The sequence below is a fragment of the Pelmatolapia mariae genome, linkage group LG10_11 (genome assembly GCF_036321145.2).
Source record: "Pelmatolapia mariae isolate MD_Pm_ZW linkage group LG10_11, Pm_UMD_F_2, whole genome shotgun sequence".
Classification (NCBI taxonomy): Eukaryota; Metazoa; Chordata; class Actinopteri; order Cichliformes; family Cichlidae; genus Pelmatolapia; species Pelmatolapia mariae.
The window spans coordinates 43,436-115,524 of NC_086236.1; the positions used below are offsets into that span (position 1 = coordinate 43,436).

At 43.5% G+C, this 72,089-nt stretch overlaps 1 protein-coding gene across 1 annotated transcript; it reads left to right on the forward strand.

Moving 5' to 3' along the window:
- Positions 1–11,574: 11,574 nt before the first annotated feature.
- Positions 11,575–60,152, forward strand: LOC134637297 (platelet-derived growth factor receptor beta-like). Its single transcript, XM_063487685.1, has 28 exons — positions 11,575–11,721; positions 14,384–14,486; positions 14,949–15,014; positions 15,088–15,182; positions 15,275–15,470; positions 19,920–20,180; positions 20,316–20,446; positions 20,541–20,622; positions 20,707–20,781; positions 20,894–21,077; positions 21,518–21,633; positions 21,867–21,978; positions 22,078–22,180; positions 22,283–22,391; positions 26,588–26,682; positions 26,844–26,976; positions 27,676–27,777; positions 34,320–34,424; positions 35,377–35,479; positions 35,551–35,672; positions 35,843–35,958; positions 56,861–56,983; positions 57,072–57,183; positions 57,653–57,752; positions 57,835–57,940; positions 58,016–58,121; positions 59,545–59,677; positions 59,767–60,152. The coding sequence occupies exons 3-28, from the start codon at positions 14,960–14,962 to the stop codon at positions 59,867–59,869; spliced, it is 3,078 nt and encodes a 1,025-aa protein (XP_063343755.1). The 5' UTR covers positions 11,575–11,721; positions 14,384–14,486; positions 14,949–14,959; the 3' UTR covers positions 59,870–60,152.
- The last annotated feature ends 11,937 nt before the right edge of the window (positions 60,153–72,089 follow it).

Below are 72,089 nucleotides of genomic sequence, written 5' to 3' on the forward strand. Positions count from 1 at the left end.
CAAGATAATCGACCTCTGTTGGAGCAGCGTTCAGGTAGCTGCTCTGCTCTGTGTTGGTACAGGGCATTGAAGATGATAACAGTGGGTGGATTATACTCTTAAACTTAGTTACAGCGCTTTCAGAAAGACATCTACTGTGATAAAATCTACTCCCCACTGCTGTGTAATCAATTGTAAATGTAAATGTTATCAGAAAATGATCAGACAGGAGAGGGTTTTCAGGAAACACTGTTAAATGTTCAGTTTCTATGCCATATGTTAAAACAAGATCTAGAATGTGATTAAAGTGGTGGGTGGGATCTTTTACATTTTGAGAGAAGCCAATTGAGTCTAATAACAGATTAAATGCCATGTTGAGGCTGTCATTTTTAGCCTTTTTCTGGGAGGCAGTGGGGAGGTAGAGCGTACATCCCGATCTGGCGGGGAGGTGTGGGAAGCCAGATCGTTCGCCCCCCTTCCGGCTCTCCTCTCTGCTCACTCCTATTTTGTCCCTTTTGTCTTACTTCTCTCTATCACCTTTTCTATCCCTTTGAAGAAGTTAGGCTCCATAAATGCTAAAGAGGTAACTATTATTTCTCAGTTGCAGTGAATAGATAGAAAATAAACTGTAGGAAATTAAACAGACGAGAGAAGGAGAGAAATAACAATTTAACATAAATAATAATAATAATGACACACTCCAGGGCCTGATCAACCCTGGCAGGGCTTCCTTGGATGAGGGTGTCTAGTGATAATGGCCGAAACACCTGATGAAGGTCCACTGCTGATGATGTGCCCCAATTTAAAATGATAATCTAGATCAATCTCTAATCAGGGACTGTAACATCTAGTCCTTTTAACTGAATCAGAACTCTGGAGTGATCCAGTGACCGTTGCGAAAGGGCAGCTGACAATCAGGGAAAGACCAGATGACAGCTTGGAAAGACAGCTGTCAGGAGGGAATAGACCCTAACGGGACTGGTGTGGGTTAGCACCTCATACCAGCAGGACCCAGTGCTTTTTAGCGAACCTGAGTGTACCCATTATTGCTACAGAAATCTCAAAAGAGAAGATACCCCTAGGGTCTGCGAGAGCAGGGACGGAAGAAGACCCTTTCTGGATGGATTTAATGGCAACGGATTTAATGGCAACGAACCATGGAACGGTACCAATGATGAATAGATCAACCAGCATTGCTAATAATGGACCATCAATGATGGTAGCAAAGAAGCTGCAGAACTGCATTTGTGGCTGGTCAAAACTAACAACTGACATGGGCCTTAAAATCCACCAAGGCAGGAAGAAGTGCCTCAGCGAGCTGAGAAAGGGGCCTCGCATTGACACATACTTTTTAAGAAGTAAGTCAAATCAGTCGAGTCAAGTCCAGAGGCATGAGAATCCCCACAGTCCTCAGGGTATCAGCACCCGGTTCGAATTTCATTGTTGTACAGACCCCCCCATAGTCTCCAGATCGGAACTAACCCTAACCAGTAGCAGTTCCCAGTCTAGAGCTTAGCCAGCCACACTCAATATTAGATTCTAGCTCAGGGCCCGGCCATTTAATATCAGCCCCTAGCTTGGAGTTTAGCCACCAACAGCTAGCAACACACTTGTGTATAGATGTAAGCCAGCCACAATCAACACTATGTTCCAGCCCAGAGCTCATCCAGAAACAGCCAACAGTCTTCCAACACTGAGTCTAGCCACCCACTACCAGCAAGGGAAAGGAAGATGGAAAGTAGGAAAGATCAGATTCTGTGGCCCAGATCCAGTGAGAAAAGAGAGTGGGAAACCATTGATTGGGAAATTGGCCCTTATACTAGATCAACAAAAGGGTGCATTTGAAAGGAAGCTGGAGAACCTGGGAACCATCATCTACAGCTATGTGGCCGAGTGATTAGGGGTAAAGAACAAGACTCAGAGACAGCAGAAAGGCCAATTAAACCAGTTAAAGTCCAAGAGACAGCGGGAAATTGATAGATTAGTGAAAGAGAGAAGAAAACTGAGGAAACAGTGGAGGACAGCCTATGAGACAGAAAGGGAGGGACTCACTGCCCTGCAGGAGGAAATAAAGCAACAACTTACTAAGCTCCGAAGAGCAGAACACCTCAGACAGGAAAACTTACTCTGATGATCAGAGGCATGAGCCAGTTACCATTCCGAGTGATATGCCACCTATCCAGCATGGCAGAAAGGAGTGATTCCAAAGGCTTGGCGAAGAGCAGGAGGTATTCTGATCCCTACGGAGAATGGTAAATGGTAAATGGCCTGTATTTATATAGCGCTTTACTAGTCCCTAAGGACCCCAAAGCGCTTTACATATCCAGACATCCACCCATTCACACACACATTCACACACTGGTGATGGCAAGCTACATAGTAGCCACAGCCACCCTGGGGCGCACTGACAGAGGCGAGGCTGCCGAACACTGGCGCCACCAGGCCCTCTGACCACCACCAGTAGGCAACGGGTGAAGTGTCTTGCCCAAGGACACAACGAGCGAGACTGACCAAGCTGGGGCTCGAACCGGCAACCTTCCGATTACAAGGCGAACTCCCAACTCTTGAGCCACGATCACCCCAGATGAGAAGAACTCCTCATCCATCAGCCAGTTTCGTCAGATCAGCCTGCTGAACGTAGAAGGAAAGCTCTTCTTCAGTGTCTTGGTCCAAAGGTTATCTGCCTTCCTGCAAAGAAACAACTATATTGACACATCAGTGCAGAAGGCCGGCATCCGGGGCTTCTCGGGATGTCTGAAGCATGCCAGTGTCATCTGGCACCAGATTCAAACTGGCAAGAAAGAATGAAGAGACCTTCATGTGGTCTTTTTAGACCTTGCCAACGCCTTTGGGTCAGTTCCGCACGAGATCTTGTGGATGGCCTTCAACTATTTCAGCGTACCAAACCACATCACAGGACTGGTCAAGACCTACTTTCAGGATTTACAGTTTTGTGTGACAGCTAAGAACACCACCACAGCCTGACAGCACCTGGAAATTGGAGTGATGGCAGGCTGCACAATTTCCCCTCTGGCATTTATCATGGCAATGGAGTTGGTCATGCGGGCATCCCGGTGGGTAGTTGGAGGTGAGAGACTCAAGAGTGGTCTTCATCTTCCTCCCATTAGGGCCTACATGGATGACATGACCATCATTACAACAACAAAACCATGTGCTAGATGATTGCTACAGAAGCTCCAGGAAAACATAGAATGGGCAAGAATGGAGTTTAAGCCAAATAAATCTCACAGCATCTCCATCAAAAAAGGAAAACTGACAGCCAAGCAATTCTACAGGGTGGGCCATTTATATGGATACACCGTAATAACATGGGAATGGTTGGTGATATTAAAGTCCTGTTTGTGGCACATTAGTATATTCAAGGTTCAAGGTTCTTTATTTGTCACATGCATAGTTATACAAGTATAACACACAGTGAAATGTATCCTGACACGCTCCTCAACATGTGCAAAAAAAAAAAGGGGGGGGGGGGGGGGGGGGGTAGAGGAATAACATTATAAATATATATATATATAGTATATACATTGGGTGAATGTGCAGTAGTAGGAGCAAGCAGGTGAATTCTGTACATTAATATGAATAGACATCTGACTATTTTACAGAATGGACAATATAAACATATTTAAAGTTAAAGGAACAGTTTGTTGCCAGGATGGGACGGGTCCTTCAGTATCTGCGTTGCTCTAGTCCGGCATCTCCTGGTGTAGGTGTCCTGAAGCGGGGGGAGAGCAATCCTGCAGCAGCGTTCCGCTGTACGGATCACTCTCTGGAGAGCTTTTTGGTCCTTCACACAGCTGTTTCCAAACCACGATGTCATGTTCTGTGTGAGGATGCTCTCCACAGCGCCTGTATAGAAGATCCTGAGGATCTTTGGAGAGACCCTGAACTTCCTCAGTTGTCGTAGGTGATACAGGCGCTGCCTAGCCTTTTTGGTCTGGGCCTGAATGTGGGCAGCCCATGTCAGGTCTGAGGAGATGTGGACGCCAAGATACTTAAAGGACTGCACCCTCTCTACTGGAGCTCCATTAATGATAATGGGCTTGTAGTCTCTGTGCTGACTCCTTCTGAAGTCCACCACCAGCTCCTTGGTCTTGCCGACGTTCAGCTGGAGGTGGTTGTCCTGGCACCATGATGCCAGATTCTTCACTTCGTCCATGTAGGCCGCCTCATCGCTGTTGGAGATGGCACCCAACACCACTGTGTCGTCAGCAAACTTCACAATGGTGTTGGAGCCGTGGGTGGCCACAAAGTCTGAAGTGTAGAGGGAGTAGAGCAGTGGCGAGAGGACACACCCCTGTGGTGCTCCTATGTTGATGGTGATGCTGTCGGAGACACACCTACCCACCCTCACCACCTGAGTTCTGCCAGTGAGGAAGTCCAACACCCACGGACACAGACGGCTGTTGAGTCCCAGATCCCTCAGCTTTGTGAACAGTCTGCAGGGCACTATTGTGTTAAACGCTGAACTGTAATCAACAAACAGCATTCTCACATAGTTACCCTGTTTCTTGTCCACGTGCCTGAGGGTGGTGTGCAGGACGTGGGCGATGGCGTCCTCAGTGGATCTGTTGGGTCGGTAGGCGAACTGGAGCGGATCTGTGGTGTCTGGGATGGAGGAGGAGATGATGTTCTTCAGCAGCCTCTCAAACACCTTCATTACTACCGAGGTCAGCGCAACTGGCCGGTAATCGTTCAGGGATGAGGGTCTGCTGTTCTTGGGCACCGGGATGATGGTGGATCTTTTGAAGCATGTGGGGACCACAGACTTCGCCAGGGACTCGTTGAAGATGTAAGTGAACACACCTGCTAGCTGGTCAGCACAGCAGCGCAGCAGACGGCCGGTGATGCCGTCTGGCCCCGCCGCTTTCCTTGTGTTCACTCTCCTCAATGCCGCTCGGACGTCATGCTCCGCGATGCTGGTCACCGGTCTCTCGCTGATGACGTCACTGTCCTCGGTAGTCAGGCGGTAGATGGCATTAGCCGCCTGGCTAACCTCGAAACGGGCGTAGAACTGGTTCAGCTCATTGGTGAATGCAGAGTCGGCGTTGATCGGCGCAAGATTGCAAGATGGCGCGGCCACGTCCAGACGCAGATTCTACGCGGCGCGGAGAACAACAAAGGACGGGCCGCTCACCCGAGGCGTAGAACAAAGAAGCGCCGGGGGAAACGCGCTGGCATTAGGAACAGACTGAGACAGCAGGCGCATCGCGCACCACTGCCCAGTATCCTACTGGCCAACGTACAATCCATGGAGAACAAGCTCGATGACCTAAGAGCAAGAGTCACCTTCCAACGTGACATGAGGGACTGCAACATTCTGTGCTTCACGGAGACATGGCTGACCCCCACCGTGCCGGACCAGGCCGTAACTCCGTCGGATTCATTCTTTGTGCTCCGCGCGGACAGAACGGCAGAGTCGAACAAAACCAAAGGTGGAGGAGTGTGCTTCATGGTAAACAGAAAGTGGTGTGATGCCAGGAGCATTTCTACTCTTTCCAGCAGCTGCTCGCCACATCTGGAATTCCTGAGCATTAAGTGCCGCCCTTTCTATCTGCCCCGTGAGTTCACCTCGGTCATCGCCACGGTGGTCTACATCCCACCCCAAGCGGACACAGGTATGGCTTTGTCCGAACTACATGATGTGCTGAGTTCGCTTCAAAACAAGGATCCGGGCGCAGCCCTCATTGTAGCAGGAGACTTTAATAAAGCGAACCTCAGACAAGTCATGCCAAACTTTTACCAGCATGTCTCGTGTCCAACGAGGGGGGATCGAATTTTGGATCACTGCTACACGCCATACAAGCAGGGCTACAAAGCTGTCTCACTTCCGGCTTTTGGGAAGTCTGACCACAACGCCATCTTCCTCATTCCCCAGTATAAACAAAACATACGGAGGGAAGAAGTAACCACGAGGGAGGTGAAACGGTGGTCTGCCCAATCAGAAGCTACGCTACAGGACGCACTCGACGACGTCGACTGGGACATGTTCAGAGCATGCGCAGTCGACATCAACGAGTTTACGGAAGTAGCAGTATGCTTCGTCAATATGCTAGCGGAGGAGATTATCCTCACTGCGAGAGTCACCACATTCCCAAACCAGAAACCGTGGATGGACAGATCGATCCGCGCTGCAGTAAACGCCAGGACTGCCACCTACAACGCGGGTCTCGCCACTGGTGATATGAGCACCTACAAAGCGGCCTCATACGGCGTGCGGCGCGCGGTGAGAGATGCTAAACGCCGGTACCGGGAGCGTGTGGAGTCCCGCTTCCTCCAGGGCGACACACGGAGTATGTGGCACGGACTACGCACCATTACGGACTACAATATGTGAGGGGGCAAACTCCTCAAGATGGGTGGTGACCATGGTGGCCATTTAGAAGTCGGCCATCTTGGATACAACTTTTCAATAGGAAGAGGGCCATGTGACACATCAAACTTATTGGTAATGTCACAAGAAAAACAATGGTGTGCTTGGTTTCAACGTAACTTTATTCTTTCATGAGTTATTTACAAGTTTCTGACCACTTATAATGTTCAATGTGCTGCCCATTGTGTTGGATTGTCAATGCAACCCTCTTCTCCCACTCTTCACACACTGATAGCAACACCGCAGGAGAAATGCCAGCACAGGCATCCAGTATCCGTAGTTTCAGGTGCTGCACATCTCGTATCTTCAGAGCATAGACAATTGCCTTCAGATGACCCCAAAGATAAAAGTCTAAGGGGGTCAGATTGGGAGACCTTGGGGGCCATTCAACTGGCCCACGACGACCAATCCACTTTCCAGGAAACTGTTCATCTAGGAATGCTCGGACCTGGCACCCATAATGTGGTGGTGCACCATCTTGCTGGAAAAACTCAGGGAACGTGCCAGCTTCAGTGCATAAAGAGGGAAACACATTATCATGTAGCAATTTCAAATATCCAGTGGCCTTGAGGTTTCCATTGATGAAGAATGGACCCACTATTGTTGTACCCCATATACCACACCAAACCATCACTTTTGTTGTTCCAACAGTCTTGGAGGGATCCATCCAATGTGGGTTAGTGTCAGACCAATAGCGGTGGTTTTGGCCAGTGCCAAGTGCCTGCTTGGCACTGGCCAAGCAGGGTTGCTGGATGAATTGGGAGAGTGTGGAAAAGAGGAAGCTCTCCTGGAGTGAAATCTGGGGAATGGAGTCTAATAGACTAAGTTTCATTTACCCTTAGCCAGCAGTTTTAAATTTCCCTCAGTGTCGCCTGCTCTGGTCCCTGGAAGACAATTGACTATGGTTGCCGGTGTCTCTAGCTTCACATGTCTGAGAACAGAATCACCAATCACCAGAGTTTGACCCCCAACGGGTGTGTCGCCGAGTGGGGAAAAACGGTTAGACACATGAACAGGTTGGTGGTGTACCTGGGGCTTCTGTTTAAGACAATGCTTCCTCCTCACTGTCACCCAGCCGCCCTCTTTCCCCAGCTGCTTGGGGTCTGCCGGGGAACAGCTAGCGGGGCCTACGCTATCTTCGGCTGTACCAGCTACAGGGGCCTGGCTAGCTACGGGTGAATGAAGGGTGTGAAGCCGAGTCTCCAATTCAGTAATACTGGCCTCCAGAGCTGCAAATATGCTACATTTGTTACAAGTATCGTTACTGCTAAAGGAGGCCGAGGAGTAACTAAACATCTGACACAATGAGCAGGAAAGTGCAGGAGGGACAGGTGAAGAGGCCATAGTGCTAGCAAGTTGGCTACGAGCTAAGATAAGCTAGCGAAACAGTGGAGACACAGTGAGTGAATACCTTGGCTATAAATTAGGGAGTGAGTACACAGAGAGTGTGCTTCAGATGAAGCACGTGAAGATTATACTATGAAAACAGAAGGTATCTAAAAGTTTTTATTTAAATTGCTATGCAGATAAGCTACTCAAAAACACCAGTGTGTGTTGGAACAGGAAAAGGAAGTGATACTCTACCGCAGAGAGAGTAAACACCAAGCCTGGAGAAATAGTTTGTTGCTTAATAAGAAAGCCCTCCGTAAAGTTAGAACATCTTACTCGTCACTTATTGAAGAAAATAAGAACAACCCCAGGTTTCTCTTCAGCACTGTAGCCAGGCTGACAAAAAAACAGAGCACCATTGAGCCAACTATTCCTTTAGCATTAACTAGTAATTGTCATGGTCCTGAGTCTGACGACTCAGTGTTTTGTGTTTCTTTATATTATGTTCTTGTTTATTCTGTTATGTCTTTTGTTTAGGTTTGCTATGTGTTAGGGTTTTGTTTTATGCCTGCCTGTGTTTCCTCTATCTGCCCATGGTGTCACTGTCTGCTCGTGAGTCTGTCTATTGTGTTCAGCGTCTTGTCTGGTCCTCTGTGTCTGTTAGTTTCTGGTTTTATTCTGAAGGTCCTTGTCTCATATGAGTGTGTTCAGTTTACGTTTTCCTTGTCTCGTCAGCTGTGATTTCTCCCAGGTGTGTTCCCCTACTGTCTCCCATCCCTTGATTACTGCTGTGTGTATTTAAGCCCTGTGTGTTCGCCTGCCTGTTGCCGGTTTGTCTGCGTTAATTCCCTGCATCAACCTGTGTTTCTCCCTGCGTGTTTCTATGTTCCCCAGGTCTCCAGTAGCGCTTCAGGTTTGTTTTGTTAGTTTTTTCCAGTTTAGGTTTTGCTTAGTTTCCGTCCACACCTTTGCCTTTTCTGTTTGTATTCCTCCTCAATAAAAGCCCACTCACATCACTAATGCCTGCATCTTGGGTCCTTTAATAAATTCCACACGGCTCGCCTCGCTGACGATGACAGTAATGAATTCTTGAACTTCTTCACAAATAAAATTTAAATCACTAGAGGAAAAAAATACCCATAATCATCTCACAGATGTAATATTATCTACAGCTACTTTCAGTACTGTTGATATTTATTTATACTCTTTTTTTTCTGAGTTAACGTCAATAAATACTTCCTCCAAGCCATCAACGTTTCTTTTAGACCTGCCATTAATTAATGCTTCAATCTTAAATATGATCAACCTATCTCTAATAATCAGCTATGTACCACAGGCCTTCAAGCTGGCTGTAGTTAAACCTTTACTTAAAAAGCATCTCTAGACCCAGCTGTCTTAGCTAATTATAGGCCAATCTCCAACCTTCCTTTCATATCAAACATCCTTGAAAGAGTAGTTGTCAAACAGCTAACAGATCATCTGCAGAGGAATGGCTTATTTGAAGAGTTTCAGTCAGGTTTCAGAGCTCATCACAGCACAGAAACAGCTTTAGTGAAGGTTACATATGATCTTCTTATGGCCTCTGACAGTGGACTCATCTCTGTGCTTGTCCTGCTAGACCTTAGTGCAGTGTTCGATACAGTTGACCATAATATCCTATTAGAGCGAATAGAACATGCTGTAGGTATTAAAGGTACCGCGCTGCAGTGGTTTGTATCATATCTATCTAATAAACTCCAATTTATTCAGGTAATTGGAAAGTCTTCTTCATACACTGAGGGTAATTATGGAGTTACACAGGGTTAAGTGCTAGGACCAATTCTTTTCACATTATACATTCTTCCCTTAAATCCAGAATTCAAAATCCTGCTCCTCACATACAAGCTCTTAAATAATCACGACCCATCTTATCTTAACCCTAACCCTTACTTGTTGTTCCTAGAGTATTTAAAAGTAGAATGGGAGGCAGAGCCTTAAGTTTTCAGGCCCCTCTTCTGTGGAACCAGCTTCCAGTTTGGATTCAGGAGACCAACACTATCTCTACTTTCAAGATTAGGCTTTAGTTATGCTGCAATAGGTGTAGACTGGATTCCCATGATGCACTGGGTGTTTCTTCTTCACTCACTATGCGTTAATAGACCTCTCTGCACTGAATCATACTTGTTAATAATCTCTGGCTTTCTTCCACAGCATGTCTTTTCTTTTGTCTTCTTACTCTCATTACAGCTGTTCATGGCAGATGGCTGCCCCTCCCTAAGCCTGGTTCTGCCGGAAGTTTCTCCTTCTCACTGTCACCAAAGTGCTTGCTCGTAGGGGATCTCATGTTTGTTTTTTTCAGGTTTTTGTCTGTATCTATTATTGTAGGGTCTACCAAACAATATATTGGTGATGGATGGATGGGTAATTTGATAATGGATTGATGATGATTGATGGGTGGATGATTTGATAATGGATGGATGATGGATGGTTTGATAATAGATGGAAGGGTGGGTGAATTGCTAATGGATGGATGGATGGATGAACAGATGGATGGATGGTTTGGTGATGGATGGATGGGTAATTTGATAATGGATGGATGATGGATGGATGGCTGGATTGGTGGATAATGGATGAATGATGGATGGATGATTTGATAACAGATGGATCATGGATGGATGGATGGTTTGGTGATGGATGGATGGGTAATTTGATAATGGATGGATGAATTGCTAATGGAAGGATGGATGGATGGATGATTTGATAATGGATGGTTCATGGATGGATGGACGTATAATGATGAATGAATGAGTGATGGATGGATGGATGGATGGTTTGATTATTGATGGATGTGTCACGGTGGGGTACGCCAGTGTGTTTGTAAGACGGACCCAAAAGCAGACACGAGAGATGAACTGAAGTTTTAACCAAAAGCAAGCCGTTGTTAGCTGGAATCCAAAACAGGAAAATAATTCAAGACTGTGGCGTGGGTGTGGTCTCTGGCCGGCTGCAGAGGAGGGGTGATGCAGTGAGCTCCCGGGGCGGCGCAGGGGTGGGGTTGAACAGGTGTGCTGGGACGTGAGTGTGATGATGTCTCTTTATATGTTCACAGAGACAGTCGGAGGGGCAGAGAGTGGACGTGACAGCAGAGCGGGAGCGTCTGTGTCCCAGTATAACGATAACCACAGCATAATCACAGTTGAAAATAAAGTAGTGCTGTCAGTACGTTTGGGTCCTGCCTATGATTAACGGGTCCAACATTACAAAGACAAACCAGGGCGAGACTATACTAAAGCCTGAACTGGGATAACACAGGATGTTTGCTAATGGATGGATGATGGATGGATTGATAATGGATGGATGTTTGATGATGGATGAACGGATGAACAGATGATGGATGGATGGATGGATGTAAACGTAACTTGTTTGAAAATCATTTTAATCACAATCTTAGAAAACAGTTATCTGATTAAATCTGAATCAGTTTGAAGTTAAACCAACCCTGATTTATTACTGATCAGTCAGTCAGCTGACTCGCTCACATAGCACTCTGTTTAATAAAGTCTACTACAAAACACAAACACACACATACACACACACACACACACACACACACACACACACACACACACACACACACAGGAACACACACAGACATACACACAAAGCACTAAGTCTGACTGTAAAACAGAAAACTGACTTTTTCTGTGTGTGTGTTTCAGTATGTGTGTGTGAGTGTGTGTGTGTGTTGGACTCGGTTCATTTCCTGTCAAAGAAGGGGGGAGGGCAGAGAGACAGATTGAAAACAGATGCTCTTTCTCTCTCTCGCTCTCTCTCTCAATGTGCGTCTGTGTCTCTCACCCGTTTTCTTCTCTCAGTACTGCAGACTCTCTCTCTCTCCACTCTGGCCCTATGTCTCCCTCTCTCACTGTGAATCAGTCTGTTGGTTTCCATTCGTCGTTCGTCTGGAATGAACTGAAGAGAAGAAGAGGAGACACAAACAGTGAAAAGAAGAAGAAGAGAAGGAAAAGGAGCAGCTTCAGAAGGTTTGAACCAACTCTACTCTCTTTTCTTTCTCTGAATCCTGATTAGATTCCACACAGTATTGCTATGTACAAATACTACATGTACTAGAAATACTGAAATACTGCTGTGAGTAAATACTGCAAGTAAATACTTTAACTACTCTAAGTAGTGCTCTGAGTAAAAGCTGTGAGTACATACTGTGAGTACTGTGAATAAGTACTCTGAGTACTGAGAGTAAAGACTGTGAGCACTGCGAGTACGTACTGTGAGTAAGTACTGTGTGCAATACCTTCACTGCATTGGTGCACAGAGCAATGGGTCAGTTGACTCTCAGGTGAGTATCGGCACCTGAATGTGGCATTCCTCCTGCAGTTTGTTGCTGAACAGATCAGTGATGGTGGGAAACTTGTGCAATAATCATGAGGCTGAAGGCCAGTGAGGGGGTGGAGCTTCCAGCGTGCAGGAGCTCCTCGCATCCTCTGCATCACCAAAGAAAAGTCAGAGTCCCCGCTGGTACAAGTCTGTCTTTTTTTTCACATTTATAGCATGAAAATCAAACAAAGGAGCACCACACAGAGACAGGAAATACCGCCCACACATCCGTCCGTCCTGAGTGCTCAGTGGCTGCCTGCAGCCTATCACACTTGTCACAGGTATCACAGTGCTGCCACAGAGAGATTCACACCTACGACCAGTTCAGAACATCTGATTAAGCTGTCGGCCTGGAGGTTACTGAGAGACTTCTAACAGAGGTCAGAGGTCAAAGGTCAAAGTCGAGGCTTTCTCATGTCCTCTAAGGTGACAAGCATTCTTGATCGTGGCTCAAGAGTTGGCAGTTCGTCTTGTAATCGGAAGGTTGCCGGTTCGAGCTCCGGCTTGGACAGTCTCGGTCGTTGTGTCCTTGGGCAAGACACTTCACCCGTTTCCTATTGGTGGTGGTCAGAGGGCCCAGTGGCACCAGTGTCCGGCAGCCTCGCCTCTGTCAGTGCACCCCAGGGCAGCTGTGGCTACAATGTAGCTTGCCATCACCAGTGTGTGAATGGGTGGATGACTGAACGTGTAAAGTGCTTTGGGGTCCTTAGGGACTATGTAAAGCGCTATACAAATACAGGCCATTTCCCATTCTATAAAGGTATTTTACTGCCAGTGAAACTGAGAAGTAATCACTAATTAGTAACTAGTTATTATTTTCAAGTAACGTAACCAACACCATTGGTGATAGTGGGAAGGAAAAACTCCCTTTTAACAGTGAGAAACCTCTGACAGAACCAGGCTTAGGGAGGGGCTGCTGTGTGTCACCACAGAGTCAGAATATTCATGTGTTCTCTTCTTCATCATAAAATGAAGTGAATAGGATGCTGAAGAGAGGCATATATGAGTGTAAACATATTTTGAACCTTCTCGTAGGATGTTTCCATTTGTAAGTTTGGTGTATTTGCTCAGTTTGTGTGTTTTTAGCTGGTTTGGTGAACTAATTCTCATTTTTATTAGATTCACTGTTTTTATGAGTTTGAACTTGTTTCAAAACATTTTAAAAGCACAGACTGAAGAATTATTGATGAAAGTCTAATCTATGAAAATCACCTTTTCAAATCTAACAAGCCCTACCTGGCCATCCAGTTTGGTTCCTTACATGTTTGGTGTTTGTAAAAATTCTGCTCAAACTTATTGTGTGGTAATAACTTCATACACGAGCATATATCAGGTTATTTTGTCTGTGCATTATCTGAACTGTGGTTGGTTGTTGTTGGGCCTCACCTGCTCCTCGTTAGATTTCTGTTTTTATGTTTGCCATGCTGATCATTCAAACGCATCAACTTGACCAACAATAAATCTCGTGGTTTGCAGTTTGTTTGATCAGTTCAATTGTGTTACAGTGTGTGTGTGCTGTGTATTACAGGTCTGAGGTGACCAATCACAGCGTTAGTATGGAGCAGTGACAGGCAGGTGGCAGACCTGTAGAGTAGGTGAGTGTGCAGGATATGAAATGATTACATGTAGAATATTCAGTGTTGATGAACAGGTGTATGATTACCTATCTGGAATATTACTTAAATAGATAACCATAGTCAGATTCGCTGTCTCCTACTTTGCCGATTGATGTCTTGTAGCTGCTCATATTTCTGATCAGAGCTGCTTAAAGGTGATTTTTACTGAGCACAAACTAGACAAAATTCCAAAAACACAGTTGGAAGAACATCGGCCGATGAACATGTTGGTGATTCAAATCTGAGATCAGCCTCGTGCTGCACAGTCAGTTCGAACCAAACACACACAGCAGTCACAACACACACACGGCAGGCTGGAAAAACAATGGTGTGATCTTTTAACTTAGCAGCTGTAAAAGAGTGTCTTCTGTTGGTCAGAAACCTGATCACATGATCAGTACTGCAAAGAAAATTTTACTCAAGCACACATTTTTAGGCATTCCTCTCCCTTCAGCCTTCAGAGAGTTAATAAAAAGCCCTTTAAAACTTCCATTGGTGACATCAGGAGAGACTGAAGCCACCAATCTGGATACTCGAATTTGACACTCTGTGACAGTGGAGGTAGGGATGAAGAGGAAGACTCAGCAGCTGACTGGTGACATCACCTGCTGAGCATTAGTCAGGGCACATAGCTGCAGAGCTGTGATTGGCTAAACCCTGAGATGAGGCTTGCTCTCCTCTCTGCTGCCCACAGGAAATACCTCGCTGTTTATTTTCTTCTTCGGTGGTCAGCTGGCATTCCTCCCTCGCTCTCCATCAACCAGGGCTCTGATTGGCTGAAGTCCCTAGGGATGACTGTGAGTGGCTGCTTTGTGTGAAAAAACATGCACACACACACAGAGGAATGTGTTCACGTCTGTTTGAAGCATCAGTCACCTCGACAGATTTAACAGATGCCGACTGAATGCAGGGAATGAAAAAAGTCCAGACCGCTACGGTTTAAATAAACTTGTTAAACTTTATTGAAGGTTCTTAGACTCCTCCCTTCAAAATAACTTCGTTGATTTTATTATTTCTGCAGTCTCCAGCTGCCACTGACATGCAGTAAACACATCTCTCTGGAATATAGAGCAGTAATAGCAGACAATCATTACTACAGTATTTGTACACAGCCTGCAGTATCCAACACTTAGTACATTCAACTATATGCATTTTTTAAAGCTTCCACCAAATATCAGAGCTTCACAGGAAGTCCATTTTGTGATTTAATGACGTTAGAGTTTTATTTTGAAATCTCTCCTCCACCTGTCACTGCTCAGGGTCGGCAGCCATGATGGCATCCATCAGGGGAACAGGAAATATCAGCCTGTTGGGGTTTCTCTTGGGTGAGTAACAACGTTAAAGCATCAGTAGGATTTTAGAGGTGACACCTGAATGTCTACCTGTCTCTGTGTGTAGGTGTATTCCTGGTTCATCCTGAAGGGGCGGTTTCTCTGGAGCTGCTGCCACCAGCCTCTAAAGTTCTGGTCCCCTCCAACTCCAATTACACAGTGGTCAGTAACACTTGTCTGTCTCTACACCTACCTGTCTCTGTCTTCAGATGTGTTCCAGTACCTCTGTCTCAGGTATCTTTTCTTCTCCTCAGGAGTGTTTGGGGTGGAGTGAGGTGAAGTGGCATTTTCCTCAGGACCCGCCAGTAGATGGGGTCCTCTTGGACAATCGAGGCTCCAGGAGCATCCTGCATCTCTTTAACATCACATGGAGGAATTCTGGGAGATACACCTGTGAGGAGCCATCATCTGATCAGAGCAGAAATGTTGATGTCTTTATACCTGGACAAGGTAACCATCTTCCAACGTGTGTTCCTCCTGTTGTTTGTGTCAGAAAAATAAAGGTGCCAACTGGAACCAAAAGTGGTTCTTTAGACTGATGCCATAGAAGAACCTTTTTTGGTGCCACAAAGAACCGTTCAAACAATGGTTCTTTGAAGAACCATTTCTTTCAGTGGTTCATTGAAGAACCTTTAACCTCCTAGGACCTGGCGTCCACATATGTGGACATCACATTTTGGGTTGTTTAGACCAAAATACTAAATTTTGCTCTACAAGGGCCTGATATCCACTTACGATGATGTTATACTGCCACTGTGCTATCAAAATTTTAGACAAATATCCTCATATGTGGCTCTCATTTTTCTCAAAAACAAAAATTTGGTGAAAAAAAAAAAAATCTGGTAATTCTTTGTTTTTACATTCATCAGGTCCCAATCAGCCCAAATGTCAAAGAGAAATTAAAAATGAATGCCACGGAGGAGTTCGGGTCTTAGGAGGTTAAAGGTGCCCCAAAGGACCATCAAGGAATGGTTCTTTGAGGCACCTTTAATGGTTTTTCAAAGAACCTTTTTAAAAAAGGTCCTTCAAATGGTTCTTTAAAAAAGCATTTTAAAGAACCTTTTTAAATCTTTCAAAATAAAATGTATCATAAATTGAATTTGAGTAGGGTAAAATAAATACGACCACAGCATAGACATATATTAATGGTTTATTGTCATTTCATAATATACCAAAAGACAAAAAGGCATTTTAACCCTCAGCACAACATCACTACTAATACATGTCACATATTAGTTATTTAAACAGTAATAATTAAATATATTTCCTATACTATAAATAAATATATATAAATACTATATCTATAGATAACAACAACAATTAATACATGTATTGTTTAATTAATAAAATATCAGAAAGTGATAAAAACACATTAGAAATAGCAATAGCTTCATAACAGACCAATAAATCAACACATTTTCATCAGCAGATGTTTGCATGTTCAGTAAAAATATTTCAACAACAGGTTTTTGATTAAAATTATCAATGAACTTCAGCGTTATGTAAGGTAAGTTTCATGTTGGACTCATGGTTCTTTGTTAGTCCAGTTTAGGACCATGTCTCTGATGTATGTATCATATCAAATATATGTCATATCAAAACAACCCCACACCTGCAGTTGTTTCAGTTTTTCACAGGTGTTTCCTGTCAGCTGGTCAACCTCACTCATGCGGACCATCCATATCAGCCAACCAAACGACAAGCTCCTCCCTTTGTGCTTCAAATCCCTCCCACTCTGAGACAAGGAGCTGAGAGAGAGAAAAGAGTCAGTTATAAAGAAGAGAGAAAAGTGAAATCTCCTCAGATCCTCCTCAGAAGGTCTGACTCGCATACCTGCAGTTGACCTGTGATGGACTCCAGTTCGGCGTTAACGTCATCCCTCGCCGATGCCAGCAGCCGAGTCTGCAGGGTGCCCTGGAAGAGCAGAGTTAATGTTCGACTCCTCCTAGTCAAGCTCTCCAGCTGGATGAGCCGAGGTCCCCCTCTCGCCGCCGCCTCTGAACACAGAAACACAAATTAAATGTGAAGCAGGAGGTGCAGATTTTTTTTGCTATTCTTTTCTAAATCCAGGCTTGATAACGTGGAGGTATTTGGAAAACCTTTTTTGGCCAGCGGACGACTGTTGTCTCGCAGAAAGTCAAATCAAACATATGCGATACACAATTACTTCACGAGAACACATTATAAAAAACAAGTCCAGTTCTTGCCTGATTTCAAGTGAATTCTACATCAAAACAGGGTGACAGAATTAAAACGAGAGTTTGCAGCAAATGTGAGCACAAAGCCTCACTTTGTACAAGCCTGCTATTAAAGTTCTCCTCTATGCAGACAACATTCCTGTTTTGAAGGCACAACTCGGATCTGCTGTATGAATCTTATGGATACTCACTAAATGAAACAGTAGTGTGCACGACTCCAGATTCTGATCCCTCATCCTAATATGGTTCCAAAAGGCTCACAAAAACAACATAGCAATAGCAATAAAGCAAATGTTGAGGCTTCAAAATACAAAGTCCATAAACCAAAGGCTGACATGGGTTTTATCATAAGGTTGATAAATATACAGATTTCAGTCTGTCTTAGAGATTTGATGTTCATTTACCTGCAGATGCACTATACGTGCCTGCTCCGTGGTTTTCCACAACGTTTTGCGCATCACTATTTAATACAGGAAGTAGGTGAACTAAAACAAGTCATCTTTCTTTGTGAGAGGACAATATTAATGAAACAAACCTCAATGACATCATAGAGATCCCTAAAGATGCTCCTGCTGCTTCTCTTCCTCCTCATCCTAAGCTTCCTTCTCCTTGTCCTCGACTTCCATCCAATTGTAATTCAATCTAATTGTGTTTCTCCCTCCTCTTCCTCATTTTGTTGGAGCTGTGAACAGAATTAATGTGAATCTGGATTAATTTGTGCAAACAAGAAAAATCTACAGCTTTTTGGTCAGAGGTGGTCTGGCTGCTGAGTGATATTTACATCCTGGCTGGATTACAAACTTTAACCACTGAACTTTGGCCCAGTGTTGATACCTCTTGTTAGTATAATGACCTCTTCTTGGCTTAATGTATGATGGTGGATAAATGAAATGTACAAAGAAAATTTAACTATATTACAAAAGAACATCTATCTTGGTAACATCAAATGACCGGACCATAACTTGTCAACTAGTCCGAAAATAAGTTATACAGGAACAGTCAAAGACACACCTTCTTATGTGTGACATTTCTATTCATTCAAAACACTTATGCATTGCTGTATTTTATACAGCTCTTACAGAATTCAAAGTACAGGTTCATGTGAGTATTTAATGTACGGCTCAGCTCTACCGAATTTCTGAGTTTCTAGAGCAGACATAGTGCTCATGTCAAAACAGGCTTCAGGCACCATTTTAGTGACTTTAACAATATTATAAATTTTAATATCGGTCTAGCTGACATTACGTTATGTACGCAGCACGCAACAGAACCACATATTTTAGAAGCCAAAGGTTCAAATTAGTTGGGAGCACCTTCACTTAATTATAACAGTGTTTTTTTTTCTTAGGAAAACAGTTCTGTATACCGATACTCAATTGCGTTAACGTCAACGGCTAACGTATCTAACATAGCTAACCGTTATTGTTAGCACAACATTAACAGCAAGCTACAATGACGAGTAACAAAAACAAAACAGTAAAAAGGTTTTAATGAAAATGTTTTACCTTTTCCAACACTCCCACAATCCACAGCTTCAAAGACCAGCAGGTACTGAAGACTGTTATATGTTTTGCTGTCACCGGCCTTGAGAAAGGGTTTTTTCCCTTAGAAAGTTCAAGGCCCGCAGCTCGCGCAATCTGTCTGCGCATGCGCATTCCAACGACTGACCCCCTCCGTCCGCTCCCGGGAGGTTGCCATAGTATGACGTGTTCTAACTTCTCTCTCTCTTTCTCTACCTGTCATTTGGCTCGAAACACATATTAACAAATTGCTCAGTGATGAACAACTACTGAGATCATTTACCTAAGCAGTGTGCTTTGTCAAAACTAAGTAAGTGTGTTAGTAATGAACACACTTATGTGTTCATTACTAACACACTTCATGAACACATAAGTGTGTTCATCACATTGAACACATTGAACACATAAGTGTGTTCATTACATTGACATTCTGTTGTGTAATTGTTATTTACTTGTATTTTATAATTTGACTTTACATGCTGCTGGGTGGTTTGTAAAGTTTACAATAACTAGTATTATCATTATGCTATGTTTTCTAATATATATAATAATCTCAAAAGTAATATGCCTTGAAGCAGAAAATAGTAATACTTTATTAAAATTTAAAACAGTACAGTATTTGAATGTGTGTATTGTGTCTACTGTTTGTTAACTCACCATATTCATAAATGTCTTAATAATAAATTCCATATTCTATTACCACATTATTTGTGATCAATGGGTTTGCGGGGTTAGGGCTGTGTGTGTGTGTGTGTGGGGGGGGGGGATCTTTAGGCTTTGGCCCCCACCCCTGCCAGCAGTATATTTTTAAGCAAGTATTTCTAACTTTTATTTGAATATTCAGTTTCCTACCATCTGCTCTTAAAGGGTAATTGCCAGGTAACCCGCCCTCCCCCTTCGCACACACATGCACACAAACAAAACACACAGTATAATTCACACCCTCATTATAGTGAATAAATATTTATGCCATTTTACACCATCAAACTAAGATAGCTAAGGATGAAGAACCTTTTGTTCTTTAAAGAACCATTTGTAATAGCTGAAGAACCATCTACAAAATAATAATGTTCTTTGACGTATGATGGTTCTTTAAAGAACCATGAAGACATCTGAAGAACCATTTAAGAAGAGTACCTGCATTCCTTGTGATGTTCCGTGTTTACCTGTTCCCCCCTCAGGTCCCGATGAGTGGTTTGTCCCATTGGATCTGGGTGTGGTGATGAAGGAGGGAGAGGAAGGCACAATTCCCTGCATGGTGTCCAACCCGAACCTCAATGTCTCGCTGTACGAGCGCCCCAGCAGGAGGCTGGTCAGCGGGATGACATATGAGCCGGGGCGTGGCTTCACGGGTCACCTCAATGACACATCATACATGTGCATCGCCACGAACGGAGCTGAGGAGAGGGAGTCGCAGACGTACTACGTCTTCAGCGTTATAGGTTTGTGTCTGTCTACCTTCTGATAACATTTAGGTCACATTTATGCTGAAAGGTTGCCATTCATTCATAAACAACCCATATTCCTACCTGTCTCCCCTGCTACCTTTATCATTTTTGTGCACCTGCGTATTTCAGTCCCAAAAGTCATGGAGGTGGACCTGACGGTGTCCAGCAGTGTGCTGAAGCAGGGCGAGGTCCTCACGGTAAACTGCACCGTTAAAGACACAGAGATGGTCTTCTTCTCCTGGGGCTTCCCCCGCAGACAGGTACCTGTCTGCCTTCCTGTCTGCTTACCCACCTTTACCTGTCTGCCTACCTCTCTGTCTGGTGTCACCTAACTATGATGATTTTTCTTTGCAGGAAATTGAGCCGCTGACTGACTTCCTGCACAATCAGATCCGCTCCTTTGTTAACATCACTGCAGCAACAGTGGCAGATTCAGGTAGGGCGCTCAGTGGCTCAGGTAAAGGTGTGCAGCTTGCTGAGAAACTGTGCTGAGGGAAATAATGCCTTACTGTTCCTGCAGGTGTTTATAGCTGCACGGTGCAGGAGACAACACAGGGACAAACTGTGATGAAAAATATCACAATAACAGTGCTGGGTCAGCAAACATACACACTCACACGCACACACACACACAGACACACACACACACACATACACACATAGAACAGACACACACATGTAAAGTGTGAGTCTCCATGTCTCTGCAGACCGAGGTTACGTTTACCTGTGGCCCTCAGGTGAGACCAATGTGTCGTCTCTCCTCCATCACACGCTGGAATTAAGTGTAGATATTGACGCCCACCCTGCCCCCACCATCATCTGGACGAGACAGAACCAATCTGTTGCCACAGAAACCACTACTATCAACACCACACACCTGTCAGACAGCCGGTAGGTCAGAGGTCAGACCTTAGATGAGGAGGAGAATCAGAATCAGAATCTTTATTGTTATTGTGTTTGCAAACAACAAAAATTGTAAGCAAACCCATTCAGCACAAGTGAAAAAAGGGCACTTTAAAAGGAAAGAATGTAAATGTGTGCAATAAATTTTAAACAAACAAACAAATAAATAAATAAATATAGTATGTAGAAGACTTTATATAAGAATGAACAAGTGAGAATACGGTTGCTGCACAGTCCTTCAGACCTTAGAATATTGCACAGTTCCTTGGAAATATTCCACAGTTAAAAAGAAAAAAGAAAATATTGCATAGTTGAGGGTTGTGTTTTCGCAATGATTTATCCCCCGAGTGTATTTATTAATGCAACAGCCCTGGCATATGTGCTAATGGTTGCTAAAATGAGGAGGAGCTAAATGTTTAATTGATTAGGTATGTGAGCACACTGACGCTGGTGCGCGTGCAGATGGATCAGACAGGAAGTTACACCGCAACTATTTCCAATGATGACGACATCAGAGAGGCTACATTCAACCTGGAGGTACAAGGTGAGCCACACGGCCACCAGGTGTGTATGCCACATCATGTGACATCATGCTGTCATTTGCAGACCTTTTGTGTGCATGCTCAGTAACGAGCGTATTGTGTGAGCTGAGGAGTAACATTTTCACATGACCTCAGGCTCCGCCTCCTAGCAGACATCTGTGTATGCATTTAAACAGAGGGCACATTTTACTTTTTAATAACACGTGTGTGTCTGTGCGTGTGTGTGTGTGTGTAGCTCCACCCAGGATCACATCCCTGTCAGAGGTCAGGAGTAACGCTGTGCTGTGTGTGAGTGAGGGAGCTCCACCCCCCTCTGTTACCTGGTACACCTGTTCCAGCTCACACAGGTAAACACGCACGCGCACACACACACACACACACACACACACACACAGTGTAACAGTATTGGTGTTACCATGGTAATCCTGTCCTTTAACCTACTGCAGATGCAATCATTTGAATGGCGAGTGGAGGAGCCAATCAAAAGACTCAGAGGGCATGACGCTACAGGAGAACATTACTATGGTGGCAGAGAGAGGCGTCACCCAGGTAACCACTGACATCAAGAGAGTGATGTCATCAGAAGGGAGGGGAAACAGTAACATATGAAGTTGACCGGTGGCTCTGTGTGTGTTTGTTCCACCTGTGCAGGTACTCAGCATGCTGACCCTCCAGACTCTCAGCTCTCTGTCGGCCGTTCGCTGTGAAGCCACAAACTCGGTGGGCAGACGAGCGAAGGACCTGCGAGTCCTCTCCAGCTGTACGTATCCATGCTGCAGGCGTTTGAGCTCAGGCGGGTTCTCTGAGGAACTGAGGCAGAGCGTTCATTCAAACACTGTCTTCAGATGTCTGCTTTAAAACATCGTCCACATCCTGGGCACACAAACAGCTGCTGACAGAGGAGAAAGAGCTCCTCAGAGCTCCTGTCCATCACAGAGGTCACAGGAGTGGCTGAATGCACGAAGGAAGAGCTGAAAAGTGATATGTGAGTAGAGAAGTGGAGACAAGCTCGTGCTGTGACTCAGACTAACACACCATAACTCATCTGGTCAGCATGTGAACATCGGGATCTCCTGCCAGATGTTCAGTACTTTGAATAAAGGTGCTGCAGACACATGGAGGAGATGATCAGAAGCTGAAGTTTCACTGAGTTTGGCACAAAGACTCAAACATCTCAGGAGGAGCTCAGAGAGACAGAGAAGAAATTATTTCTAAAGAAAATCTACTGAAGAAGAACTGAGGCCTCAACAAAGAGAGCGGCACTGGTTAGGAAAACCCTCAGAGGACGATGATCAGTGCTGGATGTGACAGAGTCAAACCTTCCGCTAAAAAGAGGAACCTGATATATTAAAGAGCCAGGAGAACCTATCACTGTCTGAGCTGGTAGACCGTGGCAGGGTTAGAGGGTGGACCCAAATGCAGACACATGGAGTGGAGGTGAATGTTTAACAAAAAGCAAGCCTTAATTGTTGGTGGGAAAAACTCTAAAAAAAAAAAAACCAGAGGCAAACAGGGAACTGACAAATACAAAGAAAACCCTGAAACTTGGAAATGCAGGTGGAGACGATCTGACTGGGAGCAACGGAGAACACACACATGAGGAAACACGAAACAGGAGGGGAACACAGCTGTAACTAATCGGACAAGATGAGACATGGAGGAAGCAAAACAGAAACCCGACACAGACTGTCAAAGTAAAACAGGAGACACACGAACGTAGAAACAGGGATGACAAGAGGGAACAAAAGTGAGGCACAGGAACATCTAAACACTAGAAATCATTAATAACCAGAAACAATATCAATAATCGCAAACATAAACACGGAGTCTCCAAAAGTTTAATCTGTTCATCTGGACGTAGCGTTTTGTGGGAGAAACGTTTCGTCACTCATCCAAGTGACTTCTTCAGTCTCAGCTGACTGCAGGTTTCAATCTTATAAACAGGACATTTGCATAATGACTGAAACCAGCCCACTGAAGGAACAATGGGCTGGGAGGTCAGTTCCTTAATCATGATTATGCAAATTCTCATGACCATTGATCAACAACCACTGACCAAAACCCACTGATCAAAGACCACTGATCAATGGCCATGAGTCCCATTCACAGAGAGTTGGGGAATGGCTGCAATCACAGCATTGTAAGATGGTGACAGATGTACGCTTAGGCCCCCTCCTCCATTCAGAGATGGTCTTTCCCTTTTCACGTAAATGGCCTCCTTGACTCCGCCCTCAAACCAGCGTTCCTCCATGTCCAGGATGTGTACATCCTCATCATTGAAAGACTGTCCACTTGCCTGTAGGTGTAAATAGACTGCAGAGTCCTGGCCTGACGAGGTAGCTCTTCTGTGTTGTGCTATCCGCTTCACCAGAGGTTGTTTGGTTTCCCCGATGTATAAATCCTGGCAATCCTCCTGGCACTTAACAGCGTACACTATGTTACTCTGTTTGTGTCGGGGGACCCGATCCTTGGGGTGGACCAATTTTTGGCGCAGCGTATTTTGGGGTTTAAAAGCCACAGAGAAAGAAAAAATGCGTCTCAACTGCTCCGATACTCCTGACACATATGGGATCACTGCAGGTTTTCGCTTGGGCAGCGGTTGTCCTTCTCTCCTGGATCGGCTGGAGCTTTCTTTAGGTGCCTTTCCAGCTTTGACAAAAGTCCAGCTGGGATAACCACATGTACTCAGGGCCTTCTTGATGTGCTGTTCTTCTGCCTCCCTGGCCGCTGTGTCAGTGGGGATGGTGTTCGCTCTGTGTTGTCCTGATGACACCCAGTTTGTGCTCCAGTGGATGATGAGAGTCAAACCTTAAATACTGATCCGTATGTGTAGGTTTACTGTACACGTCAGCTTTTAGATGTCCCCCATTACTGATGGAAATCTCACAGTCTAAGAAGGCTAACCTGCCACTTTTCATATCCTCCCTGGTGAATTTGATGTGTCGGTCCACCGAGTTAATGTGATCCGTGAAATGTAGTACGTCCTGAGATTTGATTTTCACCCAGGTGTCATCCACATATCTGAACCAATGGCTTGGTGGTGTTCCAGGATAGGATAGCAAAACCCTCTTTTCCACTTCTTCCATGTACAAATTGGCCACAATGGGTGAAACTGGGGAGCCCACGGCACACCCATGTTTCTGCCTGTAGAACTGACCCTTGTATGTGAAGTAGGTGGAATGAAGACACAGTTTAAACACACTTGGTCGATGCTGAGAGTGGTCCTGTTGCTGAGGTTAGGGCCGTCTTGTAATCTCTTACGGACTACCTCCAACGCTTCCGTGACTGGGATGCAAGTGAAGAGAGATGTAACGTCGTACGAGACCATGGTTTCATCTGCCTCCATAATGACATCTCTCACCTTCTCAACAAAATCCAGGGTGTTCTGGATGTGGTGTTCAGAGCTGCCCACCAGCGGGTTGAGGATTGAAGCCAGAAACTTGGAGATGTTATAGGTGACAGAGTTGATCATGCAGACAATCGGTCTTAAAGGTGCACCCTGCTTATGTATCTTCGCTAAACCATACAGACTTGGTGTAGACTCCCCTGGGTACACCCTGTGGTATGAGGTCCGGTCAATAGCCTTGTCTTGTTCTAACTGCTTCAGACAGTCTATCACCCTCTTCCTGTAGCCACTTCCTGGGTCTCGTTTCAGGGGGTCATAAGTATTTTCATCACTGAGTAGTGACAAAATCTTCTCATGATAGTCTTTCTGGTTTAGCAATACTGTGCACCTACCCTTGTGAGCTGGAAGGATGATAATGTTGTTGTCATCACTAAGTGATGTGAGTGCCTTCCTCTCCTCCATGGTGATGTTGGATGCTGGGGGCTTTGCATTGCTGAGACAGGCCGAAACTTTCGTCCGTAGTTGCTCTGCTTCCACTTCTGCAATATTGTTGTTACGAATTGCTGTTACTGTGGCTGTGATCAGCTCCACTAGCGGGATTTGTCTCGGTGTGACAACAAAATTCAACCCTTTAGCAAGGATGTTTTTCTCTGTTTGGGTGAGCTGTCTGTCAGACAAAGTCTTCACCCACTTGTCCACATCCTCCGTGTCGCATCCTTGTCTCTTCTGGTCACTGAGGACACTCTCCGTATTTTGCGGTGGTTTCCGACGTACAACAAGTAAGTCAAACTTCCTTTGTTGCCTGGTCTTAGACTTCTTGTGCTGTGCTAGACGAGCCTTCTCAGTAAAGTCAAACACCTTTTTAAGAGTATTCTCATCTAAAAGCATTGTCAGTCTCTGTCGGATCCACTCCTCTTGAGATTTTAGCATGTCGATGGTAAAATTTGTATGCCTCACCCGTTCATTAAGCAACTGATGCCGTGCCTTCTTGAGGATTTTTGTTTTGTTTTTGATTTTTGTTGCCCGGAAGCCTTTAACTGAAGAGCTCACTTGCTCATTTGCTCATATAAGATTGGGGAAACCTGCAGTCAGCTGAGACTGAAGAAGTCACTTGGATGAGTGACGAAACGTTTCTCCCACAAAACGCTACGTCCAGATGAACAGAATCAACTTTTGGAGATTTACTTTCCTGGATGATTGAGAATACATCAAGACATAAACATGGAGTCACTAGACTCCGCATCATGACAGAACTGGCATCCTCCCCTCACCCCCACCGGTCCTTGAGCCTTGTTCTGCTGGAGGTTTCTGTCTCTTCTTCAGCTTCTTTACCTTACAATATAAAACGCCTTGAGGCAGTTGTTGTGATTTGGCGCTATATAAATAAAATTGCTTTCAATAAGAGAAGCTCTATTTACGATAAACCCACAAGAAAAGATGATCAGTACTGGGTGAGAGGGATAAAGTCAAGTTTTCTGCTAAAAAAAAGTTAATATTAAAACAAAATAATAATTAATCCTACAGTTTCTGGCAGGTTTTGTTTGTTTGTTTGTTGTTTAGGGTAAATTATTGTGTTTATTTCTAACATTTCTTATGTTATCTGTGTTCAGCTCTCCTGTCTCAGGTGGTGGTCTTAGCAGTAGTTCTGGTGTTGGTCATCATTGCTGTCATCTTCCTCATCATCCTCATCATCCTGTGGAGGAAAGTTAGTATTCAGATGAAGTAAACTTCTAGCTGAACAGTAGTACTACCTCCATTACTGTTGCATGGACCGTCAAATATTTGCTGCATGTTCTGACATAAGGTTCTAGGAGTAACTTTGTGAATCCACCAAAGTATTTGGTTCCTTTTTATTTCTGTGTGTAGAAACCTCATTATGAAGTTCGTTGGAAGGTGATCGAGTCTGTGAGTCCTGATGGACAGCAGTACACCTACCTCGACCCCGCCCAGCTGCCCTACAGCCCAACCTGGGAAATAGACAGAGACCATGTAGTTCTTGGTAAGACTGCAAAACCATATTTTATGTAACAATGAGATTAATTCATCAACGTCTCTTCCTCATCGTGCCTTACAGGGCACGGGTCTTTGTGTCCTGGGTTTTGTCTTTGGCTCCAAATAGGTATAAGCCTGTTTTTGCCTTCAAACACTTCTGGATTGTTTTCACATAATTTTCTGTGTAATTATTGATCTACTATATGGAGCTCTGTCTCAGCAATTTGACTCTCAGTGACCTTCATCCTACCTCCACTAGGTGTGAAGATGATGATGGTGCAGCTGAGGATTCTGGGCCATTCATGAAGGCGTTTCCTGATTGTAAACAGAAATTTCCTCCGGGAGATTGTGTTTCAGATGTTTTTCAGATCTTCCTCATGCTGCAGAATATATTCAGAGTTCCAATGAGCACTTGGAACAAACTGCAAAACTTTGATTTCATGAGGAAAGTCATCAGGAAACTCAACCAACCACGATACTGTCCAATCACACCTGAGCCTGTGAAAAAATGGGACAACTGTGTATAAAAACTGAATTCGTAATCAGATTCTTTTATATCAAAGCTGAAATTCACATTTGGACTGAATCGTTTCACATCTAAAGACTATGTTACTGACCTTTAAGCTTTGGAGTCAGTTGCAGTTTGAAGTAAGATGAGAAAGTCATTCTATCATCACAGAAACCCCATCTGCCTCTCTGTCTTCAGGACAGGTGCTGGGTTCAGGGGCTTTCGGACGTGTTGTTGAGGCAACCATCTCTGGTCTGATTAATTCTCATTCTACAAAGGCGGCCGTGAAGATGGTCAAACGTACGTAGCTGTCTGTCTGTCTTTCAGTCTCTCTGACTGTCTGTCTGTCAGTGGTTTGTATCATATCTATCTAACAGACTCCAATTTGTGCATGTAAATGGAGAGTCCTCTTCACACACTAAGTTTAATTATGGAGTTGCACAGGGTTCAGTGCTAGGACCAATTCTTTTTACATTATACATACATACTTAGGCAGTATCATCAGAAGACATAGCATACATTTTCACTGCTATGCAGATGACACCCAACTCTATCTGTCCATGAAGCCAGGTAACACACACCAATTAGTTAAACTGCAGGAATGCCTTAAAGACATAAAGACCTGGATGGCCACTAACTTTCTGCTTCTTAATTCAGATCAAACTGAGGTTATTGTACTCGGCCCTGATAATCTTAGAAATATGGTATCTAACCAGATTCTTACTCTGGATAATAATGGATTGCATTTATATAGCGCTTTTCTAGACACTCAAAGCGCTTTACAATTCCACTAGTCATTCACTCTCACATTCACACACTGGTGGAGGCAAACCACAGTTATAGCCACAGCTGCTCTGGGGCAGACTGACAGAAGTGAGGCTGCCATCGGCCCCTCTAGCCAACACCAGTAGGGTGAAGTGTCTTGCCCAAGGACACAACGACCAGGACAGACAGAGCTGGGGATCAAACCAGCAACCTTCCGGTTACAAGATGCGCTTCCCAACCCCCTGAACCACGGTTGCCCTGTGGATGGCATCACCTTGGCCTCCAGTAACACTGTGAGGAACCTTGGAGTCATTTTTGACCAGGACATGTCCTTCAATCCACATATTAAACAAATATGTAAGACTGCTTTCTTCCATTTGTGCAACATCTCTAAAGTTAGAAATATCCTGTCTCAGAGTGACGCTGAAAAACTAGTTCATGCATTTATTACTTCCAGGCTGGACTACTGAAATTCCTTATTATCAGGAAGTACTAAATACTCCCTCAAAAGTCTTCAGCTAATCCAAAATGCTGCAGCAAGAGTCCTGACAGGGACTAGAAAGAGAGAGCAGATTTCTCCTGTTTTGGCTTCCCTTCATTGGCTTCCTGTTAAATCCAGAATTCAAAATCCTGCTCCTCACATACAAGGTCTTAAATAATCAGGCCCCATCTTATCTTAATGACCTTGTAGTACCATATCACCCTATTAGAGCACTTCGCTCTCGCACTGCAGGCTTACTTGTTGTTCCTAGAGTATTTAAAAGTAGAATGGGAGGCAGAGACTTCAGTTTTCAGGCCCCTCTTCTGTGGAACCAGCTTCCAGTTTGGATTCAGGAGACAGACACTATCTCTACTTTTAAGATTAGGCTTAAAACTTTCCTTTTTGCTAAAGCATATAGTTAGGGCTGGACCAGGTGACCCTGAATCCTCCCTTAGTTATGCTGCAATAGATGTAGGCTGCCGGGGATTCCCATGATGCACTGGATGTTTCTTCTTCACTCACTATGTGTTAATATGTATAAATACAACTGAATTGAACTAAATTGATTGAAACATTAATTAATGGCAGGACTTCTTTGAGCAGTTTTGTAGGAATGGGGTCTAAAAGACACGTTGATGGTTTGGAGGAAGTAATTATTGAAGTTAACTCAGAAAGGTCAATTGGAGAAAAGACTCTAAATGAGTATCAATTGTACTGAAAGTAGCTGTAGATAATATTATATCTGTGAGATGATTATGAGTCATTTTTTCTCTAATGGTTAAAATCTTATTTGCGAAGACGTTCATGAAGTCATTACTAGTTAATGTTGAAGGATTAGTTGGCTCAACGGTGCTCTGACTTTCTGTCAGCCTGGCTACAGTGCTGAAGAGAAACCTGGGGTTGTTCTTATTTTCTTCAATCAGTGATGAATAGTAAGATGTTCTGGCTTTGCGGAGGGCTTTCTTATAAAGCAGCAAACTATTTCTCCAGGCTAAATGATGATCTTCTAAATTTGTGACACGCTATTTCCTCTCCAGCTTACGAGTTATCTGCTTTTGGCTACGTGTTTGAGAATTATACCACGGAGTCAGGTACTTCTGATTTAAGGCCTTAGTTTTCACCGGAGCTACAGTATCCAGAGTCGTACATAGTGAGGAGGTAAAATTATCCTCCTAAGACCCAAAGTCTTCCACAGCATACATTTTTAACCCTTAAAAACTCCATCTGCTTCAGGCCCCAAAGTCAAACGAACACTGCAGCATCACTGAGAGTTAAAAACTGTCTAAATTCCTTCATCTTTAATAAAATGATCAGTGTTGCTGCTTTACCAGGTGTAACAATTAAGTTTAACATCCAGGCATCCATGAAAACAGAATTTATTAAATTCAATGGAGTTAAAACCTAGCAGGAAGTTAGCTCACTAGTTTCCACCTAAACATGATATAGCATCTTCTGACTTAAAGATTTCTGAAAAATTTAAAACATACAACTCTGCTATCACTTCCAACATAAATGAAGACAGAAAACTAAACAGCAGTGACGTTTGTACGGTCACTGAAGTTGGACTAGCTGGTATATAATAATGTGCTACGTGATCGCTAGCAACACAGCTATGTTAGCATAACATTAGCACAGTGAAGCTGGAGGATGAACACGTGAGGGTTTATGGTGGTTAGGGACAAATGCAATTGCATGGCAGGATGATATAAGTGGACCAAACATCAGTCAGGAGAAGAACTAAGATAATCCATCTGCAATACAAGGTTAGTCATTAATATACTGCAATAACATGGGAATAGAGCAGCTGTGAGAGAATTCAGCATTAATGAATCAATGGTAAAGAAGTGGAAGAAGAGCAGTTTTTGGCTTTCCCCATATTCCAAAAGTGCTTCGTCTCTTTGCCATTACTGTCACCCGGCAGAATTTGCAGATGATATTGCTTGCAGCCGCTGCAATGCTTTCGACCAAAACAGGCGCAGCTTGATGACACCATCAACATGTGCTATTGCGGTAGAGTGGTATAGTCAAAATCCCTACCATTGGCCAAATTTGTATCGTTTCTACCGTATACCATTTAAACCGCCCACCCCTATTTATACCTATATGTAGCACTTATGTGGGTTTATATACAGTACCAGTGGATAATAACCAAGGTGATTAGTAATATCGGCTAGTATCAGAAGAGTAACCGTGCGTTCACACCGAACGCGATAGAGGCGGCCAGAGCGTCAGGTGTACATGTAAAGTCAATGGAAAGAGCGCGATGACACGCGCGTCCGGCGAACATGCGGAAGCAGATTTGCGTCGCGAAAACGCCAAAACGCCTGAAACGCGCGTCAGTGTAGTGCGTGGGGCGTGTTTGACTCGCGAAGAAAACCACGCGTGTCAGATTCTGTGTTGCATTTTGTGCACACGCGCGTATCGCGCCAACCGCTCGAGTTGGAAAATCTGAACTCCGGCGTCAAATCGCGCTGCGACAACCAATCAGGAGCCTGGTGACGTGGCTGTAACTAGGTCAAAGGGGCAGATCCAGCCAAAGCCCTTCATTCATCATTCAGTATGGAGGAGCAGCTCATCAGTGCCGTGGCTAATCATCCAGAGCTATATGATGCTAGCTGCTACTTCTACCGAGACAGGAATAAAAAGGACCTAGCTTGGAGGCACATAAGTGAGGAGATTGGGCAACCTGGTAAGTTCATTCATTCTTCTTTTTAATTTTCAGACTGACCCGATGAAGCCACGCAAAAGCTAGCAAGCCCGCCTACTGTCCCGTTATTTTCCCACTGATGTACAAATACCTTTCCGCTAACAAGATAATGTGTTTATTCAGAGGACATCTGCAGCACAACACATCTGGCACAACTTCCTCCCACATTCCTCCCACATTTCCGGTTCACGCGCGTGAAAAGATGCAATTTTGCGGCGCGATGGATTTTTCTTGGACACGCGTTGAGGTGCGAATGTGCATGCGTCAAATTAGGGGCGTTTGGGGCATTTTCACTCGCGCCTATCGCGTTCGGTGTGAACGCACCGTAAGAATGACTCTTAGAGCTCTGGTACAGAGAAATGAATGACAGAGAAACCAGACAAAGCACAGTTGTGTGGCTTAAAGGAAACTTTAGTGATTTAAGCCTTTTTAAAAAAAGATATTTTTTTAAACAACACCGAATTACAACACATTTTAACAAAGATTTGAAGTATATAAAATTTCCCCCAAAGTAGCAAAAAAAATAAATTAAATAAAATTCAATTGTGCACAAGTAAAGAATGAGTCTTTTAGATCCAAATGGTACCGGTGGGGCCCATGACAAATGGATGTATTGCAACAAAGTTCTGTCCAATGAGAAGTGTGTGCGTGTGTTTCTCTGTCCTACCGCACTACTTGTACAGTGCAGGATTGCAGTCCATCAATGTGCAAAAGAGTGTGTGCACATATGTGTATTGTCCACTAGAATCTCAGGTTGGCTCCAATGAACACTGGAATACTCTGGGATCTGGAATCACTGAACTGGTCCTTGGATTCGTCCCATATAAAAACCTGACCTATAAACAATAGTCAAATATATGTCACAACCAATTTAAGAATAACTCACAAATTAAACTAAAGTAGTGTCATACTGCAGTAACTACTTTTCAGATTGGCTATTCAATCAATTCAGTCATCATCAGTTTAGTCATGTTGTACAACATTAAAATCTCAAGGTTCAAAGTTCACTGTATCAATTTTCAAAATTCACAGTTGTAACCTGGAGTAAGATTAAAGATTTTCCACAAGGTTTCAACTAATCAGGAAGTATAGTTGCCATATAATTCACTTTTATGGTAACATTCATCTCCTCCACCAAAATAAACTCACTGGATATATAATCACAAATAAATAAGTATATCACTCCTTTTAAGAAATGGAATAATATGGAAAAAGTTATCAGAAACTGAACAAAGTACATATAATCAATTCTAAAAACATGTAAACACGTGAATTCAGTCTACGAATACGAATATTAACATAGATGTGCTTCACGTACCATAGCCGTAATAGTACTAGTGGAAATACACTAAAAATTACCTCCACATATCCATTACTGAGCATAGTAAAATAACCGATTGACATCAAAACGGTATAAGGAAGGTGTCGCTCTCTCCTCTATGACAGCAAACACAAAACTGTACTTCATGAACAATATCAGTTTAAATGGTTTTTAACTTGTTAGAGGTTAATTTCTCCAGCTTACCGATAAAAAAGTTTTAGCCCGCCTGCTCTGATCGGCTGTAGAAGCAAGACACTAAAACTTGGGAGCTGGTACTAAAGAGGGACAAGAGCTGCCTAGAGCTTTACCGATTGGCTTACACGAGAGGAGTGGAATAAAACAATAGGCTCTCATCAGAGCTCATCAACACTTGGAAAAAAATGAACCCTTGTTTAACCAAAACACATATATAAATCTGTGAGCAGAAACAATGAACATGAAATGTGATGATTTTAGATACTGGGTTACACCTATTTCTATATTTATCTATCAATATCTCTGTTTCTACACTAATTTTATATGATTGCTTTTTGGTTATTGTATATTTGCTGCTATGACAACTCAGTTTACCTCTGGGATTAATAGTTTTTCATATTCTGATTCTGAGTTATAATTTTACTGAATTTACATTTGCCCTTAGCCAGCAGTTTTAAATTTCCCTCAATGTTGCCTGCTCTGGCTCCTGGACGACAATTGACTATGGTTGCTGGTGTCTCTAGTGTCACATGTCTGAGAACAGAATAGCCAATTACCAGAGTTTGATCCCCAACGGGTGTGTCGCCGAGTGGGGAAAAACGGTTAGACACATGAACAGGTTGGTGGTGTGCCTGGGGCTTTTGTTTAAGACAATGCTTCCTCCTCACCGTCACCCAGCCGCCCTCTTTCCCCAGCTGCTTGGGGTCTGCTGGGAAACAGCTAGCGGGGCCTACGCTATCTTCGGCTGCACCAGCTGCAGGGGCCTGGCTAGCTACGGGTGAATGAAGGGTGCGAAGCCGAGTCTCCAATTCAGTAATCCTGGCCTCCAGAGCTGCAAATATGCTACATTTGTTACAAGTATCATTACTGCTGAAGGAGGCCGAGGAGTAACTAAACATCTGACACAATGAGCAGGAAAGTGCAGGAGGGACAGGTGAAGTAGCCATGCTGCTAGCAAGTTTGTTATAAGCTAAGCTAAGCTAGCGAAACAGTAAAGACACAGTGAGTGAATACTTTGGCTATAAATTAGGTAGTGAGTACACAGAAAGTGTGCTTCGGATGAAGTACGTGAAGATTAGGCTGTGAAATAAAACGTTATCTGTAGGTGTTTAATTAAATTGGCTGCACAGGTGAGCTACACAAACGGAACAGGAAGTGATACTCTACCGCAGAGAGAGCCAACACCAAATGACAGCACCACATACTGTCTAACTGTGTGTCTTTGACTCTCTATCTGACTGTCTGTCTGTCTCTTGTCTGTTTGTATGTCTGACAAACTCTTCCTGACTGTTTTTTTTTGTCTGTCTCTCTGTCTTTCTGTTGGTTGGGCTATCTACCCGTCTGTCTGACTGACTGACTCTGTCTTTCTGCAGCGAGAAGTGATGCAGTTCACTCTCTGATGTCAGAGTTGAAGGTTTTGGTTCATCTCGGTCCTCACCTGAATATTGTCAACCTGCTGGGAGCCTGCACGAGAGGAGGTCTCAGTTTTCTCCTGATATAATCTTTGTTTAATCCCAAAGTGTTCTTCATATAACCCTAATATCATTCTTAAACAAATCCAGACATATCTCCAAAGGTTGATTTTATTCACCTGGACGCAGCGTTTTCAGTGGGAGAAACATTTCGTCACTCATCCAAATGACTGAAACCAGCCCACTGAAGAACCTGACCTCCCAGCCCATTGTTCCTTCAGTGGTTTCACTGGTTTCAGTCATTATGCAAATGTACTGTTTATAAGATTGGGGAAACCTGCAGTCAGCTGAGACTGAAGAAGTCACTTGGATGAGTGACGAAACGTTTCTGAAACTGAAAATGCTACGCCTCTGTCAGTGCGCCCCAGGGCGGCTGTGGCTACAATGTAGCTTGCCATCACCAGTGTGTGAATGTGTGTGTGAATGGGTGGATGACTGAATGTAGTGTAAAGTGCTTTGGGGTCCCTAGGGACTAAGTAAAGTGCTATACAAATACAGGCCATTAACCATTTACCATTTTAGGTCCAGATGAACAGAATCAACTTTTGGAGATTTACTTACCTGGATGATTGAGCATGCATCAAGACATAATCCAGACATAATTCCAAGCAAATACAGAATTAATCCTCTTCTAATCCTCATTTATTTCTAGACTATTCTTTTCCCGAGTATTCACAAACTAATGTCTATCCTACAGTAATTTTATTTTTATTTATTTACAAGTTTCCAAGTTAACCGTGACTGATTATGACCAACACTAATGAGTGAACAGGTGAGGCACACCGACTGTACATAGCGGAGATTAAACAGAGCTGTTCTTGTTATCTGCAGTATCCTGGGATTATAATTCATGGAGATACTTAACTTAGTTGTAACCCAAGTCTTAGTCCTAAACCATCTCCAATGCTGTCCATACTCAAACTGATGCTAACTTAATCCTGACATGTCACCTGTGCAGGTCCCGTCTATCTGATCACTGAGTTCTGTTGTCATGGAGACCTGGTGAACTACCTGCAGAGGAACAAACATACATTTCTACATGGAGACACACAGACCAAGAGGTCTGTCACACACCCACACCCACACACACACTTAGATTCTGTCCAGTGCTGACTCACCGGCTCATCCACAGTGACAATGATGGAGGTTACATAGACATGAACAAAGAGGAGAGCGCTCAGTACGTTGCCATGAAGGAGCTCAGCTACGCCGACATCGAACCCGCCGTATACGAGACACCGCACATGCCCGCAGGTGATGGCTGCACACAGTTATGGCCATAAATATGTGGACACACCACACTCCTACCTGCAGAGTCAAGTCACTGAACATCCATATCCTGATGATTAAGATGCTTCTAACTGAAGCTGTTCCATGGACCAGTATGGGATATCTCTGGTTTAACTGGTGTTGTTCTACTTCAGACCAGCAGGAGGCATCATCGCTGCTCCTCAGTGACTCTCCTCTCCTCAGCCTCAGTGATCTCATCAGCTTCTCTTACCAGATTGTTCAGGCCATGGACTTCCTATCATCTAGAAAGGTACTATCACTCATAAACACAAATTGTTCAGTACGTACCTGTCACATGACCATAGGTGTAAACTGAGTTCAGGTTGTTGAATGGATTGGTTCTCATATAGCGCTCTTCTACTCTAACTGAGCTCTCAAAGTGCTTGACACAACTTCCCTTATTCACTGAATCACTTTCTTCTATGCAAGTGCTTTTTCTAACATTCACACACATTCATACTTGGGTTTGCCCGAGGAAATTTGCATATTGCAAGCACAATGGAGCAGCCAGAGATTGACGAGAGCAAAGCAGCTTTAAATAAAATCTCATCGTTGCTCTCAGCTGTTCTGAAATATAAGATTTATTTTAATTAATGAACGATTTCCTCTTACAGTTTACCTGTTACAGGTTACAATTCAAATTTTGTTTTGATGAAGCAGATTCAAACTTCAAATCGTTGAAATGTTGTGATTGCACCAATGGTTAAAGAGTTATGGTAGTTTAACCTAAAACCTATGATCCCATCCATTTTAATGGGTTAAAGGCACAGTATTGCAGTGGTTTGAATCTCTGTCTCCCATTCTACTTTTAAAAACTCTAATAGGGTGATATGGTACTATAAGGTCATTAAGATAAGATGGGGCCTCATTATTTAATACGTTGAATGTGAGGAGCAGGATTTTGAATTCTGGATTTAACAGGAAGCCAATGCAGCAGAGTGAAGAGTGTGCGTGAAGAGTTCGTGGGGTCCTCCACAATGCTGGTGGCTTTGTGGATGCAGTGAGTGCAATAAGTGTCTGACTAGTAGCTAAGTTAATCAGAGGTCAATAAAATCAATATTGAATCGGTGTGTAACTTTGCCAAAACAATGTGGGACTCTGTAGATTTCTCTGGTCCCCTCCCCAATCGGACAAGGATTGACATGTTTAGCCGCATCTTCTCCTTAAATTGCTGGCTGTCTGAGTGGTGTCAAAAAAAATGTGGGCTTCACCAGGAGTGCAGAGGTAGGTTGAGTATCCAAAATTGTGCTCAAGTAAGAGTAGCATTACTTTAAAATATTGTTACTCAAGTAAAAGTGAAAAGTAGTCATCCAAAAAATTACTCAAGTAAGAGTAAAGAGGCTACACTGACGCTAGGTAGTGTGACGATCCAGCGAGGAAGCAGCATCTCCTGCCGTCTTAAGTAGTCTGCCAGGAATAATGCTTGTGATGAGAAGCTAGAGCAGAATCAGTGTGAATGAGCCACACGTGTGCATCAAGGGTGAGTTCAGAGGCGGGGGAGCAAAGTCCAGTTCCGCCCTGGTGGGAGACAAAAACACACCACACCCTCTCCAGATGCTGAGAACTATGACAATAAATAAACAAATTTTAGTATTTTCCAAAAGAATATATTTAAAAACATTAACAAATTAAAGCTGCAAGCAGCGTTAAGAGGGCCCTCGCACCCCGGCGTGTCGAGCCACGCCCATCACCTACGCCCAGCAGGTCCTATCTAATGTCACACTGATGGATTTAATGCGTAGAAGAACAAGATAAAATTTCATTTTGTTCAATGATGATTATAGTCTACTTTGCATTTCCTCTTTCCACTAGGTGGCGCTCTAACCATTACTGAGAAATGGCATATCAAACATTTTTGAGCTTGGCTGTCATCATGCCTGTGAAGTTTGGGAGAGACTGGGCATTGTGTCTTTGACTGACAGCAGTTTCGTGCTTTTTGGCGAGTGCTTAAAACTCCACGTGACGCCATGGCCATGCCATTTCACCAAACGTAAAAAGCTTCGCAATTTAACATCACAAACATCTTTAGATTCCATTCACTGAAAATCACATCAGTCTGATGAGATCCTTAGGAGGAGGTTGTTAAAGTACGAGGCCTGAAAAGAGGGGAAAATGTCACCAAAATTACACCTTCAATTGACAATGGCTGACTTCCTGTTGGATTTGAGATATTGCTCCAAGACACCTTTTTGTACATCTTGATATCTTACATAAACTTCCCAAGTTTCAGAGTTATAGATCAAACATAGGGCAAGGGTATTTTGAAGTTTTGTAGGGGGTGCTGTGGAGTCATTTTGCAATATTTCATGAAAATGATCAGACAAAAAGAAAGCCTTCCTCACATTGGAGGTGTGTACCAGATTTCACGATATTTTGAGGTTTCCAAGCCCCTCAAAAGCTACATCATGTTTCATGGTAAAAATGACAAATGGCCTGTATTTGTATAGTGCTTTACTTAGTCCTATGGACCCCAAAGCGCTTTACACTACATTCAGTCATCCACCCATTCACACACACATTCACACACTGGTGATAGCAAGCTACATTGTAGCTAGAGCTGTCCTGGGGCGCACTGACAGAGGTGAATCATGGTGAATCGCCTTGCCACATGGGTGCGCCATTCAATTTAAACTCACAATTAGAATAGAATAGAATAGGAGTAATCCTTTAATTGTCCCACAAGGGGAAATTCGGTTGTAACAACATCAAGAAAAATACATACACAAACAAACAGTACACAGGACACAGAGCAGTAACATACACAATTTTTTACATATTTACATCAAGGACAATAGTTACCAAAATCAGAGTACTGTACAGTTATTAAAATTAAATACAATTATGACACTGAAACATCATTGGGGACTATTATTTATTCTCACCACTTTTCAGATGAATCTGATCATCATGTGAGGAGCAGTACATCAAAGTGTAAGACATGACATTTCCTGTTCCCACTAGGTGGCGCTCTGAGTATTCCTGACAACGTGGATATCAGTCTGGTCAGGGTGGGAGTGTTATCCTGCTTGTGAAGTTTGGGGGCGATCGGACTGGATTTCTTTAAGTTATAGCAATTTTGGTCTTCATGGCGACACATCAATGTTCGCCCTGCTGCTGGGGTCACGCCCTTTGCCGAAAACTCACAGTTTCCAATACAACCCAAGACCAACTCCTTAAGGCTTTCCTAGAGAAATTTAAGGCTGCTGAGGTCACTAATCTCTATACTGCACAGCAAAGTGTAAAACATGACATTTCCTGTTCCCACTAGGCGGCGCTCTCCCCAGTGTCAAATGTGTTGCATTGATGGGCTCATGAATTTTTGGTTGTCAAAATTTGGGCAAAATTTTATTCATGTAGCTCAAAGTTTGTGTTCTTGGGACTTCATTTAACAATGTATAGGTGGCGCTCCAGACCATTCTGCAGTGCTCACATGTGAAACCATTAAAACACGTAATTTTTCACCAGACCTGACATGTGTGCAAAATTTCATGAGTTTTTGAGCATGGTAAACTTGTGCTTTTGTTTTCAATGAATATTATTATTAGTAGTAGTAGTGTTATTATTAATAAACGAAGCAGATACAAAAGGGCCTTCGCGGTCTCGGGGCTCGGGCCCCAGTTAAGGCACAACAATTCTAATTTCCAGATTTCGGTTTTTCACAACATAAAACTTTTTAACCAATACATACAGTAAATAATATAAATATATAAACAGAGCAAACCATATCCAGTGACAAGAATGTGCTGTAGACTTTAAAGTCACTTTTAATCCAAATGGTACAGTAGCCTCAGAGAAAACATTAGAACATGCACATACAAGCCAGCTCACTTTACCATAAACTATATGGGTGTGCATCCATTTCTGCATATTTAGCAAAAATGTGCCATTTCTTTGCTCAGTGATGGTTAAGCTTCAGCAGCAGTTTGCTCTCAAGGTTCTTGCTGTGGAGATGTAACTGTTTAGCAGTGAACAGGAGTCCTGCCTTACTAAGAAGTCCATCACAAGCTCCAGATGCAGGAAGAGCTGTATTGATTTTAAATGACAGGTTCTTGATGTGGGGAAAGCCATCCAATAGATTCACACCTCCAGTAAACCGACATGAAAGGTACCTCTCCTGCTCCTCGGCTCCTGGCTTTCCTGACCCCATGGATCCAAAGAAGTCATCTTCATCAGACAGGCTGCTGTTTGTGCTGGCCTCATCCAGCTCTGTGTCTAGGTGATGTTTGATGAAGTTCAGACCTGTGGAAAGATGTATGGTTTACAAAAGAATGAGGTCTGGGCATTATAGTGCTGTATAGCCTGCCAAGCTGCGGATGTTTGGCATAAAAATGTTGTCACACTGGAGATGTTTTTTACTAACTCTTGTTGAAAAACAAAATATTGTCATTCATATCCCGCACAAACAGTTTGCAATGAATTCCAGATTAAGTTTAGAATAGGAACGTATGCAAGGCTAAGCAGTGCTAGCTAATAGATCCTCCTTGCACATTTTGGCTGTTACTGCAGGGAAAGACGAGAAAGACAGTGATGAAAGCCGTGACTGGCTGCAAAAAGATGAAACCCCGTCCCTTCCAACCAAAGGGAAGGGAGACGGATGAAGCTAGCCTCCTAACGCAGGCTGTTTAAACTAAAGCTGCTGTTTCACATAATAAACCCTGTCAACCGCAGTATTGCCTTCTGATTTAAATGGTAAATGGCCTGTATTTGTATAGTGCTTTACTTAGTCCCTAAGGACCCCAAAGCGCTTTACACTACATTCAGTCATCCACCCATTCACACACACATTCACACACTTTAACAGTTAAAGCAGTAGAGACGAGCTGTGTTTACGTTTGCGTGGAACTCTAACTTCATTAACCAGGCTAGCTGTTAGCTTATAGCTCACACAGTTTGTGGGTGATAAGTTATCTCAAACTTATCTCACCACAACGTGGCGCCGAAAATATGATGTGATTCTAGTTTGATCAAACTCAGGAAGGAAGGAGGAAACCGTCTCCATTTCCCTGCAATCATGTGACGGACCTCTCCACAGGGAAGAAGTGAACAAGGCCAAGGTCCAATTCTCGAGGTCCAGTGTCCTAAAACTACTAAACATGGCCTCACTGCAACCCACCAGAATAAAATTATTAGGTCATTAGCAAGTACTTGACTGCATGCTGAGGTGGCAATTCAGCCATTTAATTCATGTGTGTTGGACTACGGACATATCAAAAAGTCAAAACATTAGACCGAAGTCCACCTAGCCACAGCTAAAAAGAAATTTAGAGTAAACTTACCTGGACACAGTTAGACAACTGTGTCCAACTTGTCTAACTGGACACAGTTAGACAAGTTGAGTTTTTTCATGCTGAAATGTCGGTTTGTTGTGGCTCACACTGAAGTCACCGTGTTATATAGCTGTTCTTGTAAGCGAAACATTCTTTGTATTTGAGGCCAAGGGTGTTCATCCTCTTCAATTCTAGCGGAGACGGTTGCCTCTCCCATGTTATTATGTGTTTCTTCTTGGGCCACTCTGTCCGCCATAGTGTATAACTGGTCATGTGACTGCATGCCTACATCTGATTCGTGAAAGAGGCACAGGAAACTCCACTGGTGGCACAATCTGTTATTTCTAGTATTATCTAATGTTTGAAATAAAAAAAAATTTTAAAGTAATGAGTCAAATATTGCCAAATATAGCGGAATAACAGTAGTGTTCCTTCACAAATGTACTCCAGTACAAGTAAAAAGTATGGTGCAATAAAGGTACTGCTAGGAGTACTTTTTTTTTTTTTTTCAAAAACGTGCTCAAGTAAATGTAACAGAGTAAATGTAACTCGTTACTATCCACCTCTGTAGGAGTGCCATGTTTAGCCGCATGTTCTCTTAAATTGCTGGCTGTCTGAGTGGTGTCCAAAAAATGATATGGGCTTCATAGATAATTGGGAAACTTTCTGTAGGAAACCTGGTCTTGTTAGGAGAGATGGCATTCAACCCCCCAAAATATGACTATCCAGAGTTGAGACCAGGAAGCAGAGTTGCAGTCTTACACGCCTCTCTGCAGCTTCTCTCCTCCTGTTATCCCCCCAAAACCCATCTCCATAGAGACTGTGTCAGCTCCCAAACAGACAAAAAACAAACTAAAAACCAGCAATTTAAACACAAAATATATATATAGTACGCACAACAGCACAAAAGAGTAAAACAGGGAAATTTATTATTATTATTATTATTATTATCATCATCATGATTATTATTATTATTATTATTATTAAACATTAAGTCTCTCTCTTCCAAGTCTTTGTTAGTATATAAATTAGTAGCTTATCAACAAACCGATTTACTCTGCTTTACACACTGTACAACCTCATTAGTTCCCAGAATTTAACAAAATTATGCAAACTCTGCCTCAAAAAAAACTAAGTGAAGCTTACTTAAGATGACTGTTAGGACAACTTATTCATTGCAAGTACAATGCAATACAATACAAATTTATTAATATAGCACGTTTAAAACCAGGGGTACACAAAGTGCTTCACAAAGCAATAGACAATAAATCATTATACTGAGTAATGAAAAATTAAAACACAGTAAAATGAAATCATTAGTGAGTAGAGATAGGGAGAATACATAATAATCTAGGGAAAGATGCAGCAATTAAGAAACGAGAATTAACAAGGGAAAAAAGCCAGTTTAAACAGTATGTTTTCAAGCGTGCTTTAAAAGATTGAATGGTGTCAGAGGCACGAATGGTAACAGGGAGACTATTAAAGAGGTATGGTGCTACAGAGGCAAAGGCATGGTCACCTCTAGTCTTCAGACGGTGCCTGGGTTAAGCCAGGAGTAACTGTCCAGATGATCACAATGAACGGCCGGGAGTATAAAGACTGAGGAGGTCAGTAAGATAGTCTGGTGCACGGTTGTTTAGGCATTTGAAAGTAAGCAACAGGACTTTGAAATCGATACGAAATGTAATAGGCAGCCAATGTAAGTCAGAAAGCACAGGGGTAATGGAGGCAAATTTACTAGTTCCAGTTAGGAGGCGAGCCGCAGCATTCTGGACAATTTGTAATCGTTGGAGGTGAACGAGTTGGAGTCCAGAGTAGAGAGAGTTACAATAATCAAGTCTGGAGGTCACGAAGGCATGGATAATTTTTTCAAGGTCTTTGCACAGTATTAACCACTTGACCTTAGGAATTTGGCGCAATTGGAAAAAGCCATATCTAACCACAGAGTAAACCTGTTTGTCCAGCTTAAATGAACTATCCAGGAGAACACCTAGATTACTTACACTGTCGGTAAGAAAGCTAGCAAAAGGACCAAATCCAGCAGCTAGCTGATCACATGGAGTATGACTATCAAATACCATGATCTCAGTTTTCTTCTCATTTAAAATGAGAGAATTGGCTGACAGCCACTCTGTGACCTCTTTCAAGCAGTCTGACAGGTAATTCAAAGAGGCTGGCAGGTCATCAGGCAATTTGAAATAGATTTGAATGTCATCAGCATAATAGTGATAGGACATTCTATACTTGTCAAAGATGGACCCCAGGGGTAACATGTACAAGGCAAACAGTAGTGGGCCCAACACAGAACCCTGTGGTACTCCACAACAAAGAGGAGCAGAGGCAGATGAGTGGCAACCCATCATGACAGAAAAGGTCCGACCGGAAAGGTAGGATTTAAACCAACTGAGCGCAGTGTCCTTAATGCCTATAACATGTTCCAGTCTGACTAAACGACTGTTATGGTCTACCATGTCAAAAGCAGCGGACAGATCCAATAAAATTAGAATGGCAGGGCAACCTGAGTCAGTAATTAATAGAAGATCATTAAAAACCCTCAGAGCCATTTCAGTGCTGTAGAGAGTTTTAAAGCCAGACTGAAATTTATCGTTAATTTTATTTGTGTTTAAATAGGCCTGTAGTTGTAAGAGGCCAGTTTTCTCTAATATTTTGGATAAAAATGGAAGTTGGCCTATAAATCGCAAGGTCACTATGATCGAGGCTACTTTTTTTAAGACCAGCTGGACGACTGCATGTTTAAATGCAGATGGGACACGGCCTGCAAGTAAAGAGAAATTTATCAAGCAAGCAAGCAAGCAAGCAAGCAATTTATTTATATAGCACTTTCAGATCAGCCACCAGCTGAACACAAAGTGCTGTACACTTGACATACCAAAAATGATACATTGAACATGTTAAAAAATAAGAAAAAAAATAATAATAATGATATAAAATAAATAAAATATATATAAAAAAATGGTTATTAAAATGACATTTAAAATAATAAAATTAGCAGAAATAGCAAAAACAATAATAAAATAGTATAAAAAAAAGATGATGAGAATTACATTTAAAACAATAAAATCAGCACATTAGATTAAAACAATAAAATCAGTAAAATCAGGATCAGACTGTGTCATAAGCCAAGGAGTAAAAATGGGTTTTAAGACGTGTTTTAAAAGTGGACAGTGAAGGGGCCTCTCTAATGTGCTGGGAAAGATTGTTCCACAGATTAGGAGCAGCAATAGAGAAGGCCCTGTCCCCTCTGAGCTTTTTCTTGGACCTGGGTACCTCCAGGAGCAGCTTGTCAGCTGACCTGAGAGACCTGGGGGGTGAGTAAGGATGCAGAAGCTCAGAGAGGTAAGTTGGGGCAAGACCGTTTAAACATTTAAACACAAACATGAGAATTTTAAAATGAACTCTAAGATATACAGGCAGCCAATGGAGTGAAGCCAGGATGGGAGTTATGTGCTCTCTTTTACGAGTTCCTCTTTAAAAGTCGTGCAGCAGCATTTTGGACCAGCTGCAGACGAGAGAGAAGATGCTGACTAACTCCAAAATACAGTGCATTACAGTAATCTAAACGACATGAAATAAAAGCATGGATTACCGTTTCAAGATGCGGCCTGGATAAAATAGGTCTTATCTTTGCCAAGCGCCTTAGATGATAAAAACTGGACTTGACAGTAGCCCTAATTTGACTGTCTAATTTAAAATCACTGTCCATCTTAAAACCCAGGTTTGTAACAACAGATTTAAAATACTCTGCCAGGGGTCCCAAATCAATAGCGGGGGGTTCACAAGGTCCACTAGGACCAAACAGAATCACCTCAGTTTTGCTGGAATTGCATCTTAGAAAGTTTAGGGACATCCAAGATTTAATGTCTTCTAGACATGCTAGAAGTGGCTTAATAGAGAAGGCCTCTTTCTGCTTCAGAGGCAGATAAATCTGACAGTCGTCAGCATAGCAGTGGAAGGATATTCCATGCCTTCTGAGGATGGTTCCCAGGGGCTGTAAATATAATGAAAAAAGCAGAGGCCCTAAAATTGAGCCCTGTGGGACCCCAGACTGAAAAGTGGCAGAGGAAGACTCATACCCTAAAAAGTTAACACTAAAAGTTCTGTCACAAAGATAAGACCTAAACCATTTCAAAGCAGTACCACGAATGCCTGCAAGATGGTGCAAGCGAGACAGTAAAATGTTGTGGTCTACAGTGTCAAAGGCAGCTGTTAGGTCAAGGAGGACAAGAACAACATGATTACCAGAGTCACAGGTAAGGAAGATATCATTAAAAACCTTTAAGAGTGCTGACTCCGTGCTATATTATCAATGATAAGAGATGAGGCCCAATAACATCGAACCCATCCTTTAAGATACGGGATGGGAGGAAATCATGAGGTGGGTTTGAACTTTTCAATTGGTCAATCATGCTTTTAAAAGTACAAAGTGAAATTGGTTCAAACTGGCAAAAGTTGAACGGAGATCCTTCAAAAGGAGGGGGGTTCACCACTGGAAGTTGCGGGAGTGAGGTTTTTAAAAGTGAAATTTTCTTCTTAAAATAATTTAAATATTGCTCGCAGAGGGCTGGGGAGGCCAAGTCCAGCTTATCAAGGCAAGGATTAATTGCAGAGTTAAAAATTTTAAACAGGACCCAGGGGTTATGGCTGTTAGTCGCAATCATGTCTGTAAGAGCTAATTAAAGGTTAATTTTATTGGTACTGGTAAAATGATTAAAGGAGAAATATACATCTTTGTTGTTAAGTATATAATTTTCAGTTAATTTCCAAATACTGTTATGTTAAAAGTATAGAATATACTAGGGGGTATAGGGGGTCATGGTTTGGTCCTGCCTTCGCTATTGTGGTTGATATGTGGGTAGGGATGGTCTTAGGGTGTCTGGGGATTCCCTAGGGATGTTTTCCCTGGAGGGCCTAACCCGGGGGTTGTGGCCATGACCTGGTTAGGGGCTCTGGTGGCTTTTAGATGGTGTTTTCCTTGTGGCTGCGTACAGCGGAGATGGGGGAGGGTCTGTGCTGGGTCTGTTACTGGCCTGGTAGCCTTGCTGCCCCTAGTGGGTCCAGGACGGGCGTGGAGGCTTGGGGTTCTGGGGGTGCTCCACCCCCATTCTGGGGTTTTGGCTGGGCCTTAGTTCCTGGTTGTTGTGTCGCCGGGGTTGTGGGCGGGTGGGTGCATGGGGGCTCAGTCCCGGTACGGGGACCTCTGGTGCATCGGCCCAACTGGAAGTCTCTCTAACTGGTGGGGAGGCTGTTACATCTTTGCAAGAGGTCTCCTCTCTACAGGAGTTCACTCTGCAGGTGGGGGAGAGATATAGGAGAGGTGGACAATGACTCAACCTGGGTGTCTATTGTCTTGTGTAGTCTGGGAGATGATTGGATGATGGGGTGGGTGCAGTTTTCACTGCAGTGGGGTTGGGTGGGCTGCCCCGGACTCTGTGGGGCTGGGCGGTGCTGCTGCTGTGGGCCCCTGTCCAGATAGGCCTGGGCCCCCTTGCCCTGGTGGGTTCCAGAGTGTGGGGGTGCCTACTGGGGTCAGTTGCCTCCCTCTTCCCGCTCCACCACGCCCACCCACACATGCAGGGCCTTGGGGTAAAGGTGTGTCACCAGGGTGCAGGGGAGGCACTCCCCCTCTGTCCCCTTCTGGCCGCCTGTGCCTCAATTTTATTCTGCAACCTAGACATCCACATTACTCACACTCTCATAACACATACAGTCAGGTCCATAAATATTGGGACATCGACACAATTCTAACATTTTTGGCTCCATACACCACCACAATGGATTCCAAATGAAACGAACAAGACATGCTTTAACTGCAGAGTGTCAGCTTTTATTTGAGGGTATTTACATCCAAATCAGGTGAACGGTGTAGGAATTACAACAGTTTGCAAATGTGCCTCCCACTTCTTGAGGGACCAAAAGTAATGGGACAGAATAAGAACCATAAATCAAACATTCATTTTTTAATACTTGGTTGCAAATCCTTTACAGTCAATCACAGCCTGAAGTCTGGAACACATAGACATCACCAGACGCCGGGTTTCATCCCTGGTGATGCTCTGCCAGGCCTCTACTGCAACAGTCTTCAGTTCCTGCTTGCTCTTGGGGCATTTTCCCTTCAGTTTTGTCTTCAGCAAGTGAAATACATGCTCAATCGGATTCAGGTCAGGTGATTGACTTGGCCATTGCAAAACAGTCCACTTCTTTCCCTTCAAAAACTCTTTGGTTGCTTTTGCAGTATGCTTTGGGTCATTGTCCACCTGCACTGTGAAGCGCCGTCCAATGAGTTTTGAAGCATTTGTCTGAATATGAGCACATAATATTGCACGAAACACTTCAGAATTCATTGTGCTGCTTTTGTCAGCAGTCACATCATCAATAAATACAAGAGAACCAGTTCCACTGGCAGCCATACATGCCCACGCCATGACACTTCCACCCCAATGCTTCACTGATGAGGTGGTATGCTTAGGATCATGAGCAGTTCCTTTCCTTCTCCATACTCTTCTCTTCCCATCACTCTGGTACAAGTTGATGTTGGTCTCATCTGTCCATAGGATGTTGTTCCAGAACTGCGACGGCTTTTTCAGATGTCGTTTGGCAAACTCTAATCTGGCCTGCCTGTTTTTGGGGCTCACCAAAGGTTTACACCTTGTGGTGAACCCTCTGTATTCACACTGGTGGAGTCTTCTCTTGATTGTTGACTCTGACGCACATACACCTACCTCCTAGAGAGTGTTCTTGATCTGGCCAACTGTTGTGAAGGGTGTTTTCTTCACCAGGGAAAGGATTCTTTGGTCATCCACCACAGTTGTGTCCCGTGGTCTTCCTAGTTTTTTGGTGTTGCTGAGCTCACCAGTGCGTTCCTTCTTTTTGGGAATGTTCTAAACAGTTGTTTTGGCCACGCCTGATGTTTTTGCAATCTCTCTGATGGGTTTGTTTTGTTTTTTCAGCCTAATGATGGCTTGCTTCACTGGTAGTGACAGCTCTTTGGATCTCATCCTGGCAGTTGACAGCAACAGGTTCAAAAAGCAAACAGCACACTTGAAATGAACTCTGGACCTTTTATTTGTTCATTGTAATTGGGGTAATGAGGGAATAACACACACCTGGCCATGGAACAGCTGAGAAGCCAATTGTCCCATTACTTTTGGTCCCTTAAGAAGTGGGAGGCACATATACAAACTGTCATAATTCCTATACTGTTCACCTGATTTGGATGTAAATACCCTCAAATAAAAGCTGACAGTCTGCAGTTAAAGCATGTCTTGTTCGTTTCATTTGGAATCCATTGTGGTTGTGTATAGAGCCAAAAATGTTAGAATTGTGTCGATGTCCCAATATTTATGGACCTGACTGTACATATAGGTCTCCAAAAGTTGAATCTGTTCATCTGGACGTAGCGTTTTGTGGGAGAAACGTTTCGTCACTCATCCAAGTGACTTCTTCAGTCTCAGCTGACTGCAGGTTTCCCCAAACGTTATGAACAGTACATTTGCATAATGACTGAAACCAGAACTTTCGCCATCTTACAATGCTGTGATTGCAGTCATTCCCCAACTCTCTGTGAATGGTACTCATGGCCATTGATCAGTGTTCTTTGATCAGTGGGTTTTGGTCAGTGATTGTTGATCAATGGTCATGGGAATTTGCATAATTATGATTAAGGAACTGACCTCACAGCCCATTGTTCCTTCTGTTTATAAGGTTTGGGGAAACCTGCAGTCAGCTGAGACTGAAGAAGTCACTTGGATGAGTGACAAAACGTTTCTCCCACAAAACGCTACGTCCAGATGAACAGATTCAACTTTTGGAGATTTACTTTCCTGGATGATTGAGAATGCATCAAGAAGATACATATAGGTCCTTGGGGGTGGGCACGTTTTACAGGCTCCAGAGGATGGTCTGTGTATTCAAACCCATATCTGGTGCCGGTGCCCTACCCTCAATTTTAAATGCATATAGACACTGAGGGTTTTTGGGAGGAGCCGTGCTGCTCTCTGGCAGCACCATGCCCTGCTGTGTTTTAAATGCACTTTGGAACAGCATACAGCAACACTACATATGAGCGGGCGGAGGGCGGTTTGGGGTCCTTACCCACACCCGTTCTGTTAACCGTCAGGTCTGGGGCGCTGGGAGGAGGTGCTGGCCGTCAGATTGGGGTCTGGGATGCGGGCCCTCCCTGCTACTGCAGATAAGGAGGCGGTCTGTTTGCCTCCACCCCAGAGAGAAGGGTTACATCTCCTTGGTCTAGGTACGGTTTGCCCCTATGGGGGCAGGGGTACCTGGACCTGGGATCTAGAATATGTTTGGGGAGTGTGAATGTGTGTACAGTGTCTATTTGTGTCTTTCTCCACGTCGGGTGAGTGCCAAGTATTTATTTGTATATATGGGGGTGGGAGTGCACGTTTGTGTCTGCGTGCGCCTGTTCGTCTGTGTCTAAATGTCAGGTTGAGTCTTCGACTCTCTCACCTCTCTGGGAACATCTCAGGCTCTCCGAGGTATCCCACTCCCTGCCGGTGGCTGATGCCCTCAGACGTTGGTGTGTTGGTGGTTCTTGGTGTCTGGGGCTGGGAGCTCATGTATGTACCGACTCTCTCTTGGTGGCCCATTGGCGGGGCCTGGCACCTGTGGCCTGGCTGGGCCCCTTCCGGGGGGTGGGGTGGGGTTTTTAGGCCTCTGGGCCTGAGGCTGGGTCCTCTCTGGCACACCTGGCTGCCGGCAGAGCCCGCAGGCATGTCACTGCAACCCCCTCTGGCCTCTGCTCCGTGGCTGCTTGGTGACCTCTCGTTTGGGGCTCTCCTCAGCTCTTCCCAGGAGGGTGGCACAGTTGCCCCTTTGGTGGTCCTCCTTGGGTCCTCGTACTCTGGGGCCTCTGAATGTCTGGGGCCTGGATCTCCTCCATGCCCTGGGGGACGGGGCTATGGCTCCCCACACTCCCTAGCAGATCGTTACATGGAGAAACCTTTGGAATACAAGCGTGCTGATCCACACAGGTGTGCACAGACACAAACTTCACCTTTTTTGGCTGTTACCTCAAAGCACATTGTGCGCAGTCGATCTTGCGTGCTGCACAATAACATTTAATATATAGTATCTACTGTTATCTACTGTTAGCTAGTTTATTGTGATGGTGTTGTATTTATTATGTTGCTCTTTCTTGTTTGTTTTCTCTTCTGTTTTTTCTTCCCCCCTTTCTCACCATCTCTTCTCCCCTCTATTTTTCTTTCTCTCCCTCTCTTTCTTTCATTCTTTCTCCCTGTCCTATCCCCCAGTCATGTCTGTCCCATCTGTAACAACCGAAAATCTAATAAAATAAATACACAATTATAATTAAGGTCAATCAAATGGACCAATATGGCAAGGTCATGATGATCCACTTGGTAAAGTAAATCCGCTTGGCATCTTTCTTGGCCTTCAAAAAACAATTCTGATGGCTAAAGATCCAAACGGGACAGGCAAAAAAAAAAAAAAAAAAAAGTATAGAATGAAGTGCGACCTCCTAATGCACCTTTTGGTATTTTGGGCTTCCGGCACACTGTAATTACGTAGGGGAGTCAGATAAGCTGAAAGCAAAACTGTTTTTTGACCGAGTCTTGCCATGTAAATTCAAAGTTTTAATAAACATCCTTTTTGAAAGAAAAGTACCTGGACTTGCTCGCGTTTCAAATGCATGTTGTCGGACTGACTCCTAAAGGTGGTACAGAAGAGTAAAACAGAGATGGAGTACCGCCGCTACAATGTCAGACAGAAAAGCTGCTTTAGAAGCCTCAACAGCATCCTGAAATATAGTGCGGCTGCTGCGTAAAATGTCAAGGGATACTTGAAGCTTATCTTTTTTCCACCTCCTCTCAGATTTGCAACAAATATGACATAAATCTTGTATAGAGTCATTTAACCAGGGTTGAGGAGAGGATCTGAGGTGCTTCATCTTTAAGGGGGCCACTAGGTCCAAAGTGGTGGAGCATGTGGATAAGATAGAATCCATAGCTTCATCAGCCGAAGAGGAAGTGCAACACTTGGGTTCCATAATATCAGGATCAAGGCAGACAGAATTTAGAAAGGCCATAGTGAAATTAGCCACAGCCTCAGAGGTGATTAGACATACAGGCCGACAAGGATCACTAGTGTTCATATGTGTTACACTTAAGTCGGTATTAAACATAACCAGAAAATGATCAGCGATGCCAACATTGTCAATGTCCTTATTGCTAATATCCAGGCGATACGAGAAGACCAGATCCAGCATATGGCCTTTAACATGTGTCGGTGCACTCACCCATTGTGTAAGGTTAAAAGAGTCAGTTAAGACAAGGAAATCCTTGGCTAAAGAGTCCCCCTTGCAGCACATATGTATATTAAAATCACCAGAAATAGAACACGGTCATAATTTAGAAAAAGATAAAAAAAAAATCAGCAAATTCGGAAATAAAAGACTTATTATGTCTGGGTGACCGATAAATCACAGCGCTGAGAGTCATAGGGGGGCCACTCAGTTCCAATAATTGAGCCTCAAAGCTAGAGAAGGTGGGAGAAGGCAGTCGCCGAAATTTAAGTTTGTTTTTAAAGACCATGGCTCCACCATTCCCTGAGAGTCTTGGTAATCTGAAAAAAAAAAAAAACCACAGTCAGGGGGAAGGAGTTTGGAGAAGCCTCCAAAAGGTTATTCTGTTGATCTGGAAAGGAAAAAAGCTCACCGGGGCAAATTCAAGTTTCGGTCAGGAACAACACATCCAGGTGCAGAGTAAGGAAAAGATCATTTAGAATGAATGCTTACCACTAGGGCTGGGTGATATATCGAGGTTTTTAAAAATATCGATATATTTCTATACAAGATATAAGATGTGACTGTCATGGATCGCTGTGTGGCTGGCAGGAGTTGGACCCAAAATGCAGGACTCAGACACAAGGGATGAACTCAAAACCACAGCTTTAATAGCTGGCACGGAAAACAAGTATTCAGCGCAAACTAAACTAAACTGGGAAATAACAACTGACACACAGGGAGATCCACACAGCATGAGGGACGACACGACACTGACTCAGAGAAACACAGGGTTAAAATACACTGGGAAGTAACGAGGGGAATGAGACACAGAAGGAGGGCACAGCTGGGAGAAATCAGGACTGACGAGACAAGCAAACCAGGACACATTCACATAAGACACGGACCTTCAAAGTAAAACAGGAAGTATGACACAGAGAGGCGAACTTGACACGATGGAGACAGCAACTAAGAAACACAGAGACATAAACCATAAGGCAGAGGACTCAAAGAACCGAAAGACACAGAGGGAAACTCAAACATGCAGACACAGACTTACGCAGAACAGAGAGGACACAGAGAAACATGAAGGGCAAGGGATCAAAACTAGAAACCATAGAATAACTCACACAAGTACAATAATACAAAAATCACAAAGAACTAAACATGCTGGGTCAGGAGACCCAGGAACCTGACAGTGACAATATCCTTTATATCGATATAGTCTATGTTACGTTATAATTATACTTGTGGAGCCGCAAGTTTGCCTCTCTTTCGTTCACTTTTGTCTTTACGCAACGTTACTCGGCCTCGCCTCTCCTTCACTGAACACAACTCCCCCTCCTCCCCCATTGCTTCACCTGCAGGCGGCGACAAGATGGACACGCCAAATCTCCGTTAACGAGTTACCGCGCATCGCCCCGTGCGTGGGGCTGGACGGCATCAACGTGTTAGCGAGCTAACCGCGCTAACGACATGCAGCCCACAGGGGCTGCACAGCCTAAAATCCTTTCATTTTCTCAAAAGTTGACAGTGCGCCTTATGTATGAATTCTGGTTGTGCTTGATGACCGCGAACCGATTTTATGTGGAACACGGTGCTCAGCAATTTGTCAAAAATGTTTTAGTACGACTTTGGTAAGCTACGGAGCTGCACCGCTTGATGGATTGTCGGAGCATTACGGCTACCGAGGAGCCTCGCGTAGTAATACGTACTGTGCTTCAACGTAATATTACCGTATTGTGTGCGTATAAGGACCATAAATGGCACCTGTTAAGAGACATGGTTACAAAGAGGATTTCAAACTCCAGGCTGTCAGTCACGCAGTAGAACTTGGAAACAGAGCAGCTGTGAAATCTGTCTTTGTTATTATGCTCAGCGTCTGTTAGTTTACATTTTGACTGCACAGTTGTGAGCTTTTTGTTATGCACAAAAACAACATAGTTTTATTTTATTTATGGAGCATTATTATTTAATAAATGCTCATAATTTATTTTTGAGTAGTTTTTTTCATGTACATCTATGCTGTATGTTAATAAAAGTGCCTGTGTGACATCTGGGACACAGCTTTGACTAAGAACTCTCTGCTTGTTCTTACTTTATGGCTTTAAAAAATATCGAGATATATATCATATATCGCCATCCAGCTAAAAAATATCGAGATATGAATTTTGGGTCATATCGCCCAGCCCTACTTACCACGCTTCCTGATGCACCTCTTAAACAGGGTGGGTGGAGGCAGGCAGAATGTTTACATAGACAGACAGGTATGCAGCAGTGTAGCGTCTCCAAAATCCCGATGTGGATCCGACTCATGAAGCGGTTGCCGGAAATTTAACAAAGTTAGCCGATCATATGTGATTAACGTGTTATTCTCAGAGAGGCACAAAGCTAAAACAAGAATAAAAAGCACACAACAGTCAAAATAAAAAGTACGAAAACAGAAACGAGGGTAACAAGAGGTAGGAGGACACCTCTTGTTACACAGTACACAGTACTAAGAATAAGTTGATAAGATAAGATAAGATAAGATAAGATAAGATAAGATAACCTTTATTAGTCCCACACGTGGGAAATTTGTTTTGTCACAGCAGGAAGTGGACAGTGCAAAAGTTATGAAGGACAATTAGAATAAAATAAAATAAGAATAAATACAGTACACAACTGTACAGAATAGAATAAAAATAGAATACTATATACAGTAGAATAAAATAGAATAAAATATACAATAGGATAAAAATAGAATACAAATGCTATATACAACAGAGTGAAAAATACAACAGTGCCAGAAAGATTATTGCACATTTGTGTTATTGCACATTTGTGGATGTGTGTGTATGATCAGTTAAAGTCTTTGTTGTGGAGTCTGACAGCAGTGGGGAGGAAAGACCTGTGAAATCTCTCCGTCCCACACCGTGGGTGCCGCAGTCTCCCACTGAAGGAGCTGCTCAGTGCTGTCACAGTCTCATGCATGGGGTGGAAGATGTTGTCCAGCAGGGATGACAGCTTAGCCACCATTCTCCTGTCACTCACAACCTCCACTGGGTCCAGAGGGCATCCTAGAACAGAGCTGATGTTTCTGACTGTGCAATACTAATTGTTTACTCACTGGCAAACATTTCAAGTTCTACTAAATTAAAAAAACAATTTGTGATAGCATACTATTTTAAATGTTGCTTACACACAAATTAAATGCAAATCAGTCCAACTTTTATTTTCAAAAGCAAAAAACCAGAGGGAGAAAAACCAGAAAATTATGTAGAAGCTGATTTGATCCTTAATGGCTGTGCAGCCATTATAACTTACAACACAGAAGGTCAATGTTGACCTCATACAACCAAATTAGATTCCTACAAGCAGGGCTCTAGACTAATTTTTTGCCACGGTTGCACTTGTGTGCCTAACTTTTTTTTTAGGCGCACCAGCACAAAAGTTAGGTGCATCCAAATTGTTCAACCGCATTGCTTAAAACCGCAGTTTTACATGTGCACTTTTTTTTGGGGGGGGGGGGGAATTGCTGTCCATACAGACAATATTGATTTGTAAATAATTAGCTAACAATCTTGTCAGTACAAAGTTCTTTATTTGGAGCACAGTTCTACCACAAAGATAAGTTAGTGAAAAAGTGCTTGTGCTTAAAGTGCGTTGGCACTCTTTGGTAATATTGTAGACAATGTTAAACTTAATCATCACATCGGCTCCTCTGACCACCTGTTTGCTGCTGCCTGCTGCTGAAAGGCAGTGGGGAGAGGGGACACTTGGGCAGTTATCGCAGCATATAATGTGTTTTCTGGATACACTGTGCTTGTTCAGCGTTCAGAGATTGATGGCTCTGTGTCAGAGCTGGCTATGAATATCAGACGGATCAGGCCTTAACTTAACAAAAAAGTTATCAATAGTTCTTTTCATCTTTTCTTATTACCCACAGCTACATCCACTCTGTCGGGCCTAGGCTGCTCACTAGGGCTGAGTATCATCACTGATTTCTACAATCCATTCGATTCCGATTAACAAAGTCCCGATTCTATTCAATTTTGTGTCAGATATTCAGAAATATTATAATTCTGATCATTTATCAGTACTGATACTGTGAGACTTCATCAGAGGTGTGAGCATCACAGCAGAGGCCTTTGAGTCAAAGAAACTGAGAATAAAACACAGAAAAACATGAAGGAGATTTTCCTGGTTTTTATAGCAGATAAACTTAAAAATATTCTGCAATATTCTGCAATTTTGCATAGTTTTAAAAAGTTTAAGTTTCTTCAGGATTGAACAGCAGAAATTAGGCTTTCTTGTCTGAGGTCATTTAAGTCAAAAAAAAAAAGACAGCGGCCGACAGCAGCCGACAGCGCTGTAAGCAACGGTAGACTGGTGGGTAATAAGCCAATGAATAATGCAGAAAACAGAGATTTGAGATGGGAAACTGTTCTTGAAGTACGGAGAGAGAGAGAGAGAGAGAGAGAGAGAGCTGTGCATGAAGTGTGATTTTATCGTGATGGAAGCAAAACAGCAAAACTCAGAGGGAATAAATGACGATATTTATCAAATGTGAAGCGTAGTTTGCTGCTTCTTTTGCTGCTGGCTCTGTGAATTTTGGTTGGAGAGAGACAAAACCTGCAGCTCAGAATCAGTGCAAAAAAGACCTAAACTCAAAGAAAGCCGAGAAAGAGAAAGCTGGTTCTGATGCGTTGGGTCTGTGTTTACTTCTTTGTGCAAAATCCGTTTACCTGCTCTCATTTGCTGTTTGGTGGTTGTTGAAATAGCTTTGAGAGCTTTAACCTGAGATTCTGGCGTTTCAGACAAAATACATTTATATTTAAAAGTCGATTCAGGATTTAATGAATCGATATAGCTTTATTCAAGCTACTCACCTCTCTCTAACTGCCTGCACTTTCAAATGTACACACAAAGGACTACATGAATATCTGGACCACAGCCAATCAGAGAGGTCCCACCCCTGACTATCTCTGATTGGTTTAGACCATGATAGGGGCATAATGTGTTGCAGAGATCTTCTTTTTTTTTTTTTACTCGAAAAGTTGGTCGCACCGGTGCGACCTAGGATTTCTTTTAGTCGCACCACTGAAAAATTTGGTCGCATTTGCGACCAAATTGGTTGCACTCTAGAGGCCTGTACAAGTCTGCTCAAAGAAGTCCTGCCATTAATTAATGCTTCAATCTTAAATATGGCCTTCAAGCTGGCTGTAGTTAAACCTTTACTGAAAAAGCATCTCTAAACCCAGCAGTCTTAGCTAATTATAGGCCAATCTCCAACCTTCCTTTCATATCAAACATCCTTGAAAATTCTTTCAGTGGTGCTAGTTTCAGTCACTGTTAAAATTATATGGTTGAAAGCTGCAGTCAGCTGAGACTGAAGAAGTCACCTGATGCTGATGAAACGTTTCTCCCACTAAAAATGTCCAGATGAACACAGTCAACTTTAGGGATTTCCTTACTTGGAGCATGAGCGTGCATCAAGACACCACTGTGCGATGTAACAGGAACAGGAAGTGATACTCAGATACCAGGGTTTTGTTGACCAGTTGATGTACTCACATGTTACCTTGTTTACCCATTTATCTGTATTCGTGTTGTGTGTCCCTCAGTGCGTGCACAGAGACCTGGCGGCGAGGAACGTTCTGGTGTGCGAGGGGAAGCTGGTGAAGGTCTGTGACTTTGGTTTGGCCAGAGACCTGCTGAAGGACCAGGATTACATCGCCAGGGGAAACGTTAGTTAACCAATTCAGTCAACTATACTGAGGGCTCCTGACATCATCAGGTCAGGTGTTCACCTGTGCACCCACCTGTGTGTTTCAGAGCTTCCTGCCACTGAAGTGGATGTCTCCAGAGAGCATCTTCCAGAACATTTACAGCTCGCAGAGCGATGTTTGGTCCTATGGAGTTCTGCTGTGGGAGATATTCTCTCTGGGTAACCCAGTCTGTCACACCTGTCACACCTGTACGCGTCTTTACATCAGTCGAAATGTGTACAGGGGGTGGACTTCAACCCCAAGAGCAGCAGTGCTCTTGGGGTTGAAGTTTATTGATTCTTCTTGCTGACCTTTACCCTTTAAAGTTATACACACAGTTTTAATTTGAAGGTGTAAATTGGTCATTAACTGGAAACCAGTTCAAAACCAGGAAACAGATCTAGCAGCTGGAACAAACCATTACCAGCAACCTCACGGCCCAGAAGAACAGACTTAACTTTAATCAAAGAGAAAAAAGGGAATTTATTGTAAATTTCAATCAAAAACAAGAACAGAGGTCCACACGTCGCTGTGAGATCTCCTTCAGCCTCACACTTCCCTCTGGTCGACTGTGACAGGTGTGTCTGCTCACTACTGTCAGCCTTGTCTCCGCCCCCTCACCAAAGGGTTTCTGTGTTTTGGTCCCAGGCTGCAGCCCGTACCCCGACCTCCCCATGACCCAGGAGTTCTACTCTGCTCTGAAGAGAGGATACAGGATGAGTCGACCCGACCACGCTCCTGAGGACATGTATGACACAACGCATGCAGGCGCACACATCAGCTTCCTGTGACAACGCTCAGCATGACCCTCTGCGCTTTTCGGTCTGCAGGTACGACGTGATGAAACGCTGCTGGGAAGAGAAACCTCAGTCCAGACCTTCATTCTCCTCACTGCTCATCGCTATGGGCAGCATGCTGACTGACGACTATAAACAGGTACCAACACCTGCCTCAGGTAAGCATCACACACCACCTGACCCAGGAGACGCTGACCGTGTTGTTGTGTGTCAGCGTTATCTGCAGATTGCCGAAGACTTCCTGAAGGGAGGAAATCCATCTGTGCACCGATACAAGCAGAGTTTATCCAGAGGTGCAGGGGAGCAGGAGGACGCGCACGGTAACACACACACGCGCACAGTAACACACACGGTAACACACACAGACACAGTAACACACGCTAACACACTCTCACACAGTAACACACACAGTAGCACACACGGTAACACACACTCGCACAGTAACACACATGTTAACACACACACAGCAACACACACACAGGCACAGTAACACACACGGTAACACACACAGACACAGTAACACACGCTAACACACTCTCACACAGTAACACACACAGTAGCACACACGGTAACACACACTCGCACAGTAACACACATGTTAACACACACACAGTAACACACACACAGGCACAGTAACACACACAGTAACACACACAGACACAGTAACACACGCTAACACACTCTCACACAGTAATACACACAGTAGCACACACGGTAACACACACTCGCACAGTAACACACACAGTAGCACACACGGTAACACACACACGCGCACAGTAACACACACAGTAGCACACACGGTAACACACACACGCGCACAGTAACACACACGGTAACACACACAGACACAGTAACACACGCTAACACACTCTCACACAGTAATACACACAGTAGCACACACGGTAACACACACTCGCACAGTAACACACATGTTAACACACACACACAGTAACACACACACACACACGCACATTAACACACACGGTAACACTCGCACAGTAACACACACGGTAACACACACTCGCACGGTAACACACATGTTAACACACACAGTAACACACACACACACGCACAGTAACACACGGTAACACACACTCGCACAGTAACACACATGTTAACACACACAGTAACACACACACACACGCACAGTAACACACACGGTAACACTCACGCTAACACACACACTCGCACAGTAACACACACGCTAACAAAAAACACTGTAACACACACACAGACCCACACGCACACACACACACACACACACAGACACACATACAGACACACACACACACCCACAGACACACTCACAGACACACATACAGACACACACACATAGACACACATACAGAAACACACACACACACCCACAGACAGACACACATACACACACACAGACAGACACACATACAGACACACACACACAGACCCACACACATAGACACACACACCCACAGACACACATACACACACTCACATACACACACATAGACACACATACAGACACACACACACACACCCACAGACACACACACATAGACACACATACAGACACACACACACACACCCACAGACACACACACATAGACACACACACCCACAGACACACAGACAGACACACATACAGACACACACACACACACATACAGACACACACAGACCCACACGCACACACACAGACACACAAACAGGTCACTTTTGAAAGTTAAAGAAGTTTAAAACAAATCCCGCCCCCTTTCTTCACAGCAAGTGCCACCTCTCAGGTAAATAGGCCAGAGGCGGAGCCAGTAGAGGCAGGTCCCTCGCATGTCGCTTACATTCTGCCCGTTACCGAAGTCACAATTGAAAGCAGCGGTGGCGCTGCGCTGGACGCAGTCAGGTACGAAACCATGTGATGCGGTCAGGTACGATCCTGCAGGCTACGATGCCTGTGAGGATGATAGAGATGATGCTGTGTTTTCTCTGCAGCCCTTCGATGTCAGACTCTCCCGCCATCTCATACTCTCCCGAAGTGACATCATCGGAGAACAGACAGGAAGCTGCGGGGCCTGAGGAGGAGAGTTGCCTGTGAAGGTTTCACCTGCCTGAAAGTCTGGGGCAGGGTTTAAATAACCCAGGCATCTCTGTAGAGGGGCTCCTGTGCCCTGAGTATGGACTGTAGGAGGTTGTGTAACCTTTTTACCTGCAAAGCTTGTTTAGGTCACAGAGTCAGAGTGTGCTGAGTGTGCAGCAGGTCCTGATTCGCATTTATAAACTTTAGTATCCTCATGTACTCTGACTTTTCTATCTGTATATCCAAACTGCTGGCCCGTGTCAGGACTGAAGCTCCCATTAAAATGTACTTGTGGACCATCTGTTCTGATGCTTCCTCATGAGAAACACAACACACACACATATCAGGGTCAACAACAGTCAGCTGATCTCACCTCCAATGTTCAGGTGGAGGTTCAGGTGAAGCTAGCAGCTACAGCCACCTGTTTCACCATCCACATCAGTCACAGAGGCCACACCCCTAATAATGCAAAGTTCAATACAATTTCTGAACATGAAGCTGCTTTGGTATCTATATAGACCAGTTTGTGTATCAGGCTGTAAGCATGTTTATTTTAACATGGGAGTCTATGACTCACTGCTGCCTCTGCTGGACACCAGAGGAACTGCAGTTTTCAGGATTTCTTATTCCTGGTTAGGTGCTGGTGGTGGGGAAGAATATTTGAGTTTTTAAGTTTAAACCAGATTCAATTCAATTTTATTTATATAGAGCCAAATCACAACAGTCACCTCATATAAGGTAGACCCTACAATAATACATGCAGAGGGGAGGTGAGCTCTCAGGTCAGCAAAGCAAGACCAAGAGAAAAAATCTCTTAGTGTCAGCACGTGAGGACAAGAAACCTGCAGCAGGTGGAGGAGGAGGTTCCCCCTGCAGGTGAGAGCTCAGTATAAAGGGACCTCAGAGCCCTGGAAGCCACGTCCTCTGTGCCAGCTGCGTTTCTTCTGCTTCCTGTTGGAGAGCTGGAGTGCAGAAATGTGCTGAATGTCTGAAAATGTTTCCTGTGAAAAGAAGAATCGCTGTGACTCAGCTTCTTCCTCATTTATCCCGCAAAGTTAAAATATTGTGTGAGAAGGCAGCAGGCAAGGGGTTAAAGGACCTCCAGGTTACCGCTGTTTACTCCCTGAACTGTGAGAAAGCTCATTAAACCCAAGAAAACCTCCTAAGATCTTGATTGTCGTCACACCATGGATCCCCGAGCAGCTTCCAGGGTTTTGCTCATTTTAGCAACCGCAGGTTTGAGGCTGACCACAGGAAGTCCCAGAATAATGACATCATTTCACAGACAGTAACACAGACTCTGCCTTAATGAAACTAGACCTCAGGCCGTACGATGAGTCCACTTGTGGTCATGGAAACCAGCTGACAGGTACAGGTGCCACTCCCAGCAGGGCGCTGGTCCCCCAAACATGACAAAAACCACATTAATATCAGATAGAGGTCAGCTGACCGCCTGACCTCACCACAGAGCCCGAGTCAACCACACCATCATACACACAGAGAGGGGAAACCACAGAAACAATAATCCCAAAGCAGATGGTTTGGTCCACCTGTTGGACCTTTACTCCAACCACCTCACACCACTCTTTGGTTCAAGCAGGAATTGCAGCATGCGACCTCTCAGTGACGTGGACGCCATCATTAATCTGCTGAAGGAGCGAACCACCACTGACCAACGAGCAGGGAGGAGCACACAGGTGCACTGAGGCAGGTAAGAAATCATGTTCACCACAGAGGTGTGTGTTCAGCTAGACGTCGACCTCATCGTCTCCAAACATCATCAGTCTGAGTGAACACCACCATTCACACTGGGCGCCGAGCACGAACCCATGAATCAGCTCACTGTGACTCAGGTCGGGTCCTGCTGTGGACAGTTTTTGCTGTGGGTGGTTTTTCTGTGGACGGTTCTGCTGTGGGTGGGTTCTGTGACAGGTTCTGTCTGCTCGGCTTGTTTCAGAAGCTTTTCTGTTTCATTTCCAGGCCGCTCGTTTCTCAGCCCAAACCGTTCGTCCCACACTGGGTGAGGATGCCAAGTCTCGCTGTTACCTGAGGGGTCACACTCCCTCCACCCGCTCGGTTTATTGTCAGTCCTCACGTCTGATTGGTTATTTAAGCTGTGATGGAGAAAACTGATGTCTACCTGAAACTTCAGTGTTTTATGAACTCAGTCAGCTGCTTCAGGTGGAGCAGGAGGGGAGGAGTCAGAGGGATCACCTGGCACAGAGTCTGTTAAACAACTTCATCTAATCTCAGGATGAACAAAGTCAGAGTTTAATCTGAACTTGCGTCCTGGATCGGGATCCAGGTGGAAAGCTCTGTTTGTAGCCCAGAGGCAGGACTTCACCCTGGTTTCTGTACTCAAAGGTGCATCACCATAGTAATTTATACTGCAAACATTACCTACTCCACACCAGGTCAGGTCTGCAGCATCAGTTACCATGGTGATGGTCCAGGTAAGACGTGAACCAATTTGATAGTACAGAAACCAGCTGAAGTTACCTGTGGATCAAATTCAGAGGACTGAGCCCCTCCTGTGATTGGATGCAAGGAGGAGGGGAGGGGAGGGGCAGCTGAGCGCTCGGTGTTTCAGGAGGAAGTTGGACTCATTCAGTCAGACTCGCTCTGACTTCAGCTCCAACAACACTGAGAGAGAGAGAGAGAGATGTGGCTCCACTGTCTGCTGCTGTTGATCGCCCTGAGCCGCTCTGCAGGAGGTAAGAAAACAAACATGTTTATGTTTCTACTCTCCAAAACAAACTGTAAATAAACAACAGAAACAAGACTCTGAAACATTCAAAGTGATGAAAAGGAAAACCTGAAACTGGTCTCAGATCACAGTTACATCAGTAACATCACTTATTAATAATCAAATCAATAACATCAGGAAACTGCAGGCTTGTTTGTTTAATCAAACATCGATCAGTGATGTTCAATGAAACAAATATTTTATTAAAAATGTTTATGACACATTTAATCTTTTCATGACCTGAAATTAACATTTTACCCTTTAAAGCGCAGCACATCGTATCTGATTCATGTGTTTTTGTGACTTTTTGAGATTTCTACATCATCAGCGTGACTTTGTTTTACCCTCAAAAAATTATACATGACACGTTTTTAATGACTAAATTGCAAAAATATGGCTTATGTAGCAAATATTATACAATTGAAAAATCATTTATATACAAATTAAAGTTTGATATATTTTTATATATATTGTCTGAAAGTTCAACAAACACTCCTTTAACAAAAAACTAAAGACTTCTGGCAGTTGTTTCATGGTTCAGGTTTTAAAGGATTAATTTTATTTTAAGATTTTGTTATGTTATTACAGCTTGGTAATGGTTTCATTAGTTTATTACATGTTTCTTACACAATTATCACATGTATATTATTCTTTTAGATAACACTGGAGCTGTGGGAGTAACAGGAATGAAAATGGCTGATTTGTTGCTCAGATTGATGTTTTAATATTTTTAACTAATAAATACTTTATAAATTATCATTTTTATATTTTCTGCTGGTTTGTTTCTCTGAAAGAGAAAATATTTTAATATAATATCAGATATGAAACACATGTTTTGCTCTTTGTTTCGTGAACCTGCTGTAAAAAGTTTTTGATTTTATTGACCAACTGCGTGGGTCATGTGACCTCAGGCTCTTATTGTTGTGGCTTTGAGCCATTCAGCAGCAGGAAACCAGGCGCTGCTTTCAGAGCGCTCGCAGGACAAAAGTTTGTGGACAGTTAAACTGCTGTTTGAACCACAGGAAGCAAATGTGCACAGCAGCGTCTGCACAGAGCTTCAGTCAGAACCGGGACCACTGGGTCACAGCTGGAACCACACGGCTGGAACAGCACGGCTGCTTTAACGTCTGATATTTTCCTTTTTAAATGATGTCGTGGAATCAGACCCAGGTTGTTGATAACATGTCTGTGCAGCGGTGGTTAACGTACAGGTGGGGGGGTCACAGTCCTCATTAGGAGGTCATGTTTAGTGCTTTTGTCCTCTGGATTCTGATTGGATCATTGTCAGCGCTTCTACGTGAAAACTGTGATTTCCATGAACATGATGCTTGGAGTGTTGTCAGTGTGGTCTGTAGTTCTGCTGAAAGTCGAAGTGATTTCTGTGTTTGTGTCTTCTTCACTTCCCTTGTATCTCTGTCACAGTCTTGTTTGCTGCTTCGTTTTTGTAAAATTTATAATTCAAGTTCTATAATTATTTTTTTAAATAAAGTTATAATGTTCCAGCTGTTAGAATACCTGCTAATCAGTAACCTGCAGCTAAGTCCTCTGTTACTACAGTGACCTCACAACAGCCATGTTATTGGTCACATGATGTCATTAAAATGGTCCAACAGCACAAACATGTCCAGAGGTCCTGCTCAGGTGAAGCTAGCAGACAGCTAGCAGCTGCAGTCACCTGTGTCACCATCCACCTGTCAGTCAAAGAGGCCACGCCCCTAATAATGCAAACTTTAAGTGAGTTGTAAAGCAGTAAGCACCGCCTTAAACCTGAAGAAGAGGTCTAGTGAGGTTGGAGGGTTTGCTGTGCTTCAGCAGCTGAAGGACACACACCCACACTACCCTGCCCACAGACACAGACAGCACAGAAACGCGGGACCAGGACCTCCATCCAGACCCTGAACTCCTCATGGCTGACAGGAGGAGTAGTCACACCTGCCTACAGATGTTCAATCAATACATCAGTACATTAGTGATCAATAATCAGCTGCCTCTTCTTTAAACACTGAAGCAATTTCTGACTTTGCTTTATTATCAGCTGGATAAAGAAAAACAAAATTGTTAGTTTTAAACATGTTTCTTTCTCTAATAAATGCTGTAGAGTAAAGCAGACCCCTCACCTGCTCACCTGTGCCGAGCAGACACCTGTCTTACACGCTGGTACAAGCCTGAGCATTTACCCACAATGCACTTTGTGCATTATGAGGCAGATCAAACGTGTTTGTGCTCCTGCACATCATGGATGTTAAACAGAGCCTCACACAGCCTCCTACAGTAGGGTTAAACTGACCTGGAGTCAGCACAGAAAGCTGATTCTGTCCATCTGAATGTTTTCAGTGAGAGAAACATTTCATCATCATCAGGTGACTTCTTCAGTCTCAGCTGACTGCAGGTTTCCAACCTTTTAAACAGGACATTTGTTTGACTGAAACCAGTAGCACTGTTGGACAATGGCCAAACAACCTTGGCTGATTGTGACCTACACTTATTTTCACACCTTGACCTGTGCAATTAGGTAGAGGATCAAGAAACTTAAAAAAGTCCAGACATTTTTCTTTCCAAGCTCCTTAGACTATGATGACCTAGATGACTGAGAACCTTCACAGACAACAGTGGGCTGTATTACTCTCCTTGATGTGCTGTTCTTCTGCCTCCCTGGCCGCTGTGTCAGTGGGGATGGTGTTCGCTCTGTGTTGTAGCGTCCTGATGACGCCCAGTTTGTGCTCCAGTGGATGATGAGAGTCAAACCTTAGATACTGATCCGTATGTGTAGGTTTACTGTACACATCAGCTTTTAGATGTCCCCCATTACTGATGGAAATCTCACAGTCTAAGAAGGCTAACCTGCCACTTTTCATATCCTCCCTGGTGAATTTGATGTGTCGGTCCACCGAGTTAATGTGATCCGTGAAATGTAGTACGTCCTGAGATTTGATTTTCACCCAGGTGTCATCCACATACCTGAACCAATGGCTTGGTGGTGTTCCAGGGTAGGATAGCAAAGCCCTCTTTTCCACTTCTTCCATGTACAAATTGGCCACGATGGGTGAAACTGGGGAGCCCATGGCACACCCATGTTTCTGCCTGTAGAACTGACCCTTGTATGTGAAGTAGGTGGAATGAAGACACAGTTAAAAGCAAACACACTTGGTCGATGCTGAGAGTGGTCCTGTTGCTGAGGTTAGGGTCGTCTTGTAATCTCTTATGAACTACCTCCAATGCTTTAGTAGAAAGCCCAGATAAGTATCTACTCTGATAGTAGAAACTCTCACACACAGAGACACATTGATGAAGTTCAAAAATGCTGGAACAAACCACTGAAATCAATAAATCTCATCCGTGTGCTGTGACTCGTGACGGTGTTACACGTGATGATCTGTGATTTAATGTGTTTTAATTTTTAAATATTTTATTAAATTAGATGAAAGTGCAGCAGTGTATGTGTGTGTGTGATTGTTCAGTGTGTTCAGGCTCCACCCTCAGAGGACAATCATTTCTCAGCTCTTTGTTGTGACCTTAAACGCAGCTCTGAGCTGTGACACTCCGCTGAGTCGCGTCCAAGCGGCGTAAACATGTGGTGATCGCTTCCTCCATGGCCTCCACCCCACTCCCACAGAGTCCTCAGAGAAGGAGAAGTAAAACGAGGAAGTGGGACAGAGGAGACCCTCACACGCACACGCACACACACAGTTCCTTTGTGTGTGTGCGTGTGTGTGTTTGTGGTCTCTGGTAAAAATAAGAAAATGTGTTTCCTGACTCTCTGAGGTTTCAACACCCCCCCCCCCCATTGAAACCTCCCAACTGCAGCACTTTCTCCAAACAGTGAAACCTCGTATGTCTGCTCAGTCCGACGACCTCACAAGCTGTTAATCAATCACTACTGATTATTGATCGTTGACTCAATGACAGGTTTTGGTTGGATTTTCTCACTCTGAACTTTGTGTGTCTGACGTTTGTCTCTGAAGGTTGTGTGTCTGATGTTTGTGTGTCTGTGTGTCTGACTTTGTGTATCTGACCTGTTTGTCTTTGTGTGTCTTATGTTTGTGTGTCTGACGTTTGTGTTTCTGATGTTTGTGTGTCTGACGTTTGTGTGTCTGACTTTGTGCATCTGACCTGTTTGTCTTTGTGTGTGTGATGTATGTGTGTGTGACGTTTGTTTTCTGACGTTTGTGTGTCTGAAGTTCGTGTGTCTGACATTTGTGTTTCCGAAGTCTGTATTTCTGATGTTTCTGTGTCTGACGTTTTTGTGCACTGTAAAATCTAATTAGTTCCCAGAACTCAAAAAAAATATGAAAACTCGTTGCCTCAAAAAAACTGAGTAAAGCTTAGCTAAAAATGACTAAGTTAGGACAATTTATTTATTTTGAGTACTCTGTACAAGCTCATTTGTTCCCAGAACTCAAAAAAATTGGATCAAGTTTACGTAAGATGACCAAGTTAGGGCAACTTACTCATTTTGAGTACACTGTACAGCCGTGTTAGTTCCCAGAACTCAAAAAAATTAAGGAAACTCGTTGCCTCAAAAAAACTAAGTAAAGCTTACTTAAGATAACTGTTAGGACAACTTATTCATTGCAAGTCTGCAGCATTAAGAATAACTTGATATTTCTGACTGTACAATACTAATTGTTTACCTACTGACAAACATTTCAAGTTCAACTAAATGAAAAAACAATTTGTGGTAACCTGAATATGATTAAAAATAATTAACAACACTTTTTGTAATGATGTTAAAATGAGCCCAACTTTTATTTTCAAACACAACAAAGTACAACAGCCAACATACTGGACACTGTTCTGCTGAACAACAAACAATTATATTGCCATCACTGTTATAATCTTACAATGAAACAAAGTCTCAGATGTAATTATTCTGAAAATAAGTTTAGGCCTACCACAAGTTTGTTTTGTACTTACTTATATAATCAAAATAAAATATTTGTTGTTCTGTCACAAGTGCAGTCTCTAATTTAAACAACACATTTGTTTTTCATTCCAACACATGAGCTGGAATGTTGTAATATTTTAAGGATGGCTTGTTTCCAGTCCAGGCATTACTGCCTGAATGACTGTCACGGATCGAGCTGATCCAAATGTAGGTGCAGAAGAAAGTCTTTAACTTCCCTTAAGTACAGTGGCAGTGGATGTGGGTTGGAGATGCAATGAGCTTGAACCTGCAGGCGACCATCTTCACTGACCAACCATCTGTGACGGAGGACTCATCTCTCCTGTTGTCCTGCAAGCAAACAATCATATTTTTTGGAACATGAACTTAATTGCTTTCTTAAAACATTTTTTTCTGCATTTGGTATAAAACAGACTCCAATTTAGACAATCTCAGGCTCCCTCCCCACTGGAGAGGTGACATTCAATGTCCCACTGTCAGTCTGGATAGCCCTGACCACCACCCAACATACAGTAATGTCATGAAAGCATCATTTTAAAAAGGGCTATTCAAACATGGCCAATAACTTTCATTCTAATGATGTGCAAAATGATTTGGGCACAAAACAAATTTTGCAGACTTCACTATATACAGTGTAGATCCTCTAAACTAAGTTTGGGGGATGTGATCTTTCAAGAAGTGCAGACCAAACTGTTGTTGTTTGTTTACTTACACAGCATGTCTTGTAGAATTAACTGGAGTCACCAGCAACAGCATCGTGCAGTCATATCTCAAGTCTAATAACAGAAGACAGGAAAAGATCAGTAAAGAGACAACTTCCCCAAACCAAAGCACAAATAAAACAATAAGTAAAACCGGCTGATCTAAAGTATGATTAAAGTTCAGCCTGATTAATATAAATGTCACTGACAGTTGCTAATATATTGGAAAACCAAAATACTTATCACTGAGTTGATGTCTTTCTGTCCAACAACAGGAGTGCTGGTCCCGATCGGCCTCAAAGACAGTAAGAAGCAAGCAGAGGGAGAAAAAACAGAACATTTTTCAGAAACTGATTTGATCCTTAATGGCTGTGCAATCATTGTAACATAGAGTTTGCTTATGTTGTTAAATAAAGGCTAGATTTGACATTAATAGATGCCACAGATGTTCAAAAGCTGCCACAAAGCATGAGCAACAAATGGACATCTCTGAAAACGTCGGAGCATTTTTGCAAATATGTGATGTTTGAACTTTACACAGCTACATTCTCGCCTGAAAATATCTTAAAAGTTTCTTTTGTGACCCAGAAAAAGTAATTAGTTTTTTAGCCGCGCTCCTCCGCCATTGCCACGCTTACAAGTACGCACAGGCTCCCGTGGCCGACAAATGCGATCCTCCTTTTCCCCAGACTACCCTTTCTGGGCCACAAAATAACCTTTTAAGATATTTTCAGGCGAGAATGTAGCTGTGTAATGCTCAAATATCTACTTAATTTATCAAAATATCACATATTTGCAAAAGTGCTTCCACGTTTTCGGAGAGCTCTGTCATCCACCAGCGCGATAGCTGACCGGGAGGTCAAGGCTTGATAGAGTCCGGGAGCACAGCCAACTCCTGGCGTATTCTTTTCAACCCCCCTGCACTCTTTTGCTACTCAGGTTAAACATGATATATATAGTTAGTTAAGGCTATGGATTGAAAATACCCACCCTACCCCTAACGGCTGCACCTCCCGAAGAATTTTGTCTGGGCTCTTATCTCACTTTTTTATTTCAAACAATCAACAGAAAATATCACAGACATATTTTTATATAAGGTTTTTAAGGCTGTGGTGTTAATTTTTAATTAACATGAGCCCAGAGGCAGCAGCAACGCTAGGCTAACACTAACTAGCTAGCAAGATTATAAACCTGGTGCTAAACTAAGAGAAGCCACAAAATCAGTTTGAACGGACTTCCGGTTGACGGCATGTCGGAATAGTCGCTCTTCACAGGGCTCCTACTTTTATCACAACTACTTGATAATTTCTCACTACCCGCTATAAAGTGTTGACTTTGGGGACTTGTATTGGCGGTATTGTTTGTCTGGTGTAATCTGCCAAGATGACCAGTAGAAACACCAGGAACCAGGAGCAAAAAAGAGATGAGCTCGGTGCGGCTAATGAGGCTATCATGGCTATGCTAAAGACCACGCTGGATGAGCACAAAGCCTCGCTTTCGGCAGAATTTAAGACATCCATTCAGCGACTTGAAAACAAGTTGGACAGCATCCAAACGACTCTCAACAGCCACGACCAACGGATTACAGCTTTGGAAATCATGGCAACAACTACAAATACGGAGCTCCAGGACGTGGTGGCTAAGTTAGCGGTAGTGATGGAGGATAACGATAAGCTGAGAGCTAGGCTAATCGACGTTGAAAGCAGGAACCACCGCAACAACATTCGCCTACTGGGGATCCCTGAAAATATTGAATGGCCTAGGCCAACTGTGTTCTTTTCTCAGATGCTTGTGGACATATTTGGAGTGGACGTTTTGAAAACGGCCCCGGAGTTGGACCGAGCCCACCGGGCGCTGGTAGCAAGACCAGGCCCCAACGCGAAACCCCGAGCGGTTGTTGTCTGTTTCCATAGCTACCAGACCCGCGAGCTCGTTGTGCGCAAAGCTCGGGAAATGCGGGGTAAACTGAAATATAAGGACACCCCCATCCATATTGTCGAGGACTATTGCCCTGAGGTGCTGGAACAACGGTCCGCTTACCGCGAAGTTATGAAGGAGTTGTATGATCTTGGACTCAAGCCTCAGCTCCGCTACCCGGCCAGGCTGTTTGTTGTGTCTGACGAGGGGAGCCGGAGACGATTGGCGTCACCAGGCGACGCTCGGAGCTACATCGCCTCACACCGTCCCCTGAGTTCTAACATTCTGGGAACCTGATTTGAGAGTCATGGCTGGATCCTGCCACTCCAGTAGAAGGGCTCATGACATTTTAGTTTGAGGTTTGCTACCTAGAGGACAGTATGGTACGAGTAATTCTAACCTCATTGTTTTTCTCTGTTTTTTTTTTTTCTTCATATTTTCCTTTATAAAACCCCTGTTTATACCTTGTTCTAATGCCGCTGTTGGTATGCTAGTCTGCTACGTATATATATGTGTATACTGTTTTACTTTATATAAACACACACTCTCTCATCATTATTACTTCTCCTACAGTCTGATTCCTGCCATGCACAAATGGCGGACAACAATACCTCAGCCTGCCTTTTTTGTGCTTTTTTTTTGTCCGTTTTTGTATAGTAAGATACAGCCTAGTTCCTAATTGTTTTTTATTTTTTATTTTTTATCTTTTCCTAGCGGAATATTGAATAGGTATATTTTCATAGTGAGACCTTGCCACTACAGGGAAGCCCTTTGATAGAGATGTTGCATTCGCAAGTTTTGTTTTTGGGGATTTTCAGGTCCAATTTATGTTGTCCGAGCTGCATGTTTTTTTTTTTGTTTTTTGTTTTTTTTTTGGTGGTGGTGGGGGGGGTCTGTGTTTTTTCCTTCTTTCTTGTGGGTTTTTTTTGGGGGGTTTTCTTCTGTTTTTGTTTTTTTTGTGTGTGTTTTTCTTCCTTTGTTCTGTTCACAGTTTATTATCTCAAATACAGACACCAGTTTCCCTCCGGCCACTGTCAACTTGTCAAATCAAAGACCTGTCTGAATACAGTAAGGTATGTCAAATACAATCAATGGTCTTAGAATTGTCTCCTGGAATGTGAGAGGTGTGGGGAATGCAACCAAAGTCAACAAAGTTATGGCGCATTTACAGCAGCTTAAAGGAGATGTGTTTTTTCTTCAAGAGACTCATCTCTGCAATAAAGAAGTGAGGCGACTCAAGAGAAACTGGATCGGCAATATATATCATTCTAAATTTAACGCCAAGGCTAGAGGGACAGCTATACTTATTCGTAATAATATTTTATTTGAGCAACATAAAGTTATTGCTGATCCAGATGGCCGTTTCACACTTGTGTCAGGAAACTTGCAGGGCTCACTTGTGATACTGGCTAGCGTGTACGGGCCGAATTGGGACGATGGCTCTTTTATAGCTAAATTTTTCTCTTCACTCCCAAATTTGGAAAACTATCATCTTATTATTGGAGGCGACTTTAACTTTGTTCAGGACACTCTGCTGGATAGATCGTCAACTAAGGCCTGTTCCCTGAGCAAATCTGCTAAAAGCCTAGAATTTTTCAAATCTCAGTTGGGGATTGTGGATCCATGGCAACATGCGAATCCTAGTACTAAGGCATTTTCTTTTTTTTCTCATCCCCACCATACATATACACGCATAGACTTTTTTTCTTGTCGATATTAGGTGTCTCTGTAAAATTAGTCATTGTCAATATCATGCTATCGCCATTTCAGATCACTCACCAGTTTCCTTTGAGGCGGTATTAGCGACCCCGTCTCGACCCATTAAACATTGGAGATTTAATTCTAGCCTGTTGATAAGGGATGACTACACAAATTTTTTGAGATCACAGTTCTCACTTTTCCTTGAGTTGAACGACCCTACTGAAGTGTCAAGAGGTGTATTATGGGAAACGTCGAAAGCCTACATGAGAG

Bases quoted from the DNA above. Each gene is read 5' to 3' on its own strand.
- LOC134637297 (XM_063487685.1), top strand. From the start codon at position 14,960: ATGATGGCATCCATCAGGGGAACAGGAAATATCAGCCTGTTGGGGTTT. The intron at 15,015-15,087 runs GTGAGTAACAAC...CTCTGTGTGTAG, and splicing joins CCTGTTGGGGTTTCTCTTGG to GTGTATTCCTGGTTCATCCT. The intron at 15,183-15,274 runs GTCAGTAACACT...TCTTCTCCTCAG, and splicing joins CCAACTCCAATTACACAGTG to GAGTGTTTGGGGTGGAGTGA.